This window comes from Tamandua tetradactyla, chromosome 2 (genome assembly GCF_023851605.1).
Source record: "Tamandua tetradactyla isolate mTamTet1 chromosome 2, mTamTet1.pri, whole genome shotgun sequence".
NCBI classification, from domain to species: Eukaryota; Metazoa; Chordata; class Mammalia; order Pilosa; family Myrmecophagidae; genus Tamandua; species Tamandua tetradactyla.
Window position 1 is genome coordinate 66442635 of NC_135328.1, and position 72089 is coordinate 66514723.

General features: G+C 34.3%; 2 long non-coding RNA genes and 1 other non-coding gene across 4 annotated transcripts; 2 read left to right on the forward strand and 1 right to left on the reverse strand.

Annotated features, from left to right (window-relative positions):
- Nucleotides 1-17708: 17708 nt before the first annotated feature.
- Nucleotides 17709-27784, reverse strand: LOC143660614 (uncharacterized). Of its 2 annotated transcripts, none has more exons than XR_013164139.1 (3): nucleotides 27707-27784; nucleotides 19920-20030; nucleotides 17709-18019 (listed from the first exon to the last, which is right to left on the reverse strand). It is a non-coding gene; the product is annotated as an uncharacterized LOC143660614 (long non-coding RNA). The 2 variants fall into 2 exon arrangements; XR_013164140.1 differs by having other exon boundaries at nucleotides 17709-18038.
- Nucleotides 17927-38569, forward strand: LOC143660619 (uncharacterized). The gene is made up of 3 exons (XR_013164142.1): nucleotides 17927-18041; nucleotides 36927-37043; nucleotides 38458-38569. It is a non-coding gene; the product is annotated as an uncharacterized LOC143660619 (long non-coding RNA).
- An 8532-nt stretch (nucleotides 38570-47101) lies between these two features.
- On the forward strand, nucleotides 47102-47289 carry LOC143675415 (U2 spliceosomal RNA). Its single transcript, XR_013171639.1, has one exon. It is a non-coding gene; the product is annotated as a U2 spliceosomal RNA (small nuclear RNA).
- The last annotated feature ends 24800 nt before the right edge of the window (nucleotides 47290-72089 follow it).

Below are 72089 nucleotides of genomic sequence, written 5' to 3' on the forward strand. Positions count from 1 at the left end.
TGTAATAAATTTTCAGATCAGGAAATATGAGTCTTAGAACTTCCCTGTTCTTTTTCAACATGGCAAAAGAAAGAAGGTGGACCCCTACCTCACACCAAATATAAAAATCAACTCAGAATGGTTCACAAACCTAAACATAAGAACCAGAATTTATAAAATCCTGAAACAAAATGGGGAAGGATCTTCAGGACCTTATGTTAGGCAATGATTTCTTAGACTTTATACCCAAAGCTCAAGCAAAAAAAGAAAAAATATAAATAAATGGGACCTTATCAAAATTTAAATTTCTGCTTATCAAAGGACCTTATAAAGAAATTTCTTTACTGAGGGATTTTTACCATGACAACCTACACAATGGGAGAAAATATTTGCAAATCACATATAAAATAAGGATTTAATATTCAGACTATGTAAAGAAATCCTACAATTCAGCAATAAAAAAGGCAACCTAATTTTTAAAATAAGCAAAAGATTTAAATAAACAATTCTCCAAAGAAGATAACACAAATCACCAAAAATCATGTGAAAAGATAATCAACATCATTAGCCATTAGAGAAATGCTAATCAAAACTATAATGAGATACCTTTTAATACCTGGTAGAATGAGAACTATAAAAAAAAAGCAAAGCTACAATTATTGGAGAGGATGCAGAAAAATAGGAACACTCATTCATTTTTGAGGGTAATGTGAAATGGGGTGACCACTGTGGAAGACAGTGTGGCAGTTCCTCAGAAAGTTAAGTATATGACCCAATAATCCTACTACTAGGTATATACCCCAAAGAATTGAAAACGAGACTCAACCAGATATTTACACACCAATATTTATAGCTCATAACAATATTTGCAATTGCCAGAAAATAGAAGCAACCCAAGTATCCTTCAACTGATGAAAGAACAAAGCATAGTATAAATACACAATGGATACAATATTCCATTTCCAATATCATAAAATATAATATCATTTTCCACGCTGTAAAAAGAAATGAAGTTCTGATACATGAGACAACATGGATGAACCTTGAAAACATCATGCTGAGTGAAAGAAGCCAAACACAAAATGACAAATAGTATAGTGTCTTACTGATAAGAAATCACTAAAATAAGCAAATTCATAAAGTCAGACTCTAGAATATAGGTTACAGGGCACAGGGTGGAGGCAAGGAATGGGGAGTTAGTGCTCGAATTGTGCAGAGCTTCTATTTGGGATGATGGAAGAGTTTTGGTATCGAGCAGTGATGATGGAGGCACAAAATTGTGAACATAACTTACAGTGCTGAATTGTATATTTGAATGTAGTTCAAAGGTAAAGCTTTAGGTTACATATACGTTATTAGGATAAAGTTTAAAAAAATCTGTGAGACTGTACAACACAGACAATGAACCTTAAGGTAATCCATGGACTATAGTTAATAGTACAAGTTTAAAAATGCACTTTCATCAATTGTAACAAATACTCCAAAATAATGCAGTGTTGAAAATGGAGTGGTATATGGGAAACTTGTATTTTATTCATGAGTTGTCTGTAAGCCACAACTTGTCAAATAAAAGCAACTCATTAATAAATAAATGGAAGAAAGTTTTTTAAAAAGAAACAATTTAAACCGGGAATTGACAAACTTTTGTACAGCCAGCAAACTAAGAATCATTTTTAAATTTTAATGGTTGAAAAAAATCAAACAAGAATACTAGTTTGTCATGTAAAAATTGCATGCAATACACATTTCCATGTCTATTAACTACGTTTTATTGGTACACAGCCACAGGTGATTGTTTATGTATTATCGAAGGCTGTTTGTGTGTGACAGTGGCAGAGCTGAGTAGTAAAGCCCTCAAAACAAACAACAAAACTACACACAGAGAATCTGAGTGATGGATTTCACACGGATTATTACAAAGATGTTTTAATCACTTTCTACGCTTCCACTCTTGCCTCACTACAAGAGATTCTCAAAGCCAGAAGGTAGAACATCTTACACAATCTTTTCCTAGTGGTCTCTCTGGCTCAGTACTTTCCTGCAGTCCCCACTACCCCATTTAAACTTCTTACTCTTGGAACATGCCAAGAGCATTATTTTGTCAGGGTCTGTTTCCTCTGCCTGGAAACCTGCTTCCTCATTATCCACAAATTCAAATATCTGCTTAGTGATTTTATCTGAAAAGTCTTCCTCACGAATACAATTCAAAATGGCTTATCCTACATCTTTCTCACTTCCTGTTACCTACTACATGTTTCTTTTATAGAATTTATCACCAACTGATCATTTCAGTTTGCTTCCACTAAAATGAAAGTCCCATGAAACAAATAATGTGTTGCTTTTTTTCAACTGGCATATTCTCAGGAACCAGAAAAGTTTATGATGCACAAATTGTGCTTAATAAATGTTTGATTAGTGGATTACTTTGTTGAATAATAAATGCTTAGGTTTCATCACTTGGAACCAATTGAAGAGGTAGTGTGATACTTAAGTCTTGCACTTAGTGAACACAAGAAGACTAAAAACCTTAATATCTGCTTTGCCAGACACTATTATAAGCACAGAAAAAGAGCAAGATCTACTGAAGACAACACATGGAAAGAGTTTGGGAGTGAAGGAAAACAACTGTGAGCATTGCCTCTTTCCCTATGGCAGTCATTATGACCTTAAAGAGGGCCCTTGAAGCCCAAACTGAAAGACATCTTTTCTGAGTCTGCTTCTGAAGGAAAAGGGGCAATGAAAACCTGAATCTAAAAAAGGTGATGTTGCCTGTCATAAAATCATGTTACCAATTATAACCTAAAAAAAAGCTACTAATAGAATTTTAGAACATTTTTACCTTGACAGCAAGCATCTAATGTAAGCTGTAGCTATGATTTTATCTCTCCTTGTGTTTTCTCAAATGAGTGGTAGATTTTTGTCAAATCTACCGCTGAAGTTGACATATTAAGAATCTTACAAAGTATCCTATTCTAATGTGTCTAAAAGTTTAGAAGAAGTTTTATAAGGTGTTTCATTTCATCGATACAAGAATGTGGAGCTCTCATGTTTCTGAAATAGTTTCCAAAAACTAAGGAAAACTTAGCAAAATACATAGAAAACACCACAGTCAATATTTTTCTTTGCTTCTTGTCTGACTCAATGACAATGACATATGGTAATAGGTCTTAATTCCTTAAATATATACCAAAATTACTTTCAAATGTTTCATACTGAAATGATAGACATTTTATGACTGGGTTTTTATTTAACTACAAGAAAATTAAAAGGAGCATCCACTGATTAAGGGCTAAGTGCACAGTCTCATGGGAAAACAAATCAAACAATACCCATCTATACAGCTTAGATACGCACATATACATCTGGTAGATTGGATGACAAAACACTGACAGAGATGAAAATAAGAATGAATGATGTTATCTCCAAGGGAAATTTGTCAATAAGAAGAAGTAATCTTCAACAATGTGTCATTTTTCACAGTTGGGGTCCATCAATATCATTGTGGCGATTTATTTTTGGCACTTATCCCCTCCGAGACACCAACACACTGGGACCTAGTCTATAAAACTTCAAAATCTAGGCAACTATGCTGTGCAAACTATCACAGAGACATGCCCTGGAGAAGAAAGACCTGTGTTTACTACTCTGTTAGTGGGAAAAATGTATATATGTAATAGCAAAATAGTAGCTTTAACAAGTGGTTCATGAAATTATGCTGGGAAACAGTGGCCTGAATGGAAACCAAGTAGCAGTATAGACAAAACAGAGGCACTAACAGCTTTCTGAGGCACCGCAGGATTAATATTGTCAGCTAAGATTCAAACAAGTCCTGAGAGTATATAAGATAATTCACGATGTCTCCCAAAAATTCCATAGTGCAGAGGAAACGCAAATCCCATGGGGATGCAGGTAAGGGATATGAAACAAGTAAAATATGGATCTACTTTAAATGTTGAGGGCTTCAACATTTAGCAAATTGAAACATAAAATTGTGTCCCCTTGTATATCAATAGTCTGGTAACCTTACTAGAAAAATGTTTTCTTCAATTGAATGTTACATTAGAGTATTTCTTCTACAAAGCTCTTCTTTAGAGAGATAGACCTATTCACTGTTGGTAGGGAAGTAGAATGGTGCAGCCCCTCTGGAAAGCAGTGTGGTGGCTCCACAGGAGTTCAAGTTTTGGGTTGCCATATGATCCTGCAACCCCGTTATTAGGTACATATTTGGAAGAACTGAAAACAGGGCCAGAAATGGACATTTGCACACTGGTATTTATGGCAGCAATATTCATGATTTGCAATGAATAGAGGTGGCCTAAAAGGAGAATGGAAGGTGCATACATACAATGGAATAATGAACAGCTGCAAGAAGAAAAGTAATTGTGAAGTAGGCAACAAGGTGAATAAAACCAAGGACATTCTGTTGAGTGAAATAAGACAGAAATGAAAAGATAAATATTGTAAGTCCTCACCAATATGGATTAACAATAATGTGCAAACCCTGAGAACTGAACCCAAGAGCATAGGTACCCAGAGATTGGGCAATCAACAATTAAGGGGTACAGAATGTTCAATAAGGCTTATTGTAAAGGTTCCTATATTGTAAGCTCTTACAGCAGTCACATCTATTCCTGAGTTTTAACTCTTATTTCTAAATTCTGAGATGCTGAGTTTTTTGTGTGTAACCTGGTCTTTTCCTGGAACTTCAGGTATCTGTGTGACATCTGAGATTCAGAGTAGAGTTCTTCAGCTCTGAAAGTCAGCATTATCCCATATAGCAATTGCTTAAAAAGATGAAAAAGAGATCATACTTCAATTAGAGATATGGGTGAAGCTGATCTGGTTAGGACTAAGGTAAATCCTAATATACGGTAAAGGATGATATTGACTACATTTTAAAACCTCAACTTCTGTATGAGAACAAAGGAAGAGATATTTATTTGGCACTGTAGCATGCAGCTCCTGTTTGTCCAAGCCATTTCCTCTCACAGCAGGCAAGCCCCTGTTTGCCCAAGCCTTTTCCCCTTGCAGTGGACCCCTCACCCCTCCTTACACATTTAAACTACCTCCTCTTTAAAAATTCCCCAAATTCCTCTGAGCAGTCAGAACTACATGTAAACAGGATGCTTGCCCCAGAAACAGGTAAAAACTGCACATAGGCAAGTTAAAACAAATTCCTGAAAAGAAACCCCTCTGCTAATCACTCATCTGCTTCTGTAAACCCAGCTTCTCACCTTTCCCAATTTAAACCAGTCAGTTGTTTCCTTCCAACACCACCAGTTCATACCTTGTCTTTAACACATCATCTTGTCTATAAAAGTTTTTGTAATCTTCTGTTCGGGGCTCAGACTTTTGAGGTGACTTGGTGGGGCCCAAGTCGCTGGGCCCTGAGCACACGGGCAAATAAAATCTTGCTTCCTGAAGCTCCAGAGCCTCGGTCCCAATTCCTTCGATGTTCTGTGTAACATTCCCGGAAGCTCTTGCAGAGCTTCACTCCTGGTTTCACACAACAGTGCAAAATTTTTATTTTCTATAGCACATTATCTAATTTAAGTAGCAGTCAGTTTACTTAAACAATGTAATTTCATAGAACCTAGAATAATAAGATCTTGTTATTTTGTACAGGTTAATATAATACCCTGATACATCCCAGAGTAATTTGGGCAGAAAATAAAAAAAAAGTATTTACATAGTCTCCTTGAGGGTTTGGGGGGAAACGTTGAAATATTAAACTTCTCCACCTGGGGAATTCCTGATATTCATGCAAGTATTGAAAACTCCCAATTTAATAAGCTAAGCCCTTGATCTTGGAGACTTATTCCAGCAAAGGAGAAGTTCAACCTACTTATAATTATGCCTAAGATTTACTCCCAGAAAACCTCTTTTGTTGCTCAGATGTGGCCTCTCTCTCTAAGCCAAGTCTGCAAATAAACGCACTACTTTCTCTCCTGTGTAGAACGTCACCTCCAGGGGTATAAATCTTCCTCATAATGTGGGACGAAACTCTCAAGGATAAGCCCAGCCCAGCATTGTGGGATTGAAAACGCCATTGTGACTAAAAGGGGAAAAGAAATGGAATAAAGTTTCACTAGCTAAGAGGTTTCAAAAAGAGTCAAGAGGTCATTCTGGAGGTTATTCTTGCGCATTACGTAGACATTCCTTATAAGTTATTAGTGTATTGAAATAGCTAGAAGGAAATACCTGAAACTGTCGAACTGTGTTCCAGTAGGCTTGATTCTTGATGCTGATTATATAGCTATGGATTTTATGGTGAGACCGTGTATTTGTGATAACCTTGTAACTGACATTCTCTTTATCCAGTGTATGGGCAGATGAATAAGAAAATAATAACAATCAAATAAATAAGTAATAAGGGGTATGAGGGTTATAAGGGGTGTGGGGTGTTTGGGGGGTTATTTACTTATTTTGAAGTAATGAAAATGTTCTAAAGTTGTTTCTGGTGATGAATGCACAACCATATGATGACGCTGTGAACTACTGATTGTATACCTTGGATGATTATATGCTGCATGAATATATCCCAGTGAAGTTGTATAAAAAACTATTATATACATAAAACCATAATACAACCCACAATAAAAATGCAAGCATAAAGTTTTTAATTCTAAAAATGAATGTTTATTTTACTCTAGGTATCCATTTTTATTACTGTTTTGCTGTAGTCCTACTTGAAAGTTAAGGCACTTTAACTATGATTACCAATTAACTAACAAAATATACCACATATATGGAGAATCTTCTAGTTCAAACAAGTGCAAAACATATCTGCATTCAGGAAGGTGGTAATTTAATTCTAGGAAGGAAAGTTAATGCACATAAACTGTTAAATATGCAAATATATGTTGTTACAGTATATAAATATCAGAAATGATTTAGTAGAGCCAAAACTATTGAGTATGCATTCATAGAGAATGTGAATTCAAATTAGGCTCTGAAGAATGGATTGAAACTGAATAGGAATCTGAATATCCATGATGTCGCCATGTATCACATCAAAGTTCACAAACTAAATAATGGTTTGTAAATTAAATGACAATTATTATTATTTTTAACTAACTGTAGACAAGCAAAGAGCATTGTACTATTGGAGCATGAAGTAGAAAAAGAATACACTCCATGATTTTGATTCACTCCCTGTCCAAAAAAATTTTAGAGCACTGCAGCTGAACATTTGCTGATCTTCATCATTGAGTTTCTCAGAGGTAATGCCCAACTGCAAATGGTGAAACTTTCCCATCTTAACCTGAAAGGAGACAAGGGGTCAGAAAGTTACAAGTGTATGCTTTTATATTATTTACAAAATTATCAATATAAAGAATCATAATTTGAAGTTATATACATTTATTTTCACTTGGCAAATTTAAACTTTGTTTTTATTTAAATAAGCATAACGGTGTTTTTAGGTCATATTTAGCTACTCAGGAAATTTATTTTCCTATTGATGGAAACTCCAAAGATAATAGAACTAGGGCATATAATATCAGGGGACGTTTCATTCTCAGTGTAGATGCCTGCCTGTATTTTTTTCTCTGTATGCTTTTATGAATCAGAAACTGTTACACTAATATTTTGATCGTATTAGTTTTGGTAATTTTGGCTGTCATCAAATAGCAAAAATTATTTGTAAATCATTAATCAGATTTGTTTGCAGTTTCTTGCATTAAATCAAGTAAAGTTTGCTTATTTGAGCATTTTAATTAAACATATTCATACACAAACATTCAATGATCAAGAATGAGATGGGAATATCACGTATTCAACATATTTACTTTTAAAGAATTAAAAAAAAACTGGAATAAAATAAGAATTTCAAGACAGTTGCTTTTTTTTTTTTTTTTTTTTTTTTTAAAGGAAAGACAGAGAGAAGGAAGGAAGGATAGAAGGAAGGAAGGAAGGAAGAAAGGGAAACATCTTTAAACATTTTCTTGTTTTATTGTATTTTGTTTTTCCGTTTTTTGTTACATGGGCTGGGGCCGGGAATCGAACCGAGGTCCTCCGGCATAGCAGGCAAGCACTTTGCCCGCTGAGCCACCGCGGCCCGCCCGACAGTTGCTTTTTATCACTTCACTGTAATAAGTAATGAATAAGTAGAGGCTAGTGTTATTAAGTATGATTAAAACACAACAATTAATTTGTCAAGGTTTACTATCCATAGCAACCCAAGTTTATTTCACATGTTATACATTTATTAATTCATTTCTATGCAAAAGTATAAATACTCTTTGTAACCAGATCCAGTAGTACAGAAATACAGTAAGAAAAAGAAAAGACATATACTAATAAGAGGAAAAATATTCCCTATTTGTCCCTCCCAAATGAACATACTATTAAACCTCTGGTGTGTATTCTTCAGACTCTATTTTAAATGTATAGAAAATGCAAGTGTGTGTACAATTTTATAAATGTCCACATGCATATGATGAGTTTTAAAACTAAAAATGCTATAACATCATAGACACTGATAATCACTTTTCTTTTTTCAATGCATAATATATTATGGAATTTTGTTCTTGTTACTACATTTTTTAAACCTACTGGACTGCTATATATATATATATATATATATATATATATATATAAACATCTCATTCATTCATTCGTTCATTCATTCGTAAACATTTAAGTTATTCTCACTATTATGTTATTACAAAAAACATTACAGTTAACATTCTTACAAGATTAAGTTTGTGCACTGGTGCTATAATTGTGTATTTGAATAAAGACAAAATCCTTAACTTGGTATATGTGGAAAACCAGATTCAACATCTGCCAAAATTTGGAACAGACTAGGGGTCATACTTCTTTGCACTGAAAAGCTTTTCCACACCTACCCTACCTTTGCTCCTAAATAAGCTGTTCTTACTTGCTTATTAGATCCTATCTTAAATATAACTTCCTGATGTTCCTGATTAGATTACTTATACTAATGGATTTTCTTATTGCACCATGCCTTTTACTTCCTTGCAGTCATCACAGAAATGCACACCAACACACATACACATAACGTTTTTAAAATTCATTTTATTTCCTTCACAAGATTATAAACTCAACAAAGGCAATGTCATTTCTACTTCTGCTCATGATTTTATATAGCATTTAAACCAATGCCTATAAAATATTAGGTGATTAATAACTATTTCTTGAATCATTAAATTAACAAATGCCTCTGATAAGTTTAAAAACCTTATCAAATGCCTATGAGAAGTTTAATAAAACCTTCAAAGTAACCTTAATTTAGTTGCTTTGAATTTATGGATTAGTTGGGGAAGAATTCATATCTTCAGATATCTATTCAGCTTTCTTTTACATATTTTCTAGTTGTTTTAGAATTTTGATTTGTTATCCTATAGGCTGTATTAATTTCCTATTGCTGCTGTAACAAATGACCACAAACTCAGAGTTTAAAACAAAGTAAATGTATTATTTTACAATTCTTGAGGTCCAAAATCAGAATTTAAGGGGTTAAAATCAAGTTGTCAACAAGGCAGCACTTCCTCTGGGATATTGCTAGGGAGAACCCATTTCGTTGTTTTTTTCCAACTTCTAGAGGCCATCTGCATTCCTTGCCTCTTCCTTCATCTTCAACATGCATCACTTCAACCTCTGCTCCTGTAGTACTATCCCCTTTTTCTGACTTTGACTGTTTTGTTTCACTCTTAAAGGGATAATGGTGATGACATTCAGCCCACCTGGATAAATCTCCCCAACCATAAAATTCTTAATTTAATCACACCTTTAATTCCCTTTAGCCATATAAGGTAACATATTCACAGATTCTGGGATTTGGATGTGGACACCTTTGGAGAACCATTATTCTATTGACCTATAGGCTTTGCACATAACTTGCATGTTAATTGGTTTGGGATTTGTATCATTACTAGTTTAAGTAAATGAAATGTTTGAATTTATATATTCTGTTTAATTATTGTTAGTATTTAGGAAAATTAAGTGTTTAGAACAAACCATCTTATAAATTAGTCTGTTTGTGGTTTATGTTGATTTTCTTGAAAAATTTGGGTAAATAGGTCTTTGAAAAACAATTTGCTTTTCAACCAAGTGATTGTTGCTATTCATCTGTTCAACTAATATTTTGAAATAATATTTTAGATTTTTCCTTAATCTCCAGTTTCTCTTTTATTCACAGCACCCTCTTCTTGTTTTATGGATGTGAACTCTTCTTGAATTTCTGATATTATGAATTAGATAATTTCTTGTTTTCTTAAAAGATAGTTTCTTTCTTTATTTGGATTATCTCTGCTTTCATGCTCTTGGTTTTCCACAAATATCTGATAATTGATTATCCATTCAAATAAGTAATAGAAAGTAGAAAATGATCAGTATTGGAAACTAGTGGGTTTCCTTATAAAAATAATTGTTTGTCTAGCAGTGATGACAAAGCTCTTGTGTTGATAAGTGAGTAGGCATGTGCTTCAAAACGTTTGAGGCAAACAAGAGTCTTCAAGTAAAAATACTATTTTGCTTCTCTTTCAAGTTCTATCATGCCATCTAGTGGAACTGTATACACAGTTTTTTCATTTTGCTGAGATAGCTGGTCTTACCCACTATGTTTAACCTGGAAGCAAGCCACAAATAGAGTTGTTTTTGTAACGAGGACAGAGGATTGGCCAAGTTAGTGGCCTTTACAATATGATAAAGTGGACTTATGCTATTTTCTTCTGCTAATTCACAGTGTGGGAATTTCCTGGGGCTATGTCAGTTAAATCAATACACAGTTTTTCAGTAGCCTGCTGTCTGGTTGCAGATTTGTATGGCTGTGTTTAGTTTTGTTGCTGATTATTTAAATAAAAGAGCTCTTTGTTTTTATGAAGTTTTCAATGTAACTAGTCGGCTTTCTTTTCCTAGTGATCTCATACATTATATATTTATTTACATTTCATATTTCTTCTTTTAATTGGATTTTAGAAAAGGGCATTGAATCCCATGTTTCTATCCAAACAGGTGTTGGGTGGTCAGTAGTTTGTTCATATATACCTGAACACTGAAGAGGAATTCATGGTCATTGGCCCAAGTTGGCCCGATGGAAGAGATAGAAGACAGAGCAGATAATTTCAGTGCATTAGATTAAATGCTATTGAAGTAGAAAAGCAAAAGGGAAGGTGTCCTAAGGCCAGTCTGGGGTTCTGGGACAGTTCTTAGAAGAGAAGAAAGCTTATGCTGAATCTTATAAGATGAAAAGGATTTAAACAGGCAAAGAAAGCCAGTAAAGCCCAGAAAGAAAAGCTTCAAGGAGAGTGTTCTAGGTAGGGGACTAAAAATAGTATAATAAAAATGAGCTAGAATGCCTTCCCTTTGTAACGTTTAGTTGGCACAGCTAAAATACAATATTCACTGGCAAAAGGAAAGGAATGTTTACAAACTGGCCCCTGGCCAATTCTTCTTTTTCACTCAGTGTTTTGTTTTTTGTTTTTTTTTTTCACAACAGGGGGAAAATTTTGTTCAAATAGGAAAGTTGTTAATGTGAGAGTTGTACTACAAAGTACCTAAAACATTTTGATGTCAACACTCCAATGACTACAGATCCCCTCCTTCTTTTGAAAGTCATTCAGCTTTATTATAAAGAAAAATGGCAGGTAATTAATTTTTGTAGTTATGCCTCTCATTTTATGACTCCCATATGTTCCCTTCTCCTCCATTTAAACAGTACACATTCAGCAAATCATGAACATGTTTGTTTTCCAATTTGCAATTAAAGCAGCCTAAACTCTGGAGACCATAAGCAATATTATTTGACATTGCATTGGCTATAGTTACAATATTCACCAACCAAATTAAAAAAAAAAAAAAAGAGGTTCATGAAATTGCTTTGCTTCTTTTAAATTCACAATAAAGTATACTGCTAAGAAAACTTGTTTATTTGTACTTCTTTCTTTTTCTCTCCCATTTGTTTCCATTTTGCCCTATTTTTCATTATTTTTATGATGTGACTCAAATTTTTCTCATTCACTTTGCATTACTAATTTCCTTACGTGTAGACATCAGTGTTTGCTTTTATATAATACTATTATTTTTCTCTAGTTTTAAAAAATTTTTTTTTTCTCTAATAATATTGCTAGGATCTTGCATGCGGGTCTTGAATAATCCTTTTCACATAGCATTTTGAATAGTTTTATTGAGGTATAATCTCACATATTTAAAATATACAATTTGATAGATGTTGACATAGGTTTATGCCCCCAAACCTTTACCAAAATCATGAAAATGAAATTATCTACCACTAGGAAAAGTTCACATATGTCTCTTTGTTATCCTTCTCTTCTTCCCTTCCATGGCCAATATTACTCCGATCTCCAGTCAATCAGTGATTAGTCACCTATGATCTTTCTTTAGATATATTTGCATTTTTATTTCTAGTATTTTATTTAGATTAAATCATACATTATATACTTCTTTGTGTGACTTGTTTCACTTCGTAAAATTCCTCCATGGTGTTATATGAATCAGTAATTCCTTCCTTTGTATTGCTGGATACAATTCAATGTTATAGATACAGTTTGTTAATCTATTCATCCCATTTGAGTTGGGATCAATATCTCATCTGGCTACTATAACTATACCTTCTATGATCATTTATGTACCAATCTTCATATGGAGATATGCTTCTATTTATCTTGGGTAAATATCTATAAGGGGAATGGCTGGATCATATAGAAGGTATATATGTAATTGTCTAAGTTATTTTTTTAATTTTCAAAAAATTGCCAAAAATTTTTTTCAAAGTGGTTGTACCATTTTATATCCCCATTATCAGTGTATGAAAATTCCAATTCCTCCTTATCCTTGTCAACTCTTAGTATGACCAGCTTTTTAATTTTTGCTATTCTGATATGCGTGTGTCACTATTTCATTATCATTTTAATTTTCGTTTCCTTAATGATTAATGTTCAGTTTCTTTTCATATGCTTATTGATTCTCTGTAGATCTTCTTTGAAGAAGTGTTTCTTTGGACTTTTTGTCCAGATTTTTTATTTAAATTTGGTTATCTTAAGTGTTCTGAATACAAATGCATTTTCAGAAAGATGATCTGTAAATATTTTTTCTCAGTCTTATAGTTTATTGATTCTTTTAGTAGTATGTTTCAAAGATTAGATGATTTTAATTTTACTAAAGTTGAATTTATCTATTTGTTCTTTTGGAATTATATCTTAAATATGTTTGTATAGATTTTCTCCTATATTTTCTGCTAGAAGTTTATAGTTGTGAGCTTTATATTTAGATCAGTGTTTCATTTTTGGTTAATTTTTTTATGCATTGTGTAACATATAATTCTAAGATTTTTTTTTTTGTATAAGGACATCAATTGTAACAAATACTGAAATGTTTATGCACTTTTATAAAAAACATGTTGTCTTGATTACTATACCATTGTAATAAGTCTTAAAATCAGGTAGTGTTAGTCCTCCTATTTTTGTTGTTGTTGTTTTACAAAATTGTTTGACTATTTTGGTTTCTTACATTTCCATGCATATCAATTAGTATATGTTTAACTTTTAAAAATGAATTAGTTAGGGTTTTCAAGTGGTAATTTGTAACTTATGGATGAAGCTTGCATACAAGTAACCTCCAAAATGACCTTTCAACTCTATTTGAACTCTCTTAGTTGAAACCTTATTTTGGACATTTCTTCCCCCCTTATGGTCATGAAGGCATTCTCAATCCCATAGTGCCAGGACCATGCTCATCTCGGCGAGTCATGTTCCATAATGCCAGGGAGATGTCCATCCCTGAAAGTCATGTTCCACATAAAGGAAAGGGTAATATGTTCATTTGCAGAGTTTGGCTTAGGGAGAAAGAGAGGCCACATCTGAGTAACAAAAGCAATTCTCTGGCGATGACTCTGGCCTGTTTATAAGTATGCTTAGCTTTGCCATTACAAAAATTAATCTCATAAGGACCAGCCTCAAGATGGAGAACTTGCCTTATTAAATTGGGACTCCCCAATGTTTGAGAGCATCAGGAATTTCCCAGGTTGAGAAGTTTAATAGCTCTATATTTTTTCTCCAGTCCCTCAAGGGATGTTGCAGCTACTTTTTTTGTTATTTGCCAAAATACTCCCAGAATGCATCATGGCATTACATTAAGCTATACCTAATCACCAGCTCCCAGTCCCTATTCTAGGCTCCATGTATTTGGGTTATTTAAATAATGACCATTGCCCAAATATCCCTGACGATTGAGAGAATGATCAGCTAGAGGGAGGAGTGGTAACAAAGAATTAGGATTTAACAAATGACTATCACTACTGAATCATCATATAAATATTTATTTTTCATTTCCAGTGTATTTGAACAGTCAGAAGGAAATTCTTGAAATTGTGGAACTGCAAACCATACAATACTTAGAAATTTGCTTTATAACTACTTGCTAAACCTTGAAATTTATCACTTTTTGCATATATATATTTTTTAATAAAATTTTTCAACAAATGAATTAATAAGTAAAGATTAAATATAGAAAATACGCATCTACTATCCTAAGTACATTCAAAGAGAAAAAACAATGCAAACAAATAGGAGAAGTCATTTGAAATAAATTTAAGAAAAGTATAAAGTACTTCAAATTACTTACATTTAGTAAATAAATACATTAAAGTGAACCCTTGTATCTAAAAAGTATATGTATTTTAAATAAATGTAGATTTTGTTTTCTAGAGTCACTCTGGTTCATAGAAGGAAAGAGTGATCTAGTTCAGCACTTTCCTGAACTTCAGGGAAGTTAAGATTTTTGCACAGGGTTATAACATTAGATAGAAGCTAAAATTAAGATTCATACCAGGTGAATCATTATCAGTAGATTTTACATCATACTCATATAATTTTCCAATCCTTATTAGTAACATGGGTCAGCCATTCCTGGATGCATAAATGAACAGGCTGTTACCACTATATAATTTCCTTTATCAAATATAAATAAATCTATATCTGTATATTAACATATAATAGAAATTTAATGTGTTTTGATCTTCTACAATAATATGGATATCTGTTCGTCTCCAGTGTCACTATCTTAATGAAGCTTGTTTTATCTTAGAATTCTGAGGGATTTCCCCATGTGAAACAACGGGTTATGGCTTCATGAGATCAGAAGTATGTCCCTCTTCATTTCATTAGTAGGAGTAACATCACATTTGGCTCACTGAGTTCAATAAACATTTGCTGTATGAATAAATAAAAGAATAAATGGATTTTTAAGAATTCTTTTTTTCTTAAATTCATAAATGTCTTCATTTTATGGTTCCAAACACTTTGAAAGGTAGAGTGGACTTCTAACATTCTATAGCTATTGTGTCTTTGGAAGTACTGACACCCCAGCTGAAAAACTGGTTTGTGTGGATTTTATTTGAACCATTGAACTTAAAATAAGAAATAATCATCTTCTTGTATATTCTCTATACACTACATTTTCCAGTATTTCTTAGCCCAGTTTTCAAATAAAGTCATTTTTAATAACATCTGAATTTCTTATCATCTCTTTTCTTCTCTCCGTGCTCTTCTCCTTATTACTTAATTTTCACATTTCCTTTTTTTCCTCTCTGTTTTGTCCCTTTCTATATTTTTTCTATTTTCCTGCCTCTGTCCTCTCTTTTGGCTATAAATTCAGCTTGAATGTCTTTACCCATAGTGCATTAAGCTTTTCTGAAATGTAGTCCCTTTAGAATTAATAGAAACAATGTAAGCAGGATAGCTGCTGAACATAATTTCTCTTTTATACACTAAATTATCAAATATCCTAGGTATTTCTGAGATAGCGTTTATATTCCTGGGACTGTAAAGGAAGAATTTGAATCATTGACTGAAAATTTGAGTGTAGACGTTGAAACACAGCAATGATAAGCCTTCCAGAAGCAGCCTTTGGATACTGAATTAATACATCTAGGGTTCACACACAAAAATATGTCATCGTGAAATAATTATTACTGTTTCCTTGTATGCTTTTATTAAAAGTGCATAAGAGTGTTATCAAATGGCCATGCCCCTCTGACAGACTCTATCTTACCCTGTGAATTCGGCCAAACAACTTTGGCAAGAGTCTTAATTTCCTTATCTGAAAATGAATGCTTTAGTTCTTAAAATACATATCAGCTCCCCTTAATATTAAACTCTAGAATATTTATTGGCTAGTTGAACAGAATGGATGTGAAGAGCATTCAGCGTGTTAACAAACAGCAGTGGTGAAGCCCCAAAAACTCTGACTCAGAAGTCCTGAATTACTGAAGCACAGGAAAAGCAGGTATTGTTAAGGTGGCTGAGCATGATAATGATTCCTGAAATGCTTTTACTTCCTACTTGAAGTTCTACATGCAAAAGAATAATAAAGACATAATGCTAAACAATCTTCTGCATTAAGAATAAAATTTCCAACCTAGGATGTAATCAAGCAATTCATCAGAAAGGATTGTTTATAATAAACTTTGCCCTGGAGATTAGGATATTGCACACATGGGCTACGAGCATTTTAATTTGGGAATTCACCTTTCATTAATTTGTGGTTTATTAAACTTCATAGAAATCCACTCTTTTTTGTTTTTATTTCTATTTGCTTGGACAGGCTCCAGGAAACGAACCCGGGCCTCCGGCGTGGCAGGCGAGAACTCTGCCATTGAGCCACCATTGCACTGCTCCCATTGCCTTTTTTATTTCAGGATATTTGAAGTGTCCTAGTGAGAAAAGATGTTGTGGAATGTAAACACCACCTTATTCTGTGTTACTAACATTGGTAGAAGAAAAACTACTGAGGTTCACGTCAGCCACACACATCCTTAATCGCTAACCCAACACTGACAGACTCTGTCTCTGAGGCATGGCCACTTCCTTTAGCTGACCTTTCTTTCTAAACCTTTCCAAATGATCTTCATACAGTCCAGTTACGGCGCTTCCCAAATGAGACTCCAAGATTCTGGAGTGCACCTGTCCCATTGCTGAGAATTTGGTTAGTAAGAAAAAAAAATAATCGATATAGCAAGTACAAGTAAGACTCAGAGGGGAGTAGCTCAACTCTTCTTTTTTCTATTGTGTGAGAAAAAACAAAGTTTCCTTGCAATGTAAATTGTATCACCTTGTCTTTGATGTAAAAAAAAGGTTAATAAAAATATATTAAACTGTAATAGAACTGTAATTGATAAACTATAATGGGCTTTCATTTGATAAATTGATGATAACAAAACATAAAGAATTTTACATGCCTGAAAATTGTTTTTTTGTTTTTTTGTTTTTACTACCTTTGTGATTTAACTAAGTCAAGTTCTGAATTTCTTAGAAGAACAGGCCAGGGCAGTTTCAAAATCCTCTGTGAAATCTTTGTGTTCTTTTCATTTTGAGAATAAATGAATACACTAACTTGCAACTTAAAAAAAAGTTGTTAATTCATCTTTTGACTTTTGCAACTTTGTACTAGTGTCAAGGACATTTTAAAAAGACACTAGTAAACAATTCTAAAGACTGGCTGAATCTAGATACCTCAGAGATGGTAATTAAACATATTAATACTGTATATAATAAAGACCTCTCTGAAGAAAATAAAGTTAAAATGTGTTACCATTCTTTGCTGAAGACTATTCCAAACATTACATTAAAAGCAGAACATTTTTGAAATTTTCAAAATCTTCAGTTGAACTTTAAAATGTTTGAAGTATGACTGTATCTAATTGTCTTTTGAGTGATAAATAGCTATTGAAACAAATAATTGCATAATTTGATAAACATATAGGGTGACTTTATTTTTTAATTAAAAATTTCAATAGCTATGTATATTCAGCGGTGTTATCTTTGCTTTAATAGACATAGCCTTTTTACTTTTCTTCCCACAAAAGAAAAAGTAAATAATTCCATTGAAACTGCAGGGAGGAAAGTAGGCAGGTCGAAGTAATTACAGAACTGGAACTTCTCCAGAACACTGGGGATAACATCCTGATTATTAGAGCAGCATCTTTTACAGCCACAAGTGATCTTCAGAGCAGACTGATCCCTCAGTTCCTGCCTCTCCAAAAGGCCTCTTCTAATTCCTGCTGGAGCAATGGTGACCTGGTAAGATAGGTGATCAATTTCTTTTCACTATGAAGTAACTTCCAAAATCCATGTGTATCTATACCCAATTACTTAGGTAATCGAAAATGCTTATCAACATGAGAGCATTCTATTCTATTGTTTGAGGACTGCTAAAATTGGAGCCCTTAAATGGATGGGCCCAGGAGGCCCTGGGAAGTTTTAACTTTCTCTGAAACCACAGGTGTCTTCTAGTGCATTGAGGCTAATGAGCGTGAAGGCATTGCCCTCGAAATGAGATGGTGAATCCTATGATCCAAACAGATCTCAGCCCGGGAAAAATATTTTCATTCATCTAATTTTTATTTATTAAGCTGTACCTTCACCAAGTTTAAGGAGTCATAGTATATGAGTTAAAAACATGTAAGTCAGAATGAAAATTCTGAGAAGAAATAAATTTATCTCAATTTGTAGAAAATGATATTAGAGCCAGAACATTATATATAAAGTGATAGATAAAAATTTGTTAAGTAAATGAATCATAGGAATCATGACACAGCAATTTTAACTTGTCAGAACTGTATCCTGAGATATGAGATCAGCCAGAGAGACAAAATAAAGAAGTTAAAGAGCATTAAAGTTGTTGGAATATCCCATTTCATAGAACTAATAGAATATGTCATCAGAATATTTTCCTAATTTGTAAACATTCACATTTGAGGGATCTGAACTACTACATCTAACAATTAGAAAGACTTGTAAAAATGACACCTCACCTTCCCACTGAATTAATGAATAAATTAGTGAATTTTATATACATGTACATATATATACACATATAAATATATATACATATATTCATATAAATATACAAAAACATACACATATATTTATATATACATTCATATAATGTAATTACAAAGAAACAACATCCCCAAATTATCTACCTTTCTCAATCTCCTGTCTGGTAGATGCCAGGGATAATAGCGTTTCCAAAAACTACTTGACCTTAATAAAATATATAAAGAAAACTGCTTCTACAAATTCACATTGCTTTTACTAAATTGATATTTATCGATTAGTTCCAAATACATAAAATAATTTTGGAGAAGTCGCTTTTACCTAACTTACTTTTTTGTTAATGAGAACAGAAACTAACTGCTATACAATTATAATGTGCATTTAGATCTGAGTTGCAAAGCAATCATTCAGTTTTAAATTATTATAGAAATTCACCAGGATAGGTTGACTATTTTAGAATCTTCAATTTTCAAATAAGTACCAATGCTTAGTTCATGTAACTAGCTTGCTGTCAGTGCCATACAATACACCAAGATTTTGGCATCAAACAACTCTGGTTTCATTACAGGTTTGTCACTGGTTAAAAGAGTTAGCTCCCTACTCCCTTGCTCATTCTCATCTTTTCATGACCAGGGCCTGCCCAACAAAAACTAAGAATCAAAAAAAGACGTATTTCTAGAAGCCAACACATGAATATGAAATGGAAAATTGAACCTATAGTCCCTAAGAAGGACCAAATAATTTGATTTAGAAAGCCACTCCATGGAGCACAAGAGTGTAGGCCCCACATTTCTATTGAGAAGTGACAGACACATTGTTGACTAACCTTAGAGTAAATTCACTGCATTTCTTTCTTACTTGAATACCATTTTCATCAAAGATCAGAAAATTATCTATCAAAAGAGACCAGACGTTTTTCCTTTTCTCCATTTATTTTTCAATATCAGAGGCCACATGAATTATCACTGGGCTGTCTTTAATTGTAATTGAACTGACATACTGATTAAATATGCTTTTTTTTATTTTTACAAACTATGAATGTGGAATCTAATATTGGTATAAGACTAAAGAAAAACTAGCATGTGAGCAGGTCTCCACCTCTCACAGCATTCACCATACCTTATTACAATTACTTGTGCAGAGATCTTTCTTCCTACTAGTTTATAAATATCTTGAGCTTAGGAACCTCACATTTCTTCTTTACTGTTTGCTCTCTGCTTAGTCCAGCATCTGGCATGTAGTGAGTGCACAAGAAATAGGGGTTAAATTGATACAAATTGGAATTAAATTGACAGATGGAAAGTGACCCTTAAGACATTTAGAAGAATGGCTTCTTTCTCACAAAAGGAGTTGCATTCAGGTCTATTTGACTTATGGCTGTATGATTTGTGGTACTTAAAATATTCAAGCTAATAAAATACACTTAAGGAAACTATCATAGGACTAATATATATTACGCAATTAATAAAATGCTGCCTTATGATTTTCTCTATGAAAGAAGTCTCTGGAGTCCTTAATGCTTGAAAAACCTTGGCAACAGAAAACTATTTCTAAATCTTACATGCACTGGAATAAAAACTAAAATGTCAAAGTATTTGTAGTAACTGTGCTTCTGAGTTTCCAGCTTGGATAGAAGCACAGAGGGAAGATACTTTTGCAATCATGGCCTTATATATGTTTGAAATAAAAGAATTTTAAGCACTGTGGTTAGAAAAGGAAGTTTTTATATTTAACAACTTAGTATATCAGATTCTTTTGCAGACTACCCATGCATCACCATAAAGAAGAAAGAAAGAGGAGAGAACCACATGCTCACTTAATAATCTGTAAATACTTCATAGTCTGAATTGACTGCCTTAAAAGGATGTGTCATGTAGGTGAAAACTGGCAAACTTTAAGAAGTTAAATGAAACTAATTTTCAAGACTTCAAATTTGAGTACTAAAGAATCAGGATCTGAGGCACCAATAAAGTTATTATTGTTTTGAAATACGATGATTCAAACGTGGCACCTGCAGCATTTTCTGCAAGTGGGATTGAGTTTTATAAGGAATATTCATTTTCTTCATAAGGAAGAGAAGAATTCTCTTTAGATAAAATGACTTCAATACAGCAACTCTTTTAAAAATCAAGCCCACAGTGGTAGAAATGTAAAACAGACGTGTGCCCACGTACTAAAGAAAATATGTATCTTTCCAGAAATTGATTTCATAATTCTAAGCAAAAGGAAAAGAATGCAGATTTCTTTTTACATTTTCTTATGTTCCATGATTACTGTGAGCTATTTAACTATTTTATGTCTCTATTACTTTTTTTTTTAGTTTTTTATTTTGAGACCATTGTACATTCACAAGCAGTTGTAAGAAATACTATAGAGAGATCCCTCTACTCTTCACCATTAATCGTGTGTGCATTTGGGTCTATGCAATTTCAGCACATTAAAATTCACATGGTCACCATGTGAGGCAAGATAAATAACAATTTCATCACAAAGATCCCAAGTGTTGCTTTTCTTTTATAGCCACAGCCACCTCCATCTGCCCCATCCCCATTAACCCCTATAAACTACTAATCTGTTTTCCATCTCTTTACTTTTTGTCATTTCAAAAATTCTATAATAGTAGTATATATTATATACAGAATAATACAGTACATAACCTTTTGAGACTGGCTTCTTATGCTCAACATTATTTTTGGGAAATCATCAAAGTTGTATCTATCAATTGCTCATTCTCTTTTAATGCTGAGTTGCGTTCCATGATATGGATGCAGAGCAGTTTGTTTGATCGTTCATCTGTTGAAGGACATTTGGGTTGTTTACAGATTCAGGCTGTTTCATATAGAGCTGCTGTGAACATTTGTGTACAGGTTTTGTGTGAACATAAGATTTCATTTATCAAGAATGAATTTTTAAGTGGGCGATTTGTGGATCACATAGTAAGTAGTTTTCTTTTTCTTTATCTATCAATTTGGTTTGTTTTTACTTATTTTTAAGAGTTCTGTATAAATTCCAGCTGTAAGTCCTTTTACAGATATGTGGTTTGAAAATATTTTTTCCCAGTGTCTATCTCTTCTGATCATTTTTATAGGGACTGTAGCAAAGGAAAAGTTTTTTTTAAATGTTGATGTGGTTCATTTGATCAATATTTTCCTCTTAAAAATCATGTTTTTGGTGTCAATTCTAAGGACTCTTAACTTAGCCCTAGATATCAAAAATTTATCCCTAGTTTTGCTCTAATACTTTTATCTTTTATATTTAAATCTGTGATCCATATTCAATTACATTTTTTTACATCCAGGTTCATTTGGATGTCAATTGTTCCAGCATCATTTGTCAAAAAGGTGAATATTCCTCCAGGAAATTGTTTTTGTATCTTTGTCAAAAATCACTTGGGCATATTTGAATGGGTCAATTCTAAGTTCTGTATTCTGTGCCATTTTACACGTGTCTATTCCTCCACTAATACCACACAGCCCTTATTACTGTTATTATTCATATATAATACATGAATATATATTGATACTACTATTGAGTAATATGATATTTCAATATATATCAATAATATATATTGATATATATATAATATTACTATTATTCTTTTTCTAAATTACTTTCCATTTTCAGGGACAGTGCTTTTCATATAAGTTTTAAAATAAACTTTTGGTGTCTACAAAAAAAAAGAAAACTCACTGAAATTTTGATAGAAATCCCATTAAGTATATAGATGAATTTCGGAAGAATTGACATCATTACTATGTTTTCCAAAAATGAACAGGATATATTTCTCCATTGGTTTAGAACTTCTGTTATTTCTTTAATCCACACTTTGGAATTTTCATGATATAAAAATTAGGCATAAAATTATAGCTGAGATTTAAATTTATTTGAGGCAATTGTAAATTTCATTTGCTTTTTAGTTTTGGTTTCCATGTGATTGATATTAACATATAGAAATGTTATCAACTTTTGTGTGTTGACATAGTCTCCTGCAACCTTATAGAATTCATTTACTCTAAGAGTTGTTGCTGCTCTTTTTGCAGATTTTTTGGAATTTTCTATGTAAACATAGAAATGTGCAACAATTGCAAATGTGCAAAACTGAAAAATCTACTTTTTCTGATATTAATATAACGATTCTTGATTTCTTTTTATTAATGTTTGCATGGTATGGTACAACTTAGTCCATCTATTTTCAACCCTTCTAAACTATTATATTTTAAATCACTCTCTGTTGTACAGTTGCTTCATGTGCTTTTTTTTTTCAGTTTGTTTTTTCAGTCTGTTAATCTTTGTGTTTATTGGTGTTTTTAGTTTATTTACATTTAATGTAATTTGTATTTGTTTCTTTTTCCTGGGTTTCTGTGGGGTATTTGAACATTTTTATCTTTCTCTGTTACATTTGAATGTAAATATTTATATGGCTTTTTAGCACTTGTTTTAGAATTATATTACATATATGCATAATTTAATCACAGCCTACTGATGTCAAATATCAGAATGAATTATAGAAAACTTATCATTCTTTGCATCAATTTACTCTCCTATATTCATAATATAATGGTCATAAATATTTTTCTACAGTCATTAAGAACCACATTATATGGTGTTATAATTTTTGCTTCAGTCACCAAACATAATTTTGAAATATTAAGAAGATAAATCAATTGTATATACCCATATTTTTGCTATTTTCATTGTTATTTCTTCCTTTCTGATATTACATACTTCCTTATTTTATCATTTTCATTCTATTAAGAGAAGTTCTTTTAGCCATTATTTTAGGGTAGGTCTCTCTTTTTTTTTTTCTTTCATCTAAATATATCTCGCTTTCTCTTTCATTCCTGAAGGATGTTGTCACTGGTTGTCACTACTTTTCTTTCAACCTTGAAAATTGTTGTTTTATTTCCTTCTGACTTCCATGATTTCTGATAAACCCAGTAGCATATGAACAGTTTGTCCCCTAGAGATAGTAAATCATTTCTCTCTGGCCGCTTTCAAGATAGTTGGTGTGTCTTTAGAATTTAGAAGTTTAGTTATGATGTTTCTTGGCATGCATTTCTTTGAGCTTATCCTGTTTGGGATTTGCTTAGCTTCTTGAACCTTCAGGTTTCTGTTTTTTGCCAAATGAGGGAAATTTTCAGCCATTATCTCTTAAAATACTTTTCAGCCACCTTTTTTCTTTTATCCTAGGATTATGATAATGATTTTTAGATGATGTTCCACTTATTTTTTTGTCTATTGTCTCTCTTTGTTAAGATTTAGTAAATCTATTGCTCTATTTTCATGCTAACTCTTTTCTTCTGTCATTTCCGTTCTATTCTTGACCCATCAATTATGTTTTTAAAATTATTATTACTTTAGTTATGGCTGTTTTCAGTTATAAAATCAACTTGTCTTTTTTAGTTTTTTTATACTCTTTATTGAGTTAAAATCATATTATATATGATTCCTGGTGCCTGCCTAAGCAAAGAAAAAAAATCATATTGTATAAAATTTACAATTTTACCTACTCTAAAGTCTGATTCAGTGATTTGTAGTATATTCACAGTATTTGCAACCATTGCAACTACCTAACTTCAGATCATTACTTTAACCCCTAAAGGAGACCTGGATTTCCAATTCTCCCTACCCCCGCGTTCTGATAACCACTAATACGTTTTCAGTCTCCATGAATATTCCTATTCTGGACATGTAATATAAATTAAATTACACAATATGTGGGCTTCTCAATCTGTTTTCCTTCACTTAGTGTATGGTTTGATTTTCAGATCCGTCTATATTGTAGCATATATCAGGGCTGTTTATATTCTGGTCACCACTAAGATGTTCGGTGGGGGATGGGAATGAAGAAAGCTAAAATGCCAAAGAGCTCATAAATTGTAGAAAGCCAGCAGCTTTTTTTTTTTAATATAAGTGCCATGGTTGCTGCAAGCTTTTTGTTAGTTTCCAGAGTTTTGAAAAAGAATTATTTTAAAAGAGTATTTACATTGCTTTTAAAAAAGGGCAGACTTTTAACATTTCTTATTTCTCCATTTTCATTGGCATTCTCTTGTACTTTTCGTATCTTCTATTCCTTTGCCAAGATTTTCTTTTCCATGTTCTGAGATTCTCTATTTTTTTTCCATCTGTTTCAGAGGTGCTTATAAGTGTTCACTGAAGAATTTTCATGTTGGCTGCATCAAAATATATGTCGGATAATTTTACTATCTCTGTCAAACCTGGATATTTTGTGTATTATATTATGAGACTCTGGACCTTCTTAAAATGTTGTGCTTTTGCAGGCCTCCTCTGTAACTGCTCCTTTGGTAAAAAGCAGGGGTACCACTTTGTTAGTAGCAGAGTTAGGTGTACATTGAGGTTCTCACTTGGCCTCCATTTTCCACTTTGGGGGGAAATGGGTCCTTGTTACTGCTGGTTGGGCTGACTTCAGGGTCCCCACATGACTCCCACTGACACCAAGGAGTGGGGCTCCAAAATGCCAAGTCTGATGAAAATCTCGACTCTCTGGCATGGCCCCTCTGTGGACATCCAAATAGGGTGGGAGTGGGGGCTGTCTACTTGACCTTGACATTTGTTGGCTGAGCTGGTGGTGATACCACAGACTTTTCTGTGGCATATAGCAGAAGTATAATGGTTATTGCCTAAAAATTTCTGCCTTTCTATGTTGCCCCTTTTCTGGTCCTTTGGGTAAAAGAACAAGTTTTTTCTTGAGGCTTGTTTTTTTTCTGGGCCCTTTGGCTTTTTGGGGTGACAGCCTTCTCCAGTGCCCAATTTGAAGTATATAAGTGAAGAAGAAAACACAGGGAATTCATCCACCATTTATTCCTTAGATCTCAAGGTCCCTAGCCAGTTTGTCATCTTCTCTCCTATTTTCAGAGTTTTTGTAAGTTTATTTTACATATAAAGCACAAGTTTTTCAGCTATTTTCCGGTGGGGGGGGATAGGGAAAAAGTGCATCAGCTCCATCTTTCCAGAAGTGGAAATCTGCTTGAATTTAATTTTTAAATTTTTTTGGAAATTAAATTATACATATTCATATCCATGTACACACATGAATACTACACAACCTTTAAAAAGGAATGGTGGATAGTGCAGTGACAAGACTGTGTGGCTCACCGTCCTAATAGAAGTTATTGTCTAATGAGGAAATCAATTAAAACTAAAAATATGAAATACATAAAATTCTTTGAAACAGTAATACTAAACCTCAACTGTTAAGAATGAGGAAAGAACCATCAATGTACAGGCTAGCATGGGAATAGTGGTGATGCAGGGTAGTCTATGCTAGGTTTCTTTTAAACAGAAAGGAAAAGCATGGAAAAAAATAGAATACAGCGTAGTAGAGGAGACAAAGGAAAACCGGAGAATGAGGAACCTAGTGAGAAAGGAGATAGCAGCAGGAAAGGATGTTAGAGCCAAAAATTTTACTAATATGAAAGACTTCCATGACTGTATATCTAGTATATTTTTATGAATATGCATATAAATATAATCAAAGATATTTTCTGTAAGAGCAAAGGTCAATTATGTTGGCGATTATTTTCTATGGGTGGTGTTTCTGGATGATCTGAACTTTCTTCTTGGTTTTTTCATATTGCTTGAAATATGAAATTTCATATTGTTCATATTTGACAACAAAATTAATAGAATATTTAACAGTGAATAATATATTCACTTTAGAGAAATGATGATTTTTAAAAATTATCTTTCCAACTTCTTTTCCCCATTCAAGTACTCTATTTCACCCAGACTCTAAATCAATAAATTTTACTACTCTGCATGCACAGATTATCATCTATAACGATATCAGGAAATGTATTGGTGAACTTTGTTATGGGGACTCATGAGATAATTGGGTAGTTTACTTTGGCTTACAGGAGAATTTGCTAGATTTCTTTTAACCTGTAAATATCCTTAAGATTTTTAAAAACTTTAAGGAAGGGTGTGAGAGATTACTGGAGTTAAATTACGATGTGTATATAATTTACCCGATGTTGTACATCATTCAAGAATGAGTCGAATGATTTGTTTTGCCTGATGTTGCAAATCTTAATATGGGGAATGCTTTCACAATCATGTTACTGAAATTAATAGTACTGGATGTGTGTGTACCCAGAGAAGAAAATAGCTTTAACACAAAGTCTCATGTAGTTACAGTTGATAGTATAGAACCATTTAAAATGATCAAAAATGTTGCACAGCCTGTAAATTTTGAACAGGATAAATGAATATTATGAAATTATTCTAGTAAGCAATCAGCCAGATTTCACTAAGAGAGCGCCTATCTATTTGGTGACATATTTAAACAAATGTCCTTGATAAGCCACTATTTTCCTACAGTGGTACCACTGAAGTAATGAGATAGAAGTCTTCTAATACAGATTTTATCAATGATTTGTTGGTTTATTACACATGCCTGCTGCAATTTTCTCACTCATATTTCCTCTTCCTAATTAAAGTGTGTGGGGGAGATGAGATAATAAGATGTTACTATTCAGATTGTGTATCTATTTTCAGACATTTCAGACAAATTTAAAGTTGTTAAGGCATTTTTAAGAATGTAGAGCAGAATGGGTTCCTGTTAAATTTCTTTTCACTGCCATCAGGTACATATCTGTGGTAGGAAGTATTATATCCCCAATTATTCACTAACCTTCCTTGTGAGAGGACCATAAATATCCACCCATTGGCCTCTTGTGACATTTGTCTACCCCTGTAGGAGGATTTTACTTCCTCTTTCACTATTGGAATTTTTCATGCGTTTTGATTTGGCCAATGTAATGTGGGTGGAATTAACAACTGCCTCATCTGAGCAGAAGCTTTCTAAGCTATCAAATGATTCCATTGGCACTCTTTTTATAATGTTAAAAAATTGGTATGTTTTAGATAGAAAATGGTCCTCCCACCTTTGTCCTGAAATGAAGAAGATATGTTGTTGAGCAGGCGCAAACATGCAGCCAACATCTACATAAGCAAGAAATAGATATTTAGTGTTTTAAGCCACTGAGACTTTTGGAATCATTTGTGACCTCACAAGGACCTGGCTTTTTCCAGCCCAGTTAAGCTTTGTGTGGGCATCCGGCATGCATTGAGGAATACAGTGGGTAAAAACTCATATGAGTTTGAGCTGATCTTCTCAAATTGGTCTACTGTGGTTTTCAAGAACAGCTGTTGGCTTTTTCATCATCTTCAGTTCTCTGACTTTACAAATGCTCTGTTGCTTCCCTCTGTTGTATTTCACACAACCATAAATAATACATAGGAATCACAGGTCTTGCTAATGTGTTTCTATCTACCTGTAATTTTTTTGGGGGGGGGTCCATGGTCCCGGAATCGAAGCCTGGTCTCCCCACGGAAGACAAGCGTTCTACTACTGAACCACCTGTGCAACCTATACCTATTTGTATTATAGAGTTTGTGTGGATAATTTGTCTTTTTTTTTTTTTTTTGGTGTAAATACTGTCCATGGATTGTTGGTGTTGTTATCTGTCCTATCTGTTGTTATGTGATGATTCATAAATGTCCAAAAATTATGTTTCCACTCTATCATCCCTTTTTTGCCTTGAATTTTAACGAAAATATTAATGAAAGTCTTTGATTTATTTGTTGAATTTGAATCATGATTGTAGAGTTTTATTTTTTGGAAGATACATATTTTGACCTTCATATGAAATGAATATTTTCCATAATGTGGCTGCATGCCACAATTCATTTTACTAGTGCTACAATTTCCATATCTGTTATTGCACGCCAATGCATCTAAAGCTAGAATTTTAGTTCTGCATAACTACCTCTTTTCAGAAGAGCATGAGATCATTGATGCTGTCATTTTTTAAATGGCAAATATAACTTATTTCACATGTTTTAATAAAGCTATTCTCATGAGACCACCCATGATACAACTAAGTATTAAAAATTGCAAGCTAAAACCATTAAAAAAAATCATAAGCTGATGAGCTTACCAAAATATCTATAGCTTAACCACATGTAAATTTAAATTTTGATATATTGTGGAAAGAGAAAGCTGTTAGGACTTTATCTTTGCTTTAATCAGCAATCTGTTGATGACACTGATTCTTTTACCAACAAATTCCTGAGACCCCAACAGAGCTCCAAGTCCCCATCTTAATCCTGAGTGGCTTATAAATTGTTTAATATTTGAACACCTTCAAAGTGCTCTCACATCAGTCCATCTTCTCCGAAGTAGATTCATCTCTAGGGGGTGTGCACAACCTCAGCTTAGCTGTACAAAGCGAAAATGAAATTGTCATGTTTAATCATTTTCCTTCCTGAGAAGAAAGATTGAAGCATGTGAAAATGGAATCAGTCAAATCAGAATTAGGCCCAACTGCTGTGATTAGTATCTCCATGATAAAACAAACTTGCTCATTTCGTATGCCTGGTACCTAACTAAAGAAGCAAAGCATATAAAACCTCACAGTCACCAAAAGTTCCCTCCTGAAAGAAAAAATGAATCAATGATTGAGGAACAATAGACTTTTTTCTTTACTCTTGAAATAATAAGTCAATGAGTGAAAAAACCATCTAATGTCTTTGCTAAGAGACAAAGCTCCATAAAAATATTCGATAACAGGAGGACCTGAAATGAGGAAGGAAAGAGAATGCATTTTGAGTCAGATAATACATACGTTTGAATTTTGTCTCAGTTATTTAATTACTGTGTGACCTTGAGGAAATTAGTTAACCATAGTTTACATGTCTATAAAATGAGGGAAATACTACCTATCTCACTAAGTGTAACAAGAAATATTTGTATTATGCATTCAGTAAATGTCTATCCCTTTCTTTTCCTTAGTGCTAGATAAATTCTTTGAAAATATTAAAATGAAACATCTTTTCTAAAGAAAACTATAAAATTTTAAATTTTGTGAGATTTAAATCAGTTTGCTGTTGCTAGGAAAGAGAGGACTCTAACCAGTAACTATCTTGTATTCTTCCTAGTCAGGTGGTTATTCACCCTATATCATCGTTTATTCTGAGATGGAGCCATCTTTAATCACCCACCTATAAGATCATGCTTACATATGTTCCATCACAATTTTAATTAAGTAGAAATCACATTGGATCTTGAACACTTATTCCCAGTTAGAAGGTTTTTATAATTAGTTTGCAAATCTGATATAAGACATAAAATAGAGTGACCTCTATGCAAAGGAATAATACATAAGAGTTCAATTCTTAAAGAGCATTTACAAAAGAATAATGTCAACATAGAAGCAAAGAAGTATTTCCAAAATGAATTTGGATTGAAGAGGTCAGAGGTATCAGTAGTCAGAAGGTGAAATCAACCAGATACCAGATATCTTCCTTCCTTCTTCCCTCCTTCTCTTCTTTCCTTATATCTTTCCTTCTCCTTTTACCACCCTCATTTCAGATAAAATTTGAGATAGCATGCTTACTGATAGAAGCTTCAAATTTCACACTTCCTGTGGCAACAAATTCAGTAATATTATTCTAATTATTGAAAAAAAAAGAAACTCACTTGATTCTCAGTGAAAGTAATGATTTGTGGGACTTCTTAACAGGGGAACTGAAGAGTGTCATGAGCAGATTCCTGAATAACATCCTACAACTGATACAATAATGGGTTTTGTATGGCTGCTTCTTATACTCCTCCTGGATAAAGACAAATTCTTAATATCAGATAGTAAGTCAAGGCACATGGTTCTTTGAGCATTCCAAGTATATTCTAGTAGGCTGGCTTGAAAATGTATAGACTATAGGAATGTCTAACAGAAATGATTGGACTACATATTTCAAACATTTCCTTTACCCAGAATTTCTCTAGGCTAAGCAGATGATAAGTACAGATAAGTAGATTCTGTGATGAGGCCTAGAGGACTTATACTTGGACTGCTGGGAAGACAACTAACACATTCAGAGGTTGATATGCTTTTTAACAATTAAGAAGTCTAACCACCATTTTGCCTTCATTAGAGACTTAATCACATGCTGCCTTGTGACATCTGGCATATAATTGCCTTACTCTGTTATTTCATCTTTCATATGTGGATATCAAATGCACAATCAGATTAAAAATTTCTAGAGGGCACATATGAAAAATGTCATGTACTTAATTCACCTACAATTTTGAAGTATTCTTCACAGATTTGATGAATGTCTGTTTCATGGTTAAACCACGGAAAGAAGCTCCATCTTAGTCAACTAGCCAGGATCGCTAGACAAAAAAAGGGATAATTAGCAATGAAGGTCATCATAGGTCCTCAGCCCCATAGTTTAAAGTAATTGGGACACCCATATCACAGCAATTTAGAAATCTGCCTTAAGTGATGCTGCAAATTGTGATGGTGGCAGTTAAAGTTGGCAAAGCATCCTAAAAGTGGATCAGGGAAAGCCTCCTTCTTATTGCTCTGCCATAATTATTATGCTTTTAGAAGACTGAAGCTGAGCCTATTATTGCCACATATTTCAGAAAGCAAACCTCCTATACCTCTTTTGCTTATGAGACCAGAGAAATGGAGAAGAAGAAACTGTGAGCTTCTCTAGTTTCTCAACCTTTAGCTGGGAATTAAGGTTGGTTCTCAAAAAAAGTCAATCTCCATCTTAATCTATTTATTAATTCTAGTCTGGCTGTTCTTTGCACAGCTCCTGCATGAGCACAAACATACATACACACCACATTAGAAATTCAGGAAATGGGACTGAACTGCTTGCCCAAAGGAGGGCAACAGTCCAAGATCAGTTGCAAACAGAGAATTAGTCGAGATCCAGGAATAGATTTCTGACTCTAAAAGGCTATCTAATTCAAAGGCACAAGGCAGAATTTCAGTACTGGAAGAACTGAGCATAGAAGGTAGAAATAACAATTATCCAATTAATTTAAGGGGAGGTATCAGAATAGGGTATGGGAAAGAACAAAGGCAAAATCTGAGCACATGGGGGTTAGTAACAGGCAGAAAACAAGGGGAAAACATATCTGAGACATTTTACTGAGAATCTGGGGAGGATATCCTTTCCTTCAGCTCTTCATATCCAATAAAGGGTGGATGATGAACACACCATGGGAGTTCACCAAGGGGTTGCTGCCCAATGCTATCAGACACAGAGAAAATTTTACTTTATTCAAGCTACACTAGAATTTTTGGTAAATAGGCACATATATCATATCAATACAAGATGATATATGCAGAGTAGGAGGCAAACAGCTGCAAACTTTTATTAGTGTTCATAAACCCTATAATGAGGCTAAATAAAGGTAATAGTACTACATTATTTAATCTAAATATTCAATAGCTATTCAATTTTGTTGTTGTTGTTTTGGGGTTTGGGTTGTTTTGTTTCTGTTTTTTTTTTTTTTTTATCCTCTAAAAGCTATCTATAGGTATGGAAAAAACAGACACAATAATATTAAATTAAAAAAAACAAAACAAAACACCCTACACTGAAAAGGAAAGAAAAATGTCATGTTCCAAAGGGGAAAGGGGAATCAAATGTCCTTGCTTTTCTTACTGTCATTCAGTATTGGAAGAGGATATCGTAGAATGTGTTGGATCAGATGGTTAAAGGACAGAGTCAGTACCTTATCTCTGGACAAGGTTTTCACAGAGTCTGAAAGACTCTCCTGCTCTCTCATAGAAGACTACTACTCTATAAACAGATAAAATCAGCTATGTTTGCAGTGATACATAGTCAGGAAGAATTTTTTACATATCGTTTTATTTTCTTCTCATAAAAGATATAATAAAAAAGTTATGACCCTAGTCATTATCTCATCTGATTTAAAGTACTACATAAGAATTAAAGTTTTATAACATCATTCACAAATGTCTTTCTTCGTGAGAAGCTCTACAATTTTTTTTACATTTATCTATCTTTATTTCTCTTTGGTAAAATTCATTCATGACTAATGCATTGATTCTGTTTGTTCTGACCCAATAAATGTGTTATTGACACATGGCGGAGCTAGCGAGAACAGAAACACAAAAATATCCTACTTTAGACAGTGGTTTCACAATAAAAATGACCACATACTATAGAGTAAGGGGATGAATTTAGAATCAGAGAGGTTGAATTCAAGTCCTGGCTCCTCCACTAACTTAATGAAATGGTTCGCGTCACTTAAACCTTTTGTTCTTCTTTTCTCACCTAGTAAAATGGTAAGGCTAAACTCAACAACAATCAGGTATTTTTTCTAGGCTTAAACTTTGCGATTCTATGGCTTTTGCTAAAAGTGAACATTAAAAACTAAAATTTCACCAGAGTTATCACTGAGTTGAATATTCATAGGATTCTAATGAAAATATGCTGTGAGTTCAAATATGTGAAGGAATTTTTCATATACCACATAACTCTCCTAAAAGAGTAAAGGAATAAACATTTAATAAGTGCCTAATATGCACCAAGAAGTATATAAGATCTTTATTCTTGTTACCAATTCAATATAACAGTCCAATGAAAGAAATATCATTATACCTTATTAAAGATAAGGAAACTGAAGCACAGAGCTTCAGTTAATATTCTCAAAGTTGTATCAGTATTTAGGAAAGTGCAGACACAATATATCCTATTCCTATATGAATTTTTCAGAAGCAAAAGCCATTACTGAATTTCCACAGTGTACTTGACAGACTGGGCTTAGCTTTGATGGTCCACAAGCTTGTTCAAAGTTGAAGGAAAAGATCTCTAGTCTCACTCTATTTTAAGACACATGTACAATTTCAGAGTCCTTAATTACAGATATGACCTTTTCCCGTTTTACCTCTGTTTAGTCAGTTTTGTGTTTCTATACTTTCATGGTATTTCCTTATCTCCTCTTCCCATATTTCAATATGGTTTTTGACCTCAAGCTATCCTTGAGGAAACCAAAGGGATTCAAGCTATATCCACCCAAATGACAACATTCAGCAACATTCAGGATAAAGCATTTAGCCAATAAATCTGACATTGTTTTTGTTTTAGGTGCATAAGTCATGTTGCTTAGCCCTTGAATAAAAGGGGAGTTTAATAAATATTGTTGCATGATTGAAGGGAATAAGTATATGAGGAAGCAATTGCAGAGCATTAATGAGATACTTCATTATGCTTTGACTGTTTTGATACCAGAATTCAACCTTAGGATTCATCTTTTAAACCTGTGTCTATAATAATTAAGAGTGCCAGAATACATATATAGTTCATGCAAATCACACAGGCTGTTGACTGAAAATAAATCCAGTTCAAAAATAAAGCAGCCAAAATCCACATTTTTATAACCAGAAGGTTCTTCTTCCTCCTCATTTTGATGAATTGTCTAGATAATTGCCTCAGAATTATTCTTTGCTTTCTTTGTAAAGATGCAGAATAAATGTAAGCCTGACTCATCACTACTATTTTGGGTTATCCTGCTTGATATTTCTAGACATTATTCTTCCTAAGTAATTTTCACCTTGTAAGATTACCTATTTGTTTCTATTATCTAGAAAACTGTGTTATGTAGTTCATAGCTTTGCATTGGACAGGAAGTCCACATACGCAGGTCTACAAAGATAATCCTTATACTGAAATAAAATTATTTCATTCTGGAATTTTTCATGAGTTTTCAGTTTTTCATTAGTTTTTATAGTTTTCAATGGAATGTTTTATTTTTTAATTTTTCCTTACTAGATTTCACTCATTTTCTCATAATGCCAGCCTCAGAGTCCATATATGGGATTATGTTATAGATGAGTATCATGAAAAGATTCTATTGATATTTGGTTTGAGTCAAGGGAGAACTACTCAAAACATATTCGGTGATTTTGCAGATGTAAATGTATTCACATTATTCCGAATTTTCCAGAATGATGATTTGAGGCTATATTTTATATTTGAGGTCTCTGAAAATTAAAATATGTCTAATTAGTTTTGTCCCATTACACAAGCATCCTGTTCAAATGCTTGAATTCATTCATTCAAAAATATATACTTTTTTGGTCAGCAGGAGCATACCCTCTGTGGAAAACACTGAAGGGAGATAGATCACCTATCTTCCTTCAAGGTGTTCCCATTATTTTGGAGCCAAGAACAATTTAAACTGAAACTTTAAAATAATTAAAAAGTGCCCTGATTGAAATGTGGGCAGGATACTCTCCTAGCTCATATGGGTACATTGGACTTCGTTGTTACTTTACACATTACTTGTATGATTTGGGCACAAACAAATAGAGGATGATTCCAGTCAGGTCTTCATATGCCTGTTAACTTTGCAATTACCTTAAGTGGATTTAGGATTAAATCATCAAAACACCAGCTATTTTTACTCCAAATAGCTAATGCAGTAATCTGGAAATAAGACTTTTCTTCTTTCGCAGAACCAATTTAATGTGTTCCTCTCTCCAGTATCTGCATGAGTGTAGCAATGATAATTATGGTTTTAGTCAGCAGGTTGTCATTGCTGTGAAATAGAAAATGTCAGAGGAGATTAATAAAGCTAACCAGTTAAGAAAGCTTCACCATGCAAGGCATATTTTACACATATTTAAAATTCACTTAAGGCAAATAGTATGCGTAGCCACCTAGCAACCTGTTCAAATCTCTGGACTCTGGTGTGTCTGAACTGTATTACCAAGAAGGCCTACAAGAAAGGTGAATTAACCTTAAGAAGGTGGGGTTAGTATACATTTGCAAGGTCTTATGCTTATGCAAGTTTAGGAATATCATAGTTGAAATGTTTTGGGAAATTGAATGTTCAGGTCAATATGATTTTCTGAAAAATAACCTGCACTGGTTAGCTAAGCTATACTGAAAACGTAAAAAGAAACAAAAATTTTGCAGAAAACCTTTCTAAAGTAGAATAGTGCCCACTGCAAAAAAAAAAAAATGTTTTTGAATATTACATCGATAACTCAAGATCTTAACTTTCTTGAGAAGTATCATTCACATCTTAAGTCGCATTATAAAGAATGACATCTTTGGACAGTCTAGTTAAGAAAAATGAATGAGCAGCAACTGTTGGCCAGGTCACTCCCTAGAGCATGGCCCTACCCTAATTTGCCAATAGGAGTTTGCTTTCTCGTGTCTTTTTCTCATTTCCATAAGTGAAGGAATATTTTAAAGTTATGTAAGTTTATAATAAAATTTCATATAATCTCTGTATGTTTATTTGATCATATTCTATATCAGAGAAGACCTTGTAATATTTTCATGAATTTTCCAAAATTTCATTGATAAAAAAATCAATTTTTTAAGTTAATCATTGTAGGTCAATTTTATTTAAATATTACACCTGGAGAGAATCCTAAATGTTATCTTCAAAAGAGCCCTCTTTTTTCAGATAGGGCCCAGAATCAGGTTGTTTCCTGAGTGACAAGATCAGTCTTCTTTTCATAAAGGTTTTTTTTGCATCTACTATCTCAACTTATTCAGAACTAATAACTATACTAAAATATTTTGGACAAGTAATAATAGGGTTTAAGTAAACTGCAAGGTTTTATATATCCAGGACAAAATTAGAAAAATAAAGTATAAAGAAAAAAATGCAAAAATTTCCCATGACTTTGTTAAATAATGTATTTGGGCCAAAGGAGTACCTCAAGTTTAACCCCATGTCAGCAAACCAAAGTTTGAATTAGTTCCTATTCCTTTTTTTTTTGTGTGTGTGTGTGTGTGTGTATTGTATGGCAGGGTCACATTTCATTCTTTTCCTATGTGAGCAGCCCATTATTGCAGTACCTTTTGTTGAGTTTTGTTTGTTTGTTTAGGAAATGCATGGGTTGGGAATCAAAGCCAGGTCTCCTGCATGTCAGGTGAGAATTCTACCACTGAACTACTCTTGCACCCTCAGTTCTTACTTCTTTTTAACACTTGGCTTCCCAGAACCTAAAACTTAAGGCCAACCAGTCATGGTCCTCCAACTCCAAATTAGTTTGAGTATCCAGTCCTCTCTGGTTTGTTATTAGCCAAATAAGGATAACTATCTTGAGGCAACCAATAGTGTCATTTACACATCTAGTTTTCTTGTCAGTTGTGAAAACCTGTCTATATAAACCCTGCTGTTTCTCCCTTGCAGCAGAGCTCCCCTCTACCTTCTGGATGGCATGCTTCCCAATTCATGAATCACTCTATAAATCTGTGAAATCCTAAATTTCATGTTGTTAAAAGTTTTGGTTTTTTGTTTTGTTTTTTCAGTTCTGGCAAGAAGCATGGGATTCAAGGTGACTGCTGATGACTTTGGGGAAAAAGAGAATGACAGATGAAGGCCTTTGTGGAACCATCTACCCTCCCAGGCATCTCAAAGTATCATGAGTGAGTCTCTCCTGGATCTGAGCTCCACTCTTTCTGTTTGATTTCTCTGATCTCACTAGCTTTCAGTCCAAAGTTTAGTGGCTCAATCGTATTGATGAGAAGACTCAGATTCTGAGCCTAAATCTCTAGCCTTTCATTTCAGTCTACTGTTTCATTTTTGCTACTGCTGGTCTCTTTATACTTTGCACAGGTAATAAATGATAACATAAAGACAGGATCCTCAAACCATAAAAACTTTTATTCTTTACTCTCTGACATCTCAATACATTACATGCTAAAAAATTATGAGGACGGGAGCTGTGCCTATCTAACAAAATGGCAAAATCTCACCAAAGACAGTGTTGAGTGCAGTGGTGATTATGAGGAATGTTCCAATTAAACATACTTACTCATCTGAGAAATGCACTCAAAAAAAAAAAAGGCTCTGGAATTAAGTTGAATGGTTTGCTTATTTTAATTGATACTCAGAGTCAACTAGGAAATTCCAAAACTCTAAAATAGCTTCATTAAAGGATTCTTTACAAAAGGCAAATGAGAAATGAAAGACTCATGAGAAATCCTAAACAATGACAATTCTAAATCCTTAACTGATGCAACTTCTTCTGGAAGGAGTTTGCAAAGTCCAGGGAAGATACTCAAAAATTTTGTGAAGAATTAAACATTCTTATTGAGATTTATCACCCTAGGTTATCAGACTTCTATCAATTGACTCATTTGTTGGTGGTCCAGGATAAGCTTAAAAATGAATACATGAAGCAGAATGGCATAAGTCTGGGGAAGAATTTCAAAACTCTAGGATCTCTACTTGATCTAATAACAGATAGGAGTAAGCACTAAATTCATTGCCAACTTCTTGACAACTATTCCTAAGGTTTTTCCAGGTAATATTGATTGGTCTGTAAATCAAACATGTAAACAAAAGAAAGATGAGTTTTTTTTTTTTTTTTTTTTTTTCAAAAAGATGTTTTTTAAACCCATTTGAAAACTCTTCTCCTGAGACATTCTGGTTTCATTCCATAGCTGTTGATACTCAACCGACCTTGGTGGTCTTATTTCTAAAGTGGCTTTTTCCTGAAATCGGGTAACAAAAAGACAATGATTAGGCTGGAAAGCTGCAGATATAACTGAATTTATGACAATGGCAAACCATTTTGAGATAACATCAGAAGAAGACTATACATTTTTAACTGCTAAAATAATGTCCCTGCAGTTCCAACACTTATAAGACCAGAATTTTAAGACAAACAATAGGTCTTTTCAACCCATTCACATCTACAAAATTGAAGTCCCTCCTCAAAAGAAAGAACCTATGAATAGATGTCTAATTTGCAACTGATCCAGCCATTGGAGAAAGGATTGCCCCCAGAGAGAGAACCCCAAAGACTGATTGAATTCTCCTTCATTTTAATTCTAGAGAGAAAACTGCAGCTGGAATTTTACAATATTCATGGGACTCTGAGGAATTATCCAGCATGCTTCCCAGGACAACCGTGAATGACCAGGGTGAAACTGAGTTTAAAATAAACAGGGGACCATATAAAGTTCTAATACTGGAGCTACTCTCTCTACTTTAAACCACACTTTCCTGAAACAGAAAGCTCCTGGGAGACAAAAGCAAATATCTACAGTTGGGATATCAAGGTCCAGTGAGAATTTCTGTCCCAACTGACCCAAATGTCTCTTGGACATTTTACTGTAAAAAAGACACTCCTTTATGCTTTGTGATTCAGCTCTAATTCACTTGTTAATCAGAGATCTCTTATTCAACATGGGGTGAATAATTCAATTTTCTTGTAATAGAGAACTTACTCAAGAATTTCCCAAACACACTGAACTCCACCTTTTGTGCTCTCTGTTAAGCTGCATTAGATTTGGAGGAACAAGATATCACCTATGACAACCCTTACTTTTCAGAAGTTCCTGAGTCCTTATGGACCACTTCCAGCACTGATACATGTAAAATAGAGGGTGCTAAACAAATAGAGATACAAATAAATGCACATAAACCCTTCACTACTTCCACAATATCTATTAAAACCCAAGTTATTATAGGTAACACTCCTACAGTTGAAGACCGAATTTCTCAAGGTCTAATTATTCCATGCCCTCACTGCATGCATTATGCGAATCTTACCAGTTAAGAAGCTCAATGGCCAGGGCTGGCATTTTGTCCAAGATGTAAGGGAAATCAAGAAAATGGTGATAACCTTGTTTCCCCAAAATTCTTCCATCTTGGGTTCCTCCAGATTCAGAATAGTTTCTAGGTATAGACTTATGTTCTGCATTCTTAGCAACGTTGTGGACCTGGATAGCTAATATTTATTCTCTTTCATGTGGGATAACCAACAATACACTTGGACTGTATTGCTACAAGGTTTTACTGAAGTATCCTCTTATTTTTCTCAAGTACTTTTCAAGATTTAAGCATCCTGAAATTCTAGGAAGACTCAACCGCTTGAGGTATGTAGAGAATATGCTACTATGCTCACCAGTCATAGAGACCTCCATAAAAGACTCTATTTCATGTGTTGCAACAGTTAGCACAAAAGGGCCACAAAGTCTCAAAAGAAAAATTACATCTTTCCAAAAAGACCACTCATTACTTGGGCCATGGCCTAACTGATGCAGGAATTTAGCTGTCTCCAGAGAATAAAATTATTTCAGGAATTTCCTAGACCCACAGTTAAAAGTCAGCTGAGAGAATTCTTAGGTCTGGCTGGTTATTACAAGTTTTGGGTTCCAAATTTTTCATTAATGGTTGCATCCCTTTATGGATTAACCAGATAGACCACACCTAAGACTCTGTCTGGGGACCATTAAGATTAATAAGCCTTTAGGGAAATTGAAATTAGCATTACGCATACCACCTGCCTTAGGACTTCAAAACTATTTACCCTGATCCTTCACAAAAGATATAATCAAGTTTTAGAGATGTTAATCCAAGAACATGGTGAAAAATATAGACCTATTGCCTATGATAGCCTGCAACTTGATGCAATTGCTTATGCATATCCAAGTGGCTTAAAGGCTATTACAGCAGATGCCAAATTATTAGTAGAAGCCACAGCAGATTTAACTCTGGAAGAGGAAACCCCAGGTGCTATTCAAAGTTTTTTAAACACTGATCTGATCCCACACTTTTCCACCAGCAGACCAGCATCATGAGATTCTCCTACTTTCACCTCTTAAACTTCACCTAAAGTACTGCAATGTTCTCAATCCTGCTACCCTGCAGTCTTTATCTGACGGAGAACCCCACAACTGGCACATGCTAACTTACCAATTAGGGATCCATGTCTTGATTTATACCAGACCCTTCTAACCAACTGAGACCTTGTTAAATTTGTTGATTATTCTTAGGCTACAAATTCTGATAGGAAGTTCCAAGCAGGTTATGTGGTTACCACCCAGTATATCCTAATTCAATGAAGTAACCTTCCAAATTTTCTTCTGCCCGGTAGGCTAAGTGCTATGCTCTTACCAGAGCTTTTTTTCTGTCTAAATGAAAAACGGTTAACATTTATGCTGACAGCAGATATGCTTTTTGGGTAGTCCATGATTTTGGCATGCTATAGAAACAAAAGTAGTTCCTTACTTATGCTGAACAAAAATAGACAACAAGTGAATGTTCTCCTTTCTGCTGCTTTACTTCCTTCTGTGGTCACCATAATTAAAATAGAGTTGTAATTATGGTGCAGAAGAACTGAGTCTGAATAAAAAGGAAATGCCCTGGCTGGTGTCTGTGAGCAATCAGCCACTGCTGAGACGACAGAAGTTATGGTACATTTAGCTAAAACCCCTCCTAAATCCTGACTCCCAGAATCTCGGTTCACATGACACCAAAACAATGAGATGCACTCTTTATTGCCTGACTTTGCTTTCTGTCACCCTGAACATTTAGCATATAGACAACAGATGGCCTCCAAATCTGAAAAAGAATATTGAATAAAGAGAGGCTGTCATTTTAATTCAGAATGGAAGTTTCAAGAAAGCCAAGTTGGCCACTTGGTGCTCCCAGACCTTCTAAAAGAACTCCTATCCAGAGTTCTACACTCTTTTATTCATCATGGTGTTAGAAAAAAAACAAAAATTATTAACGTTCTAGACAAAGATGGTGGGAAACTTTAATAGAGCATCTAAAGGTGGATATAATAAATACTTAATTTGTCAAACCCAAAATCCTAGAAAAATAATAGCTGTTTCTAGAGGGTATTTTCCACCTTCCTCTTGTCCTTTTGATCATCTATAGCTGAAGTTTATTCAGTCACCATCAAGCATTGGTAATAATTATATACTTATAATTGCATGCTTGTTTTCTGGATAGATTGAGGCATCTCCTTGCTGCATGACTGATATGCTGACAGTGGCAAAGAAGTTGTAAGAAAAATGTATTTCCCACTTAGAGCATTGCTGCCATGATTTCCAGTGATCCTGGCACTCAGTTCACTGGGCAAATTGTTAAAGCCTGACAAAGTTAAAACAAATCAATTGACATTGTTGTTGCCCTTACCATCCTCAGTCTTTTGGCAAGGTAGAAAGAACAGATGATAGGCTTCAACTAAAACTGTCTAAATTAGCTGAAGGCACTGAATTACTTCTGCCTAAGGTTTTACCTCTGGCTCTTATGACCATTTGCAGTATTTCCTTCGGAAAACATAAGCTCCCCCCATGCATAATTGTTACTGATAGACCTGTGTCTTTGGGAATAAAACTGATGAACAATCCTTTGTTGTCACAGCATGACATAATCCAATGTTGCAAATCCCTAATGCATTATGCCACAGATTATCTCCAACAAGTAAAGGATGGGTTTCCTGATCCACATGATAGAAAACCATAAATAATAGCCTAGAATCTGGAGATTGCCTCTATTGGAAATGGCACTAATGAAAGGCAGATCTAGAACCACCATGGAAGAGACCCCACCAAGCTCCCCTGACGACTGACACTGCAGTTAAGTTACAATTTGTTGTACTGCAGGTCCACCTTTCTCAAGTAAATAAAGTTCCACCAGAATCCTGGACATGTTCCAATGTTGGAGATTTAAAATTCAAAGTAACCAAGAAGTGAAGTTGACAACATCACAAGGTAAACAGCTTATTCCTAAAACAATGGATCAAGATTTCACATGAATTTTACTTTTTCTCGTAATATATAAATTCTTTTTTCTTGCTTTTTGTTTTTACTTGCACTGGCCTGGAAAGACAATGTCATCATTATTTCTCCCAGGCCATTGCAAAAGTGAGTAAACTTACAGAGTGTTGGATTTGTCATCATAAACCTCTTTCTGTGCATGAGGCCAGAGACCCAGTTGTTTTACCTGGGGCCAATCTCAGGTCCCAACTACCATTGTGTTTCCTAATTGCACTATCTGCAGTTACACTCACAGAGTCAGGTTGTTACGGGCCTTATCGCCTATGCTTTCTTCAATCTTTCAGCCCTTGTGAATAAATCAGGTTTGTTTCTCATGAGGAGAAACATTATGTACTTACTTATGATTGGCCCAGATCTTACAAACATTCTAATTTCACATTTTCAATTAACATAAAAAAAGTGAAATATGCAAGGAGGGACAAGCATACACCTGCTATGCTGGTGCTGGATATAGAGGAAGCCTTTTGGCCCCTTGGAAATCTTAGATATAGTAACAATTCCATATCAGAAGGCTCATTTCAAACCATTAATTTTAACATTTTCAAAGAAGGAAATATGAATAATCAAACTTTTCCAGGCATTCTCTGTACACTGGTCAGCCATACACTTATCTGTGGAACAGTTCAGGACTATGATCCCCAATTCCTATACGGGCATTCCAATGCTTGGTTGGTCAGCATATGACCGGAAAAAGTGTTAGGTCTCCTTGTTGCCCTCTTAAAAATGCATAACCAACCTGAGACCTCTCATTTGTCTACTCCCCTCAATCTACATTCCTGAGCAAGATGTATTTACCTGGGGAAGTTCATGATTCTGGATTTGCCTCATTTGTTGAGCAGCTCATTTGTACCTTGGCCTGAGGTCATAACTAATTAACAGATGATTAGGACTCTGTCAATCACAGTGGGAGAAATCACTGAATCTACCTGCTAGAGCTATAACTGTACGACAAAAATCATTAGACCTATTAGCTAAGGTTGTCTTGAGTAATAGTACTGTGCTTGATGATTACCTATCAGCTGAACCAGGAGGTATGTGCAATGTTGCCAAAACCAGTTGTACTTGGTTAAACACTTCTGGGGAAGTCAAGACACAATTATCTGAAACAATTGAACAGGTCACATGGTTTAGACAGGAACACCCTTCCGAAGTGTCATTCTTTATCTATTTGACTTAAACTGGTTTGGGTCATGGGGACCATAGGCGCATACTCCAAACATTTGTCATTTTACTGCTCATAGTAATCCTTATAAGTCTTCCTGGTGCACTATGTTCTGTACAGAGTTTTAAATGGATGTAGATAGCCACTTGTGGATTGACAAATTATCTGTCTGTGCCTAGAATGACAAAAGCAGGATAAACAAGGAGACAGTGTCATCACAACCACATATAAGCCCAGCATTGTGAGCTGTAAATACTGATCTCAAACCCGAAACAGTAATTTTGGGTAGCACTGTTGCCTTAAATTTTTATCACAGTTCTTCATAGCAGAGAACCAGATCAAAAGCAGGGGAGGAGAGGGAAGGGGGATTTGTTAAATAACGCACATGGCTCAAGATGGAGTGCTCACACTAAAGCCCATGTTAGCAACCAAAATTTTACTTAGTTCCTATTTCTCTTGGCATTTGGCTCCCTCAGAACCAGAAAATAAGGCCAACCAATCATAATCCACCAGCTCTAGTTAAGGCCCACCAATCATAGGTCGCCAACTCCAGTTTAGCTTATGTCTTGGAACCTCCATCTTGTTACTAGCCAAATAAGGATAAATAGCCTGATGCAGCCAATAGAGTTATTTACACTGCTGCTTCCTTGTTGGTTGTGAAAGCCTGGCTATATAAACCGTGCCCATTCTATCTCACGGCAGAACTCCCTCTACTTCCTGGATGAGATGCTGCCCAATTCATGAATTGCTCAATAAAGCTATGGAATCCTAAACTTTGTGTCATTATTTATTTATTTTTTTTCTCACCATCATCATCTGGTGATAGCTACTCATAGCTTCTTGGGTATATTTCTTTCCATTGTGTTTCTCTGGATATGTTTATATTTATCTTTATAATGGCAGACAGATTACATGTAAAATTGATTTTATTCACTATTATTTTCACTCGTTTTCATTTATTTCACTCAATATTGTGTTATGTTTATTTTCTTTCTGATATTAATAGTTCTTCACTACTATTTTAGTAGATATATAATATTCTCTATCTGGTATATTTGGATATGTCATAATTCATTTAAATAGTTTACAAATGATGGACATTGACATTTCAAATTCCCCTATTGTAATTAATGTCATAATATACAACTGGAATATAAATTTTTGTTGCATTTCTGATTTATTTTTTAGGATATACTTGTAGTGATATATTTTTATCAGAGATATGAATTATTTCAGAAGTGTTAAATGACTACCATAGGTATTGAATGTTAGGAAGTATCATTAAGCAGATGTGTTCAAATTAATGTTCTTATATACAAAATTAAGAAAATTTCTGGTATGAAAAGCTAAGTTATTATGTTATGATTGTCCTCCTGGTAGTTTAGATAAAATTACAGATAAGTGAATGAACTCATTTATAAATGATTAGCATATAACAGTTAATTTAGCTGTGTGGCTTTGTAAAATTATTGTACCTATTAGTATTTCAGTTTCTTCTTCATTTACATAGAATGATATGATATAAGGTTTACTCATACAAGCATAATTGCTTATACTTTTTTCTTGTTATTGTTATTATTATTTTACATTTTGAAGAGAAAAAAAAAATACCATGCCAAACATTGATTTCATCAATTCTGAAGATTATAAAATAAAAATGCATATGAGAATAGCACCTAGTAAAAGATGGACAACAGCTCATCATAAGAATGTTTGCTTGGTCTGATGCCTTTGATCCCTAGGTTTTTAAGAGAACTGAATAATTCCATTCTTAGCAAATACAAAGCATTTAACATTTCTACTCAAGTGGTTCACCAATTGCCTTCCTTCTGCCAACATTTTTTAAAAAATAATGAGGGAGCTAATATTATCCATTTAAAATTGAACCTAAGATGAATACTCTGTAACTCTTAGTTTGAGATAGCAGTTAGAATATACATCATCTGGCATTTTCTTTGTTAGCACACTAGTAAGTTATAAGGGTCTTTTACAACATGATCCTTCCTTGAAGGAACATGAGCAATAGCCAAGGAAATGGAATCTTCTTTCCTTTCTGGCACCTGTGATTTATAACTATAATAAAAACTGAATACACAAAGCACACAGTGTTTCTAGGAGATGCTACGTATCACCTCAATAGACTCACAAGCCTGATCTTTATAGTAACAAAATGTTTCAGTAGCCAGTGATTTCACCTCCCTATCATTTGCTTGGAAAAAGCATCCTTTGTTTATCATTAAGGCACACTAGTACGTAATGCTCCCTCTGACTATCTCCTAAGGAAAGAAAGAAAAAAGATATGTAAAGAAGAAAAGAGTAAATGAGAATGAGGTTCTGTTGTAATAAAATTCCCTAGATAAATGGCCAAAATACTGTGTCCTGTCACTGTTCTGCTAGCATGGAAATTGGAGCAAGGTACTTAACTTCTGTCTCCTTACCTATGAAAAATTGTTATTGAATTAGATGATTTTTAACTTTCTTTCCATCTTTAAAATTCTTCAAATCTGGGCAATCCCATTAGTGTAAGAGGCAGCATGGTATTGCTGGAAGGGAAAGAAAAAAAGAAGTGAAAATACTTCATTCAGAAATTACCCTGGCGAGAGAATTAAAATCAAACCTGTTAACCAAAGTGTGACTTTCCCTGCAATATTTGACACTAATGACCACCTCTGCTTACCTAACCCTTTCGGATATGTATCTGTTCTTTGGCCATCTCTCCAGGACTCTTCCCTGATTTCCTTTACTCTTTTAACCCAAGACTTACTAAGGGACCTTAGAAAATTTTTCATTCAACCTCTTCATTTGCAAAATTCCATGTACACAAATATTCCCATCAACTGAAATTAGCATAATGACCTTGAAGGAGAAAGCTAGATGGATAAAGCACATATCTAGAAAAGTAGTGAGAAAAAAATCTGAAATGTAGGTGTGAACTCTAGACCACGTTTAGAAATTATAATTATAAAAGGAAGTATGGAAATAAACATAGAGAATCCTGTTGCAAATTCCAAAAATATTCCACCGAAGACAAGCCACTTAAATTAGAGAATAGTGATGTTCTGTATTTTAATCGGCATAGAAATGACTACTTGCCTGGTAGTTCATACTATTAAATGTAATGATTTCTTCATTTTATTCACTTAAATTTAAAATATCACCACAGTAATTATGTTAAATCTTCCAAACAGAGAAAGCTGAGATTTATCTTGCAGTGTCAAAAATAAGTTTAAATTAGGGTTCTAAACATGGTGATACATCGAACCCTTGATCTGAGACTGTCAATAAGTCAAGCAGAAACGGAAAAATTCCTAAAGGATCAAGCCAACTGTTTCAGTTATTTCAATGAATAAAAGAAGAAGAATTCAATGATTATACTTATATATGAATGTATAAGGAGAACAAAGGAATCTATATAGAATAGTCCAATGGTTAAATTGCATTTCATTAAACGTTCATATTTCATCTCCAACCTGCCTCACTTATGAAATTGGAGATAAATGAAACCATTTAGGAATATTTTGATAGCACCAGATTACCAGCAAATATTTGTATCAAAGCTCAATTCGGCTCTTTCCAATACAGAGGAAAAAAAAAACAATGGAACTCAGAGAAATGAAACACAATATCAAAATATCAGATAATTGAGATAATTGGTTCTATTAGGAAGCACTAAAATAGCAGAATCATTCACCATGGGGATGACTAAAGTCATCTCAAAACTATCTGTTTTTTTTTTTTTTTTATCATTTCTCGGTCTTTTGGCTAAGATCAAGTGTAGTATCTGTTCTTATCAGTTTAATATCTGATATGTCCTCTTTCTGAGGACAATATATTAAATGGATTTTTGGAGTTAGGAGATGAAGGAGCTTGCTCTGTCCACTCCATGCATCGACCTGGTATTGCAGTATTTCTAGGAACGGTGCACCCCCTTCTCGGGGGAACAATAAATGTGTAAAATCAGAAAAAAAAAAAAAACTATCTGTTTTAAAAGAACATGAATCATTGTTGGTAGAAGTCTGGCCAATTATATCTCCATTTCTATTTTGATTACAAGATAAACAAATAATCTCAAATCACACAGCAACAGATATTGAGATATTTGATTAAACATGACCAAAAATAGCTAGATAAAGTGATTTAAGATAACAATTCACTATACGTGCAGGTGCAGGATCCTTGAAAATTAAAAAAAAGAAAAAAAAAGATGAGATAGAGATTTTGTGAGCAATAGTATTTTTCTCATTAGCTAATTTATCATAAAGAATCCTGACTCTGATATGTAAGTAATTCAAAACTTCTCCTTGCAGCACAGTTACTGAGATATTACTCATGTGTTCATAACTTTTAAAAAGGTGTTTGAGGGGATCAATAACCAGACAACTGGAAGAATGGGGTTGCCATTAATTGAAATGGGAAAGGCTGTGGATGGAGAATGTTGTGTTGAAGGGCAGTGGAGGTAAGTGTTCCATCTTAATTTTAAGAAATCTATTAAATTGTAAGTAGAAATGCTAATGGTGGAGAATCCTCAACACTGATTATCTACTGAAATATCTAACCAATAGATTATATTATGTTTGTAAATTGGGACATGAACACATTTATTTTTAATTCTCTATGGAAACTGGCCACAGCAGAATATAAGTTATGAAAGGGAATTGAATTGAAATTTTCCATATCCAGCAGCTTTCATACTAATTATTCACTTTATTTCTACACTATTTTAACCAATGACTGTGTCATTTTAAGCACGTTACAAGGATTTTGGTTAACATCTATAAATGTATTGTTAAGAAAAAGTAAAAACATAACAACTACGAAATATAAAAAATGCAGCAGGAAGTTTTTGTGAGTGAACATGATTTCCGTAGTTATGTAAGCTTTGTTTTAGTGAGTCAGGGCAAATGTCTTTGGAGGTTTTTAGTTAGTAAAATTTCTTCTCCATCTTTTGTTGTTCTAAATATAATTCTGTAACCAAGCCACAGAAGCTTTTCTCTTGAATTTGTGAGAACTCTATAGAAAATACTTTATAGAAGCACATTCATATGAGCCTACAAAAGTAGGCAAAGAATAGTACTATTTAAATTACCTGCCTACCTTGTTTCTCTTCATAGCTTATGGTGAGGAAACTGCAATTATGAATATGAAAATAGACTATTCATACTATTTTCAAACAAAAAACCAAAGTTAAAATTGTAGTGTGAATAAATACCAACTTTTAAAAATATAAATCTTTGCACACATATCAAAATAACTAGCATTTTTTCTCACTGGGATTTTTTTCTCATTAATATATTTAAAATTCTATCCATATAAATTATAGTCATATGATTACAGTGATTATCGGCCCAAAACCTTAAATTCCTAAAGAAAACGTGGACACATTTTTTTTTTTTAAATATCCACTTGGGTATTTATTTAACACATGATTTTTGTCCAACTTGGTAGCAAAATTATCAATTTTCCCCTGACTGAAGTGTATTTAATCTAATCAATTACATATCGTGCTGCTTATATCAGATAGTGGCATACCTCTTTTCCATAGCTAGTTATGTATCTCAAAGTTGCTGTCAAAGTTTCACACTTAGGTATTCCAATTTAATAGCTCCTTTCTGTACATCTTACATCACATGAACCAGCTTGAATGTCATCTTCTGTTGTTGCACATTAGAATGCAAGTCCTCTGAATAACTTATTATATTAATATGGAAATAGACTTACTAATTTTAATCATCTTCATATCCGGCTTAAATTGGCACACTGACTAATTTATTGTGCTCTCCTTAGTTTAAACATAAATATTGTTATAAGAATAATTTAGTGGAAAATAGTAGAAAACATCAATAAAGAGTTCCCCTATTACATTATGTTGTACATACATATGTATATGCAAAATATATTTGTATATTTTTAGCAAATATTTGCTAAAAAATTACATGCATACTATATAAATTTTAAAAGAATTTTAAACTATTTTAAATTTACAACTACATAAAAAGAGCATGTTACAAAACACAGCCATCTTGTTTTATTGAAGAAAAAGTATATTTTTTTGTAGTAAGAAGTTAAGAAAGATCTGCAAGAAAAGTCAGCAAAAAGAAAAAAATGTTTTCTTGGGGTTATAGGTTTTTGGGTTCCTTTAATGTTTATTTATTTATACTTATTTATAAAATTTCAATTTTTTATAATTGAAACTTTTACACAGAGATACTCTATTTACATAAAAACAATTCCTGATAAGTATGTGTTTATGCATCAAATATTCTAAAATAAAAGGGAAATTTTATGCTTATTCTTAAAATAATCATTTTCTGTGTTACTATTATTTCTCAGTCACTGTGCTAGATCACTTAGGCGCTCACAAAAGGAAGCTCTCAATCTCCGTGTGGAACAAGACAAACCCACTGTAACACAAAAATCATAGAATCCGTGTAATGAGCATGCACTGAATGTGGGAGAGGACTGGCGCTGGAGGTCTGCTCATTCTAGTCGGTGGAGTGGAAGAGTCTTTTGACCTGAGCTTTTGTGGGAGAGTGTTTTCAGAATATTCTGTGGAAAGGTTCTACAAAAGCCGGGAGAATAAAAGTAGGTGCACTTTACAGGAATGGTAAGAAGTTTGATGTGACTAGACTGTCAAACAGCAGAATCATTTGGTTTATCATTCAAATGCAGATCTGGACACCATTCAAGAACTAATAAATCAAAAATTTGGAGATAGGTCTTGAATAAAATCTATAGGAGTTTATTTTGTATACAAGGGTTGTGAAACTGCATAAGTTTTCCAGGGAAAATAATGACTCTGTAATCCTACCTATCTCTATATATTTTAAACCAATGTCATGTGAATCCAAAAGGAAAGATTTGTTAGAGAAAATACTGGAGCTTATATTGGATTAGGGTTATTGCCACTTCCTGATTTCTGTGAGAAATGTTGAACTTTGAATAATGAGCTAAAATTTTGCTTCAATAAAAATACAAGCATATAGTATGTAATTAAGAAAAAAGTATTACTTTATGATCTCCTCAACTGTAAAATCTAAAGCACTGCCTAGACTAAGGGTAATAAAAACATAAGTTGAAAAAATACATATGCATTGAGACAAATATGCAGAATGAATAAATAAATAAATAAATGTAAATGCACCATGATAGAGAGGAATCAATTTGAGTAAGGATATAATCATGAAAAATATGGGTGTTTTTTTACAATGTAGAGCCTCAGATATTTGTACTTAAGTATCAAAGCATTGTCTAAATGTTCAAGCCAACTCTTGGAAAGTAGAAGCTACTATCTAGCTTTACATCTAGCTATCTATTGTCTCTCTCTCTCTCTTACGCCCTCTGAAAATATATATATACGTGTGTGTGTATACATATATATAAATGTACGTATGTGTATGTGTGTATTTATATATTTCTTTATATAAAAATATACATGGCAAATAAGTCATTTTATAATGACAAATAAGACCCTTTATAAGCATCTGCTTCTACTTAATAGCTGCTGTCTTGTTTTCTTGTTAAGAGGACTTACAAAGTGATTTTCTCAAAAATTAAATTTATAAATTATGCCATAAATAGGGGAAAATGATCTGTAGTCTGCTAAATGGGCCTGGCTTCAGTATATTTCGAGACTGAATAAAACGTGAGGGCTTACTCAGATTTAATAGCTTTTTAATACTTTTTGCTTGGATATAAATACAAAAAGAGTCATAAATAATTAGTAATGATTGCATGATTTTGAAAAAATATTATTCAATAGAACTTGTTTGAAGAGCAGCTAGCTCAACACAACTTGCCCAACTAACCTGCTCTGGATCCTTTGTTTCAACTAACACTGTCCTTTTGGAGCAAATATGGAAAATTAACTCAAAAAGCCTTTCATTCTCTTCTCTCACCCCCATGCATACCACACAGTGGTTTTCAGATAAACAAGAACAGGAGAAGGAAATGTGGGAAAGCAATGGAGTCATAGTGAAGTAAACAGAAACCTCAGTAAATTCAGCAGATTTGGGTGGGGGTGGGGAAGCACTTAATAAGATGCGTATCATTTGATGCAGTTTTCTAATGCATGTATAATGAGCAGAGAAACATACTAAGCCTCTAAGTACTCTCCAAAGGGTTTCAGGAGCCTGGGCAAATGTGTATTTTGGGCAAATCAGAGTCTTCTCTTTAAAATCTGCCTTCCTCTTACTTTTCACAAATATTAAAGCAAAAGTCAGACTGAAGAAAACACATTCTCTCTAGGAGAAAATAGGGAAGAATATTAATAATTCCTTCTTAGTTCAATAATATTTAGGGACAAACGATTTTACAGAGTTCTTGATATTCTGTGGTTTTTGAGGTAAGAGGAGGCCATTGCTGTAATGCATATAAAGATAAAATCAATTTGAAGGAGCTGAATAGTTTCTTTCTCTGAAGAGAATTCAGCTGCAGTTGTTTAGAGAGCAAACATGAATACTTTTTCATGGTGAGTGATTCTTTCTTAATTTACAAGCTTTCCCAGGGGCCTTTGGGTGAGAAGAAATTGCTTTAAAAATTTTCTACAAAGAAAATTTATGGCAAAATGAATTTATGGCAAAATATACAAGAAACAAATGAGTTTGTATATATAACATTATATATGCTATAAAAGCAATAGATTATATAAAAATAAACCTGAATAGATTCTCATTAGTTTAATGTCTGATTGACAGATTCATGCAAGCATGGATATACTCACCCATATGTCCATTCATCCATCCATCTATCCATTTATACACTCAACAATTCAATATATATTAAATGCCTATTACTTTCTGATTCTAAAAAAAAATGTATCAAAATCCAGGAGGCAGATGTGATTAAATAATTCAAGCAGATATTACATAGCACCTCTTTTCAAAATGTAATATTTTCCTCAGCAAATAACATATATTTTATCTCCAAAATGTGTTTCAAATCCATCCATTTCTCTCCATTTCTTCTGCCACTACTGTAGACTGAAGTACCAACAGCTGTCTCCTGTAATAGCCTGACAATTTGTTTTTGTATTTATTTTTTGTGGCTACCCCTTTCCTGCTTATCCAGTATCCCTATATTTGCAAAGCCATTTGCTGCAAAGCTGCCAGAGTTACAAAATTAAGCTTTAATTCTGGCCATCCCTCTCCTCTACAGAAATCCATTCATCGCCTTCCTATCATATCTATTTGCATTTGCAAAACCTTTAACAATCTTCTAGAGTCAGCACCTCATGATTGTCACCTTATAAAGTTTATAAAGTCAGTCAACTTTATTTGCTTAATCGTCTTAATATAAGCAGTTCCTATAATGGTCTAGCATTGATTTTAGATATGTATTCATTACGTCTTGATTGAATGAGTGAAATATGAAAGAGAAACATTATTTTCAATTTCCAGTGTTAAAATGATACGATGGAATGCGGATTCAGTTTGATTTGAGAGGACGATAAGAGAAAGACAGGCAAAAATAAAGGATGTGTTCAGACAGAGCACTATTCACAGATGAGGTGGTAGACTAGGAGAAAACCTTGGGGGAAGACAAAATTTAAAGTTCGGTTTTCTTTGCTTGCGAGATATTTAAGTGCTGATGTCAAGTAAATGCTTAACTATACAAGAAAAGTTCATATATGTAGTGGAGGTAAAAGGAAACCATTGGTAAGTCAACAGATTCGGGTCATGGATGGGAAATTATATGTATAAAGACAGTGTTTTCTTTCCCCGTTAATTATATGTGCCATAGTAAACTGCCTTTAATTTACTTATCTCTCAATGGTGATGAGAGTGTTTCAAGGAGTGAGTAGTCAGTTATGTCAGATATTGATGAATGTCATTCAGATAAGACAAAAAAATGTCCCTTCTGAACTTGATAACGTAAGGCCATCAATAGCCTTGACAAGAACAAATCATAATAAAGTTGATGTGAACTTTGGTTGTATGGTCACACCATTTCACTGATACTCCCCCATCCATTCTGCCCCAAATCTAGTCTGCTTCATGTTTCCCCTAAAATTTTCTGAGAATCACAAAGGAATGGTTTATTACAACTCCAAGGACTGACTAATTACCTTTGGTACCAGATGGTTTCTGTTGTGCTTCTCGGCTTTCTCATTTAGAGATACTGATATCTCTAATCATCACAACCTTGGAAAGGCAGAGCTATTTGACCAAGAGCTGCTATCAACCAAGAGCACCACTTATGACAAGGTAGCCACGACCAAAAGTGTTATTCTTGGATCGCTGTGATTAGTGTTGAAGCAGTGAAGGCTTCACAGCTGGTTCTCATGCCATTGCCATTGCCAACCACCAGCAGAACTGCTGCTGCATCTCCCATTACTCCTTCTGACACCAGGTTCACCAGTGCCTTTTCAGATTACCCAGATGATTCCAGATATGCCCTGTTCTCAGTGTCCCAGAGGTGTTGAAGAGTAGCAGTTCACTCAGCTTTATTTTGCCCTTTCATTATTACTTTCTTACCCTAGGAATCAATTAAGAGTTCAATGATGCTGAAATTAGGGAGAGCATACCATTTCCAGAATTGCCCACCCTTTCCTGCGTTCACCTTACCTTCTTTAATTTTAATCACTCTTTCCTTGCTTTTGATTGATTGTTTTAAATAAGATTATCAGTTCCTCATATAAATAAGCTTTCTTCCACACTAAACTATTCATGCAAGGATTTTTGCAGCAAGGGAACAAAATCAGTCCCTAATATACTAATTTATTTTCTGCAACTATTAGGAGGCAATACTTGAATTCTTGGCTTTCTAAAATATATTGTATTATACCTGGAAAATGAATTGAATGGATTGAATTTAGAGGGGGGAAGAAATGTGTGTTTTGGGGGGAGTGGGTTTGGTAAGATTCAGAACTGCTTTCCTTCAACAAATTTAAAACATAAGTAATTCAATTTATAAAATGTAACCGAGTTTAAGTCTAGTTCCAAAATAAGCCATGGAATCTTCAAAAAGCTTCCCCCAAATCTAAAGTACTGAGACAAACTATTTAAAGGCCAGTTATGACCTGGTTAATATTGCCTAGTTTACTCCATTTCTAAGGTATTTTTTAAAAGTTTTTCTTTGACCATAAAACAAGCATATAGTAATAATAGTTGATCAAAATATATTTTGCAAAGATATTGCTTTGACATGCAAGTTTACCTCAAAATGTGCAAAGATCCTAGATAAAGGTGATGCTGCTGCTGTTGACCTCACAGGTACTAGGAGCTTAATATTTATTTTATGAATTGGTAAATGAATGATGATTGTTCACATTTTAATGGAGCACTACAAGTATTCTATCATTTATTATCTGATTTGCTTCCGAAAACAATTATGTTTTGTGAGTAGAAATTATCAACCCTTCCTTATTGATGAGGCACAGAATAAGGGACGTGCTCAATGACTCATAGCTAGTGAAAGAATTAAAAGCCAGGAATTCTGTCCTCACCTCTTTCTGCACTTGTCCTTATTTAATTCTTTTCTAAAGTAGTTGCTTTCCTTTTTATTATTCCTATCTTTTTCTAAGGACTGTAGTAGTTTTACCATTGGGCTTTGTTGACGTATCCCTATCGATTCTGGCTTAAAGCTTTCCCCACTTGATTACTGAGACTTTTCTCAAAATGTGTTTCCCCTTCAGAATGAAAAACATGAACCCCACAATCATATAAAATGAATCCCAATTTTTCCACCAAGAGGTTTTATCTCATTTCAGCTTTTTGATTGATAAAAATCAACTCTGCCACTTTGACAAGTATCACTCTTGACAAGCCGATTCTTAAACCATCGTTTAATATCACCAGGTTACTTTTTAAAATATTTTTATTCTAAACAACAAACAAATATACCAACACTCTTGACATACAAACACTCTTGACATGGCTACAATCAATGGTTCACAATATCATCTCGTAGTTGTATATTCATCACCATGATCATTTTTTTTTGAACATTTGTATTTTTCCAGCAAAAGAAAGAAAAAACCCATACCTGTCATACCCCTTGCCACTCCCTTTCATTGACCACTAGTATTTCAATTTATTTTAACCTTTGTTTCCCCTATCATTTGTTTATTTCTTATTCATATTTTTTACTCATCTGTCCATACATAGATAAAAGGCACAGCAGACACAAGGTTTTCACAGTCACACAGTCACACTGCGAAAGCTATATCATTATACAATCATCTTCAAGAAACATGGCTGCTGAAACACAGCTCTGCAGTTTCGAGCATTTCCCTCTAGTCAGTCTAATACACCATAAACTAAAAAGGGGCTATCTATATAATATGTAAGAATAACTTCCAGGGTAACCTCTTGGCTCTATTTGAAATCTCTCAACCACTGACACTTTATTTTCTCATTTGTCTGTTCCCCCTTTCGGTCGAGAAGTTTTCTCAATCCCTTGATGCTGAGTCCCAGCTCATTCTAGGATTCTAGGATTTCTGTCCCACATTGCTAGGGACGTTTACACACCTCAGTAGGTTATTTCGTGGATGGGGTTTTTTGTTTGTTTGTTTTTTACTAGGCAGGCTCCAGAAATCAAACCAGGACTCCGGCATGGCAAGCAAGAATTATGCCACTGAGCCACTGTAGCACTGCCCTCGATGCATAGGCTTTTAGTGCACTAAAATAGAGCAGCGAGGAATAACCCAATGCATTTGAAACTATTATAACAAGTATATAATTATTTTTCTTTCTTCACCACAGAAAATTAAAGACCCCTGACTTGCATAATATACTTTTGCCAAGATATCACTGGCAGATTTTTTTTTTTAATTTTCACCTGAGTCATAGGAAGAAAGATGAATAGATTTCTTAAAACACCAGCCAGCAAAAATTAATTACATTTTGTACTTCAAACCAAGGACTGCTTATACCAAAAAATTCAGGGAATGTGTCTTTCTTCCTATTCAAATTACAGTCCGAGGAATTTCAGTTGGCATCACCAAGGACCTTGTTAAAATGCAGAATCTCTGGCTCCATCCTAGACCTATTGAATTAGAAACTGTGTTTTCAAAAGATTGTTCATGCAATTTCTGTGTACACATGTTTGAACAATAGTAATCTAGATTCTAGATCACAGAGAAGAATCTCTCAAAGATTATCAGCAGGTAGTCAGCCTATTCTTTGCATTACCGGGTTCTATTGAATCTATTATTCAGTGAATTATCTAATTTGTTCATTTCTTCAAGAAATATATTTTCAGTTCCTATTTATGTTGTGATAACAATGGTCATAGTCACTGCTCTAAAAACACTTTCAAATTAATGGGGAAGATAGACTTTGAAGGAGAAAAGACAGTGAATATTTTAAAAGGGGAAATACAGCATGCAATGAAAATGAAAAAATAAACTAGAACACAGCAGTGATATTTGAAATGGAATTTGAAAATATTTGATATTTAACTACAGAGCTTGTTAGAGCAAAAATTCCTTGACCTTACCTCACTCTCCCTCCCTGAGATTTTGATTCATTGGCTTTGAGTTGCTGCCCAAGAATGTGCATTTCTAACAAGGTTGCCAGTTATGCAGATGCTGCCATTCAAATAATGACACATTGAGTATAAAGGATATGGAGTATAGTAGTATAATACCAGTCCTTTTTACCAAAGTAAGCAATGAATTGGCTTGAATTTAAGAAAGCATCTAATTGGATAGTGAGGAAATGAGTTGTAGAGATATTAACCTATATAAGGACTCTGAAGTAAAAGAGGAAAGGGAAAGAGAAAGTCAAGAAGCCATAGAGAAGGGAGGGAGCAGGAAGAGTAAGAAAGAGTCATTAAACAAGTGTCATGAGGACAGTGTGCCGGGAATGTAGACACCTAAGAAAGGGATGTGATGACCTGAGAGAGAACTTTCCATCTGTAATCCAGTGGACTGATTCTGTTGTATAACCTAAGAGCCCATTAGAAACTTGAAACGAGTTTAAGCAGGGAAGTTATATTAGCTTATTATGTTTGTAGTTCGTAGTTTTTATATTTTCCTGATGGAGGATGTATTTGTTGGCTAGAACCAAAGGTAGGTCTGAGATGACCTATGAAAAAATATGCTGTAGTTAAAAAAAAGGGTGAGATTGGCCTGTTTAAAATGGTGTCAGCAGTGGTGATAAAAGAAGTATAAAAGACATCAACAAAAATGGTAGAGTAGGGAATTTGAGGGTTTTCCTTCAGCAGAAACAAAAAAAAAATTGTCAAAAACTATCAGAATCCACTTTACTAAAGCTCTGGAAGATAGTAAAAAGTTTACTGTGAACAAATCAAACACTTAATCAGGAGAAAAACCACTGAAACACAGTCAGAGTTTTTTTGTTTGTTTGTTTTTAAGAGCAAATTTCAAGGTATAGTTCAGGTTACACATCTACATTTTCAGGTATTTCCTTCTGTTTGTATTAATAAACTAGAAGCTAAGAAATATCTATACAATGATTCAGTAGTCATACTCATTTATTAAATCCTAATTTCTCTGTCACCACTTATTCCTCTCATTTGATCATTCGCTTAGTGTTCAGGGATATTTGGGCAATGATAATTCAAAATTCTTCAAGATGAAGGGATTTTAATATTTTGTGGTGGGGGATGCACTGGTTGATGTTCTGAGAGAGACTGGTGCCTCTGTTTTCCAGGGTTTATCTGGCATAGGAACAATCTGGAGGTTTTAAATTTCAGAAAAATAAACTTAATAAGTAAAACTTTTATAGAGTCGTAGATCCTTGGGTTTTCTTTACACTTTTCAGGAATACTATTTATTGGTTTAGGCTTGGTATACTATGGCAATTTGTAATATCTGGTGGAAGCTTACCAAAGAATAACCTCCAGAAAGATGTCTCAATTTCTATTTGAAATGTCTTAGCTGCTGAAACCTTACTTTGTTATATTTCTCTTCCCTCTTTTGTTCAAGAAGGCATTCTCAATCCTACCATGCCAGGGCCAGGCTCATCCCTGGGTGCCATGTCCCACAATACCAGGGAGACTTACACTCCTGAAAGTCATGTCCCATGTAGGGGGAAGGGGAATGAGTTTATTTGCAGAGTTTGGCTTAGAAAGAGGCCACATCTGAGCAACGAAAGAGGTTCTCTTGAAGTTACTCTTAGTCATATTTATTAGTAGGCTTAGCTTAGCAATACGAAAATAAGTTTCATAAGAGCCAGTCTCAAGATTGAGGACTCGGCTTATTAAATTGCCTCCTTCACTTTTTTAAATAGAATCTTTATTATGAATGGTCAGTGTTAAAAATGTAAAGCATATGGAAGCAGTTTTTTGTGAAATCATTTGTGTACTCTAGCTGTAGAGATGCATCATCTGCTTAATTGAGTTCAGATTTTTTTTTTCCTGGGCCATATGATTTGGAGGTTTCTTTCTTTACCAGAGCCATAATGGTGAAACCATAGTATATCTATCCTTTTGTGTCTGGCTTACTTAACTCAGCATTATACCTCTTAGGTTCGTCCATATTGTCATATGCTTCAGCACCTCATTTCATCTTACTGCTGCATAATATTCCATTGTGTGTATATACCACAATTTGTTGATGCACACATTGGTTGATGGGCACTTGGATTGTTTCTATCTTTTGGCAGTTATGAAGAGTACTGATATGAAAATTAGTGTACAAATGTCTGTTCTTGTCCCTGCCTTCAGGCTTTCTCATCATAGACCTAATATTGGTATTGCCAGCTCATAAGGCAACCAGATATTTGGTTTTCTAAGGAACTGCCAAACTGTCTTCAATAGCAACTGTATCATTTTACATGCCCATCAGCAGTAAATTTCCAATTTCTTCACATTTTTTCCAACATTTGTAATTTCCTGTTTGTTAAATAGAAGCCATGCTTATAGGTGTGGTGAGATGATATCTCATTGTAGTTTTGATTTGCAAATCATTTCCCTTATAGCTTATGATGATGAGCATCTCTTCATGGGCTTTCTTTTTCTTTTTTTGCATGGGCAGGTACCGGGAATTGAACCCAGGTCTCCGGCATGGCAGGCGAGTAATCTGCCACTAAGCCACCGTTGCAGAACCCTTTTCATGTGCTCTTTAACCATTTGTACTTGCTTTTTGGAAAAATTTCTATTCATATATTTTGCGTATTCTATAATTGGGTTGTTTTGTTGTGAAGTTGTATAATTTCTTTAAAGACACAGCATACCAAACCTTTATCAGATATATGATTACAAAATATTTTCTTCCACTGAGTTGGCAGCCTTTTTAGCATTTTGACAAACTCCCTGTGAGGCCAAGAAGCTTTTGATTCTGAGGAGTTCCCATTTATCATTTTTTTCTTTCACAGCTTATGCTTTAGGTCTAAATTTCAAGAAGCTATTTACTATCACTAGGCCTTTTTTTTTTTTGTATGCCACTTAGTGGAGATAACATTTCATTCTTTTTCCATGTGAGTACCCCATTATTGCAGCACCATTTGTTGAATTTTTTTTTTTTTTTTTGGCGGAGGAAGCACATGGGCCAAAAATAGAATCCAGGTCTCCCAAATGGCAGGTGAGAATTCTACCACTAAACTACCCTTGCACCCCCTATAACTATGTCTTGAAGATGTTTCCCTATATATTCTAGGAGTTTTATGGTTCTGGCTCTTATAGTTAGGGCTTTGATCCATTTTGAGTTAACTTTTGTATAGGTTGTAAGATAGGGTCCTCTTTTATTCTTTTGACTATCGATATCTAGTTCTCCAAAGCCCAATTTAAAAAAAAAAAAAAAAAAAACTCTTCTGTCCCAATTCAGTGGATTTGGGTGCCTTGTTGAAGATGATTTGGGGACCTTGTCAAAGATCTTTGTGGGGTTTTAACTTATCCTTGCACACATAGATCCCCAGCACTGGGGCTGCTTTCAACCAGCAGCCTGAATTCCAATGTCAGTTTCTGGTTCCAGTGGGAATGAAAGTGGACATTTTTCCCAAGAACCATGCTTGTCTGTTTTACTCTATCTAAGGACTTCATGCAGTACTGAAACAAGGGGCTTGTCTTTACTTTGCCTAACACAGACCTCTCTCAGGGCAGAGAAGCTGCTATAGGGATATGTTCCTTGAAAACATTGAAAGGCAAGGGAACAAGTCTCTGTTGTGCCAGTTTGGAATTGTTGTGCACCCCCAGAAAAGTCATGTTTTTAATCCTGATTCAATGTTGTTCACGGTGGGATTTTTTTGATTAAGTTGTTTCCATGGATGTGACCCTATCCATTCAAAGTAGGTCTTTAATAGAGTCCTTTAAAAGGGGAAACATTTTGTAGAAACCTCAGATGTAAATACTTGGAGAACAGTTGCTGACAGAGTCACAATTATTTAGCGATGCTTGGAATGCCAACAGAGAGCAGATGCCTAGGCTTAGGCAGAGCCCAGCAGACATCAACATGTCCCTCCCTGTGAGATGGTAAGGAAGCCAGAACCCAGAGTTATGTCCCAGAGGAGCCAGGTGAAGGCTCACAGAAGCCAAGTGAGAACCCCCATAGGAAACAGAGGCTGAAATCAACAGACTCCAGTGTTGGAGAAGCCATAAAATATTGCTCACCTGGCTGCCATGGCTAATTGTTGGAGAAGCCATGAAATATTGCTCACCTGGCTGCCGTGGCTGCTGCAAGGCAACAATGATGACCAATCCCAGAAATCTGCCCTCCACCCTGGCAACAACGGCCACCAATCCCAGCCTGACACGTGCCCCTGCATGCTCCCTAGCCTATATAAGCCTGTGCACTTCCTCAATAAAGCGAACGCCTTCCACTCACTCCTGAGGATTGTCTCCTGGGTTGTGTGCTGTGTGCTCTGTGTTTGTGTGACTGACTCAGTATGGCCACTTACCCCCAGCCATCAGCTAACCAGCCATCAGCAACCCAACACTCCAGGAGTAAGGGACCAGCTGATGCTGCCATGTGTTTTCCAAGCTGACAGAGGTGTTCAGGATGGCATCAGCCTTTCTTGAGTTAAGGTAACCTCTTGTTGGTGCCTTAATTTGGACATTTTCATGGCCTTAGAACTGTAAATTTGAAACATAATAAATTATCTTTTTTAAAAGCAGTTCCAGTTCTGGTATACTGCATTCCAGCGGCTTTAGCAAACTACAACACATGCCACCTAGTGCAAAAGATGGGGAAAAACTCATACATTGAAATCCTGGGGACTAGGATTCTTTGGGGGATATAGAATTTGAAAAGCCCCCATGATAAAGGATGTCTTTATGTTTTAGGGCTGCAGAAGTAAAGTGCCACTAACTGCATGGCTTAAAGCAACATGCATTTATTATTGTCTCAGTTCTGTAGGTTAGATGTCCAAAATCAAGGTGTCAGTAGGGCCATACTTTCTCTGATGTCTACAAAGAAGAATCTTTCCCATGCCTTTCTCCTGGTTTCTGGTGGTGACTTAATTGCACTCTATGGGATTGTCTGCTTTAGTCATTGAATGACATTCTCTCATCCATCTGTGTGTTCGATTTCTCTCTTCTTATATAAGACACTGATAATGTTGGAGTCGAGTCCTATCCTAATCCAATTTGGTTTGGTTTAACTAATAACATCTACAAAGACCTTATTTCCTAATAATGTCAAATTTAAAGATCTGGAATTAGAATTTGAACATCTTTTTGGGGGACTCAATTCAACCTATAATACCACAGACTCTAGAAATTCTCTGCACATGACCAGGGTAAAATGTACACTCAAAAGCACCTAAGAAGACCATAAACTTTCACCTCTGGTTGTATGCTATGCTCAGCAGAATTAGAAAGTGCAGGCTAAGGCAGAGTTGTAAATGTCCTCGCTAAAAATTGAAGGAATGGCCCAACACACAGCAGATGGCCAAAAAACAGTATTTTTTTTTGTTATTTTTAACTTTTGTTCCAGAGGTTTATGAAAATCTGTTAAACCACTAGCTGACCAATAAGCTTAAATAACAAAGATTTCTAAGACCATACAAGATAAAAAGTAGTCCAGTCTTAAAAAATAATTTAGGAAAGTGAATAAACAAACAACTACAATCCAAAGAAACAAGAGCAAACTCTGGGAGTGATCACAATATGATTTCTAGAGTTAGCACATCATAATATCTAAAATTTACAACTTCCAACAAAAAATTACAAAGCATGCAAGGAACAAGAAAGTATGGTCCAATTGCAGGAAAAGAAAAAAATGAACAGAAACTCTTCCTGAGGAAGGACACACACACATTGGAATTACTAGACAAAGACTTTAAATAAACTATCTCCTTAAGGTTGTAATTAAATAGCATAGATAATAATTTGATGGCAAACAGACAGAAAAAAGAACATCAGCAAAATTAAGTACATAGATGGCTTCATTTGCTAAGGAGTCTATGACACATAACTCACAATGGGTTGGTCTAACAACAGGAATTTATTGGCTCAAGGTTTAGAAGGCCAGAGTCCAAAATCAAAGCATCAGCAAAGTAATGTTTTCTCTTGGAATTGGTAGCGTTCTGGGGGTGGCTGTCTTCAGTCCTTGGGGTTCCTTGGCTTGTATCTCTGCTACCCTCACATGGTGATATCCTTGGTCTCCTCCTGTGGCTTTCTCTGATTTCTAGCTGTTCTCTATAAGACCTCCAGTAATAAGAATTAAGGCCCTTTTTTATTCAGCTTGGTCACACCTAAATAAGATCTTAGGAGATCCTCTTCACTAATAAGTCCACACCTCTTCACTAATGAGGTCATACCTTAACTGACAATACATCTTCAAAGGCACCTATTTGTAAATGAATTCACACCTACAAGAACAAGAGTGAACATTAAGAACTTGTCTTTTGTTTGGGCACACGATTCAATGTGCCACAAACTAGGTAAATAGAACATTTTATTCATGATTTGTAACTCCTCTTATTTTACTATATGATATAAAAGACAAATGTAGAAAACAGCAATTATAAATATATGTTAATAGGCAAACAGTGTAGAAAGTGTCCTTTGCAACAATAACAACATAAGGGGAGGGATAGAGAGGCAAAGAAGTACAGTTTGTATGTGCTGTTGAGGCTAAGTTGTTCCCAATATGAAATAAGTTGTTGTAAATTTAACATGTTCATTGCAATCCCCAAAGTAACATTCAGAAAATAACTAAAATATTTACAGAAATGAAAATGAGAAGGAAATCAAAATAATACACTGCATACAAAATGCATGTTAATCAAAACTGAAGGCAGTAATGGAAGACTTGAGGAATATGAAAGGATATACAACATACAGAAAACAAATAGTAAAATGGCAGGAGTAAGTTCTTTCTTATAACTTATTACTTTAAATATGAATGGATTAAAATCTTGAATTAGAAGGCAAGAGTTTGGAAGAATGGATAAAATGATATGATCCATCTGAATTTTGTCTATAAGAGATTCAGTTTAGATTCAAAGATACAAATAGGTGGAAAGTGAATGGATGGAAAGGATATTCCATGAAATTATTGACCAAAAGAGAACTAGGGTGGCTATACTAATTAAAGACAAAACAGACTTTAAATTAAAAGCTGTAATAAAAGACAAAGAAAAAGTAGATATAATAACTATAAATAGATACACAGCTAATAATAGAGCCCCCAATACAAAAGGCAAAATTTGACAAAATTGAAGGAGATATAATTTATTGTCACACTTTTGATAATGGATAGAAGAAATATACAGAAGACTAAAAAGAAATAAAAGACTTAAACAATCACATAAATCAGTTAAACCTAACAGAAAATACAGAACAGTACATCCAACAACAGCAGAATACACTTTCTTATCAAGTGTACATGGAACATATACCAAAATAGATTAATATCCTGGGTCATGCAACAAACCTCAATAAATTTAAAATGGTGTAGTTGCTATACAAAAGAGCTTGGCAGTTCCTTAACAGGTTCAAAAAAAAACCAAACATATAAGTCGACAATTTCACTCCTAAGTATAAACCCAAATGAACTGAAAACAGGTGCACATGAATATTCATAGCAGCACCATGCACAATAGCCAAAATGTGGGGGTAAAAGAACAAATGTCCATCAACTTTGTATATCTCCACAATGGATTTATTATTTGGCCATAAAAATGAACAAGGTACAATGCATACTACAACATGGATACATCTTGAAAACATTATGCTAAGAGAAAGAAGCTAGAAACAAAATGCCACAGATTGTTTCATTCCATTTATATGAAATATCCAGAATAGGCAACATTATAGAGTCAGAAATGAAATTAGTACTTGACTGGGAGAGGGGAATGAGGAATGACTGCTTAAGGTATATGGGTTTTCCATTAGAGATGATGAAGTCCTGGAACTCGGTAAGGTTTCACAACAATGTTAATGTACTTCATGCCACTGAATTGGTTATCTTATCTTATGTGTACTTTACTTCAATTAAAAAACATGGACAGGGTTAATATACATTTGGAGATCGTGACTGTCGGGATTAGATGGGAAGCAGAAAAAGAAATCAAGAATTTTTCAGTTTGAAAAAATGAGTAATGGCTCAATTTAATGGCTCATGTATAGTTCTTCAGGACAGGGGAATATGAGTTTGAGTTTCAAACTTTAAGCTTGAGAATTTTGCAAAAGAAATAAATAGCGATGCTGAGTAAACAGTGGGATTTATGGGCTTACATTCTAGAACTAGAGATGTGGCTTAGGGAGTCATTGAAGTAATCAAGGAAGTATAGGGTCCTAAGAACTGCATCATATAAGCATTAGTGGAGGAGAAAACATGACAAAATATCAAAATTATTTGGGTAGGATAAACTCAAGCAAAAAGAAAATGAGGAACTTAAGGATTCTAAGTATACATAATGAGTCAATGAAAGAGGAGCCAAAATCTTACTGTTGATTAGACCTTAAATGTCGACTACGAAATGTCATTCCATTTACATTTAGGAATATAGCATCACTGCTGTTCTACTTTTTAAGGAAATCGGGGGTAGTGAATATGTTTGAAATTATATGAAGAATGTCATGAATTTAGAAGAAATTATATAGAAGAATGTGGTGAACTAGAGAATAGTGGTGATAAGCCTCAGTTGAGAACTTTAGGTCTGAAAGAAAGGAGGATAGGGCTGTAAATGGAGGTAACTGTAGTGTCAGTGGAAGAGTTCTCTTCATGTTTCAATAGGAGACAAATACATATAACTAAGCAGCAAACCTCCATTGAAGGAACTTGTTATATAATTAATGCTATTTGGATGTACAAAAGTGAAGACAGATGAATTATATGAAATATATGAAATGGCTAAAAAGCAAGATAAGAGGAGTTTCATGAACTAACTATTCCAGGAATGCAAAGCTATGATTCTTGAAACATATAATGTAATATTGCATAATTGTATAAAAGCTAGCATAGATATCATTGATTATATACCAAATTAGAATCATCTTTTTTCACAAATGGAAAAATTGTAAATCTGTTAAATATGTACTTTTTTTCCTTTTAGGAGTAAATCATTGGTATTAAGAGAGATATCAGAATCTACTTGCATTCATGTTACTGAATTCAATAACTATGCTTATTGGCTTTTTAAATGAATCTATTCATTTTTTAAGGAAACCATTCAAAACTCTTCCATTGAAAACCAAAAGGTAGCATACTTACAGAACATATTACTGATTATATATTTGATGAATATTTTATTTTTTTGGTATTAAACTTGGAATTTTTATGTTAAAGATGATCGTCTGTATTTTAGGTATGGTAGATGATAAGAAAAACAAATATACAAACAAAAAAGAAACAAAGTATTTTCTTTGGATATAGTTTATGTAAATGAAGAAAAATGAAAGCACAATCATGAGTCCAATTTCACATATAATGCGACACCATCTATTAGAAATACAAAATAGGAAGATTAGCATACATTGTTTACTACCTCAAGGGTTGAATTTCCTGGAGAGATCTATTTGTTTTAGCAAAATGTTCAAAAGAATTTTATAGACATTTAAAGATTAGCTCCATTGAATTTAAAAGAAATCCTACAGAAGACAGTGTTATTTTTAGTTCGGGGTGCAGTTAACAAATACTAGTATTGCATGTTTTACAAACTGTCACATATATGTAGAATTAGTATGTATCTTATTCAAGATAAAGTATTGTGAACAAGGAAATGAACTCTGCTTACTTTAAAAGTATTGAAACATCTTGAGATGCTAGTACAGGCCACAGTGATTGAGAGTATAGATTTTGATAACAGCCAGATCTGGACTCAGAATCATGGCTCTACACACTAAATGATTAATCTTTAGAAAATCATGTCTAGCTTATCATTCATTTCCTTAACTGAAAAGTGGGTCAATAATAGTAGTGCCTACCCTATATTTCCTTTGAGAATGTCATAGCATAATAGAAATGAAGAGTTTATTTATAATGTAAGTTGAAGATTGTTATTATTTTTGAGTACTCAGATTTTTTTATCCAACAAATAGTTATATGAAATAGTTAGCAGCATGTAAATATGAAGAAAAGAGCTGGAGATGAGAGCTGCTTAACAGTGGCTCTCTCCATAGCATAAATTCTATGGGCACAAAGATAAATTTAACCTGACCTACTTTATTATTCTATTGACACTCCCAAAAATATGGCTGATGATTAAATTGGCACTTTTCAGACATCTTTACCTCATTTACTCTCAATATAGCTATAGGTACTTTCACATAATTAAGCAGATGTTGAACCTGACTGTTACTTTACATGAACCATGAATATTTTAATAAAAATAAGTCCTAAGGCAAGATTTCACTAGAACTTGACCTTTGTTAGAGAATTGGTTGCTAATGGGTTTCTATAGTTTCCCCAGTAATAACTAGTTTGCTAGTGTGACTCCAAAAGTCAAGAAGTAGAAAATTATTTATAATCAACTAAAACAGTCCTGTCTGCATTTAAAATTTTTCCTTTTATTTTGTAGTTCCCATTACTTTGCTCATAGTCTCTAAATTTAACATCAAATAATAAAATTAACAACCAGAGCACTCTTCAAGATATCTTAGGTTAATCTCTTTTTTTTTCCCAAGAGGCAAAACTGAAACAGAATATACATGAATAATTCTAGTTCTCCCTAGTAATTAGTGGCAAAGGAAGACAATAAATATAAGACTAAGACTACCTGAAGTGCAAACCAGTGTTTATCTATGACATTACACTTGATTCGTGTTTTAAAATCAATCTACAAATATTTATTGAGAACCTACTACAGGTCAACAATTCATCTGAAATCCTTAGAACTAGGTGTATTTTGGAATTCTGAATTATTTTAGGTACATTTGCACATATCCTACATTACCTGACAGCTCCAGGAGAATATGAAATGGTATCTTCTATTCCAGAACATTAATATTATTGAAATGAAACACATGAATAGTCACCCTCAGCAGGGTAAGTAAAGATTAGAAATAGCCACTCATTAGTTAAGATCTAATTTGCTTATAAAATGAATAATGAAAAATACACATTTTTTTGTTTTTGCAGCTTTTTTGGATTTTGAATTGCAGCCAAAGGAGTATGGACACTAAATAGTTCTCAGCCATTGTAACACGTAATAGTCCATAAGGAAGAAACCATATGTAATTTATACCATACTTCAGTAATATTTGCAAGTACCATGTAAAGAATACTAATATACAACATTTTCAAGGTTTCCCTGAGCCACAAACTCAATTTGAAACATTTCAAATGCATTAACTCAGGACAGATGAGAAAATTGATGCTGATTCTGATAACTTTCCTTCTGACCTCTTTGCCTTTTATTTTTATTATTTCAAGAAAAAATCCTTTATAATATTAAAATATTCCTCTTGCTAAAAATTAAATGTCTGTATCACAACTTTTTTGCCCAAAATATGTCAACATTTCCCCTTTGATTGTGTAATGCCTAAACCTTAGTAAGAAAAGGTCAAGCTTTGTGGCTGGGCTCTCTTCAAGTCTCGTGCCCTCCACTGCATCCAGTTTACCCTAAAATCTAGTCAGGCTTAATTTTTAGTTTCCCTCAAAATGTTTTGCCTTTAAAAAAAAATGTATCTGCCTTCACATATGTCACAGTTATTGTTGTATAGATGGATTTAAAGAAAATGAATTGGGATGAGAGTAGAAGACTATTGTAACAATGCAAATATAAATGATAATGAAAGAGCTGACATTGCAAAGGAAGCAATAAGGCTAGAGAGTGTTAAATATTTGAATGTGAAATTTAAAGTGAAAAAGAATAGTAATTACTCAAAGACCCAAATGTGAACAACTGGAAATAAAATAAAATTTCTATGAAATAGTAGTCTCATCATGACATACGTGTCTATAACTATAACTTTATTTCTGGTAACTATTCAGCATTAAATTAATACTTCTGCCGTATGGGACCACTTAAAGTTTCCAAAATATGCTACAATATTAGATATTTCTAAACTTACCATTTGTTCATTTCCCACCCAAGAGATGCTTCTTGTTCTGTGATTTATTCATGAATGCATTCAACAATATTTATTTAGTACCCCAAATATGCTGGGCACTTTGTTAAATATTGGAGATATAACATGGAGTTATAATGGACAGACTTTGCTTCGATTAATTACCCCCAAATTGTACAATTACACAAGCTGATGCAAATGGTTTGATGAGGGGACCTAAGTATTGGGAATTTTCTACTTTATAAAGAAGGTAAAAAGAATAAATAGAGGAAAAAGATACACGCATAAAATAGCAGAATTTCAGATGAAAATTCAACTTTATCAATAATAACAGAATATGAAGGGATTAAAAATATTCCGAAAGATAGAGATTATCAGACTGTATTAATAAAAATAAGATTCAAATATATGCTATTGACAAGGGACTCACCTTGAGTTCAAAATCTCAAATATATTGAAAGGAAAGGATAATAAAATATATACAGTATACAAACAAAATACACAAAATTTTTAAAATACGACAAAAAACTTTTTCAAAAATATTACTAGAGACTTCCAGGAAGACGGTAGAATAATGTAGGCCAAGTTCATGCTTGTTCCAAGGAATAGCTAGAAAAATAACAGAAAATGACTGGGACAGTGGATCCAGGTTACAGATTACCTGTGAGGGTCTTCTATCCTACATAAGGAGGTCCTGGATGGAAACGCTGAAGAATCGAGATGCAGAGAACTGGAAATCATCCAGTTAGTGCAAAAAGCCTAAGGTGCCCCTTTCCAGTGGTGCAGAACCCTCAGGAGTGCAGAGACAAGGAGGAGGGAAGTAGAAAGTAAGTCAAGCTGCACACCTTGACCACACCATACCCATCTGGGTACCCAGGCTCCATGCCCTACCCTCCAGTGCCCCACATTACTAAGCTCCACCTCACCCACCCACTACCCACAACCTACCCCTTCCAATGCCTTAAGCACCCCCCCCTGCACCTCCAGGAACAATGCAGGCTCAACTTGGCACCCCCCCATGCCCCATGCATGTGCACACCTATGCCCTCCCCAACCCTGCACCCACACATGCTTGCCCTGTCCCCTAGATAACTGTACCCCATCCTCCGCATCCCATGGATGCACACACATGTGCCACATGCCCAGCCCAGACACACCAGGGACCTGCTCCTCATGAACTACACATGTGTGCCCCAGCCCATGCAATAACCTGCCCATAATTTGCACACATGCGCCCTGACCCCAACACCTCAGCTCTGTGTTCTGCACACAAATGCATTCGCTCGCTGCCCACCCTGTACACATGCCCCACACCCGCCCACCCAACAACCATGTCCCCCCACCTGTGCACACATACACACCTGTATCCTGCTCCCCTGAACCCTGACATCTGCCCACCAAAATATGCACTCCAATCCCCAGGACTTCTGCACTCCAGACCTGCACTCGTACTCTTCACATGCACCTGCCCCCATGCAGCCAAGCCATACCTTCCTTCTCCCCCTGCCCTGCTACCCTGCAGCATGTGCACTCACATAGACCCCCACAATCTGCCTCCAGCTACACCCTGCCTACATTATTCTCATACTACGCCCTGTCCCTGTGCTTTGAGGACCGCCTGAGCTGCACCCTACCACCATAGCCCTCGTGCCATTCCCCAAAGCCCCATGGCCCAACTCCATGCTTCCAGGCACCAACAAAGCTCCCTTGCCGCAAACCTAGCCCTGCATCACTTCTCACTACCGCACCACTAAGCCTCTCCCCATGTCCTGCCTCTTACACCACGTCCATTCTGCTAATACAAATACAAATCCTTAGACTACTGAGGGAAATCAACTTCTAAAGTAACCATGCCAAGATAATTAAATGCCTCAAAGGCAACAGAAAATATCAAAGCATATGAAGATGCAGATAGATATAGCTCAGCCTAATGACCAAATTAAAACACTGGAGGAGGTGATGGACCCAAACGAAGCATGCAAATATAAGAATCATCAGTGTCCCAGAAGAAAAGAAGAGTAAAGGACTAAGAAGATTAGTTAAGAATACTATGGTGGTAAACTTCCCAAGCCTTATAAAAGATATTAACATGCAAATCAAGGAACTTGACCATGCCAAACAGAATAAATCTAAGTAGGCCTAGTCCAAGACACAGACTAGTCTGCCAAATATTGAAAAGAAGAAATTCCTGAAAGAGGCAAGAGAAAAGTGATCTACTACATACAAAGGAAACCATATAAGTCTGAATTCAAACTATTCAGCAGGCACCATGAAGGTGAGAAGTATTATATACTTAAGATCCTGAAAGAGAAAGCCTTCAGCAAAGAATTCTGTACCCAACCAAATTGTCCTTCAAAAGTGAGGGAGAGATTAAACTTTCAAACAAACAAATGCTGAAAGAATTTGTCAACCAGAAACCAACCCAACACAAAACACTGAAAGGAGTTCTATTGGCGGAAAAAAAAAGAGAGAATTGAAGAATACCAATAAGGGTAACTTAAAGGATAAAAAGAGAAAGAGGGAAAGGAATATGTAGTTCTGACAAATAAAATCCAAAGGATAAGATGGCAGGTTCAAGAAATGCCTTTACAGTAATAACTTTGAGAGTTAACAGACTAAACTCAGGAATTACATGATACAGATTGACAGAATTGATTAAGAAATATGATCCTGACAAGAAATATGCTGCTTACAAGAGATAGATATTTGACCCAAGGATACAAATAAATTGAAACTGAAAAGATGTTCCACGCAAGCTGTAACCAAAAGAAAGCAGGTGTAGCTACATTAATATTAGACAAAATAGACTTTAAATGTAAAGAATTCATTAGAAAAAAAGTCATTAGAAAAAAGACACTACATATTAATAAAAGGCACAGGTCACCAAGAAGAAATAACAACCATAAATGGTTATTCTCCAAATCAAGGAGATTCAAAGTATATTAGCCAAACATTGGCAAAGCTGAAGGAAGTAGTAGATGATTCAATGATAATAGTGGGAGACTTCAGTATACCACTCTCCTCTATAAATAGAACAACCAGACAGAAGATTAATAAAGAAATAGGGAACTTAAAAAAATTATAAATGAATTAAACTAATATGCACACATATATATATATATATATAGATAGATCATTACACCCCAAAGCACCAGGGTATACATTCTTCTCTAGTGCTCGTGTAACATGCTCCAAGATAGATCATATGCTGGAGTACAAAATAGTTCATTATAAATTTTTAAAAGATTGAAATTATTTAAAATAATTAAAAAAACATATTTCTCTGATCACAATTGTTAGTCAGGTTTCTCTAGAGACATAGAACCAAGAGGACAAATCTGTAAATAGGAAATTTATAAAGGTGTCTCACA